The 72089-nt window shown below is 39.4% G+C and overlaps 2 protein-coding genes across 2 annotated transcripts; both read left to right on the forward strand.

Annotated features, from left to right (window-relative positions):
* Positions 1-312: 312 nt before the first annotated feature.
* Positions 313-47261, forward strand: LOC146625977 (uncharacterized). Its single transcript, XM_085363094.1, has 7 exons — positions 313-330; positions 1391-1494; positions 1663-2146; positions 27822-28418; positions 45332-45491; positions 45738-46180; positions 46637-47261. The coding sequence occupies exons 1-7, from the start codon at positions 313-315 to the stop codon at positions 47255-47257; spliced, it is 2427 nt and encodes an 808-aa protein (XP_085219220.1). The 3' UTR covers positions 47258-47261.
* A 15846-nt stretch (positions 47262-63107) lies between these two features.
* LOC146625978 (uncharacterized) lies at positions 63108-69208 on the forward strand. The gene is made up of 3 exons (XM_085363103.1): positions 63108-63147; positions 64474-65322; positions 68714-69208. The coding sequence occupies exons 1-3, from the start codon at positions 63130-63132 to the stop codon at positions 69206-69208; spliced, it is 1362 nt and encodes a 453-aa protein (XP_085219229.1). The 5' UTR covers positions 63108-63129.
* Positions 69209-72089: the final 2881 nt, after the last annotated feature.

A 72089-nucleotide genomic window follows, 5' to 3' on the forward strand; every position in this document is an offset into this window, starting at 1 on the left:
TTATGTTCAAGTTTGGGGGCAAATAAGCATGAAACACTGCCTACAGACCAATAAATTCTCTGATGATGGTCAAAATCTGTAGAAGATCACTGAGACCTGTGATTGGATAGTAGGTGGGTCTAAAGTCTGTTCTGTAGAATAAGCATGTGTTTGAAATATTTTCGTATTTTTATTTTTTACATGCCTCGATACTGAAACGCCACCAGATCTGTTTGTGTCCCTGCTGGTTAGCAAGTGGAGAAGAGTCTGACGAAGCAGCAGAGCAACATTTTTGAGTCATTTAGGCTCAGTTTAGCCACCACAGAGGAAACGATGACTTCAACAGAAAAGGTATGGAAAATATGTTTCACTACTATTGAAACTGTGCCCTTCATCGTCTTCGGTTGGTTTGCTTGATGATGGTCACAATTTGCTCAAAAGTTGACACAAAGTTCATTTTAACGGGCACCAAAACACAGGCTAGGTTTATATTAAGCCCCCAATAGTACATCATGTAATGTTATTTGTATATATTACTCTTTCTATAATATAATTTTAATTACTGTTGTAGCACACATTACATTTACACTTTTCCTTCATTAGATATTATTGTATTACAGTTTGGAAATGTTATACAGTAGTTGTTGTGGTAATCCCTAGTCTCTCATCCTGTAGTTCAGCAGACTTGAACGCCACTGTGTTGGAGTGCAGCTGGTGGCAGTAGTACTTGCTCTGCTCTGCTACATGCATTAGGGTCACTCTAACCAGAACCTGCAAAAGTTCCACATTTTACTATTGTAATTCTTTATAAAATTCTTGTCAAAATAATGTGAAATTATTTTAGGGTTTGGCCTAGTAGTCTCATTAAATGTAACTCTAGGGATAAACAAATGCTGGTGTAATGACGGTGTCAGCAGTCTAAGGTGTTCTAGAATACAATTTAAAAACCTGTAGGAATATAGACCTCTCCCTTTCCTATCCCCCAGCCATGTCTGCCCAGTCTGTAACAACTGAAAATAAAATGAAAAATAACAACAAAGGCTGATCAAATGGACCAAAACGGCAAGGCCGTGATGATCCGTTGGGTATCCTTGTTGGCTTTCAGCTAAATTTGTCTAATCTAAGCAGTCAAATCAAAGACAAGAACAAGACTGAATATTTGTGTGTACAAGCACTAGGAATGGCGATGACGTGAGAATATTTAAATACTTAAATCTGATAGTTCCATAGACTATACTACCAAATTGTTTGGTTCTTCTGACCATTTGTATATAATGTACTACCACTAGTAGATGGTTGAAATGGGCCTCTGGTTTAAAATTATACAGAAAACTGGAGGGAGTTTGACTGTTCAGTTTGTTCCATGACTGTATTTAACTCAATGCCTCTGTTGGTATTTCTGTTGCTGCAGGATCGAAATGGGCAAAGATGTCAGCCCTCTCAGGAGGCTGACAAACCCCACGGGGGAAGAAAATACAGCTGCAATGAGTGTGGGAGAGCTTTTACTCGAAAGGAGTCCCTAAGAAAACACACAGACTTCCACACTGCAGAGATTCTGTTCATCTGTGACTTGTGTGGAAAATGTTTTACTTGCTTTGGTAAATTGCAAAGACACCAACTAATCCACAGGGGATATAAACAGTTTAGATGTGACTTGTGTGGGAAGTCCTTTACTCAGCAAAGTGCCCTAAAAAAGCATAAAGTCTCTCACAGTGATATTACAGCATACCGTTGTGATCATTGTGGGAAGCGTTTTACTCAGAAAGAAGGCCTGGAAAACCACAAGTTCATCCACAGTGGAGTTAAACCATACAGATGTGATCAGTGTGGTAAAGATTTTACTCAAAGTGGTAGCTTACGGAGGCATAGAGTTACCCACTCTGGAATTAAGGCATACAGCTGTGACATTTGTGGGAAAACTTTCAACCATTTAGGGAACAGAAATAGACACAAACGCATTCACACGGGACATGATGTTTACAGCTGTGATCAGTGTGACAAGCAGTTTACAGAAAAAAGATACTTACAACAACACATGTTTACCCACACTGAGGAGAGACCGTATAAATGTGAACTGTGTGAGAAGACTTTTAAACTTTCATCGTCCCTTAAAATGCACCATCAGATCCACACCAGAAAGAAACTCCACAAGTGCAGTTACTGTGAGGTATGTATTTTTATTTTTTTTTTCTTTCTGGGGTGTCAACGCTCGTTTCTGTTCCTCTACGTCATAGAAACAAAATTTATTTTAAAGTTTATTTAAACGTGTAACTTATGTTAAATGTATTTGTCTTTGTTTAGAAGCAGAACAACCCAGAAGGATCCAGTTTTGAACACTGCTATCGTTGTGGTGGTGGGAAACCATTTCGTTGTGACATTTGTAAAAAACCTTTCAGCCAGGAAAGGACCTTAAAATTACATCAACGTAGACACACTGGACACAAAATGAACTACTGCAAAGAATGTGGGAGAGGCTTCCCCACTCCAAGTAAATTACGACGACATGAACTTATACACAGTGGCATTAAAAAGTACCTCTGTGGCCAGTGTGGGTCATCATTCGCCACTGCAGGTAACCTTAACATGCATAGACAAATCCACATGGGAGAGAAACCATATAAGTGCAGTCACTGTGAGGAAAGCTTCTCACATTCAAGTACTCGTAACTTTCATGAAAGAACACATAAAACTACACCTGTGACTAGTGTAACAGGAGTTTGATCTTAAAAGTATTTTAAAGTGTAAATAATTTGTTTTATCTTTGAGGAATTAAATGTGGTATAACCTCCACAGACTGTCCTGCTTACCATTAAAGTTGAATATTGGTAAGTGTGGCTGTGTGGTGCTTATACTATTTTTCTCCACAAAGAGAAGGTTCCCAAGTTTCTTTAAGAATTGTTTTTTTTTTTGTTTTTTTTTTTTTACTTTAAATGAATAGAAATTTCCTACTAATTTTATTTTTTATCTTGTATAGAACTTTTTAAATGCTTATTTAACCTGCTGTGGTAATCCCCACTACTTTTCACAGAACTGATCCAGAAAGGTCAAATGCAACGTAAGAAAATGTTAGCGAATGGGGAGAACTGCTGATACAACGGTAGAATACAAAATCACAAAAGAAAATGCGCTTCTGGGGAGACAATTTTGCCAACGAGCTTCAGAAGGGGAAAACTACAAATAATGGGACATATTACACTTAAACACATTTAGAAAGGGTGGCGAGTTCTCAAGTTCTTTGACGGGGGAAAAAAATAAAAATTTGGCGTTTTTTCATCACAAAATTTATGTAGTATTGTAGATGTTTAATGTTAGTGGTTTACTGTTAGCCTGTTACTTTTGCAGCTTTGCCATTACATGATTGTCTTCTCACAAACGCTTCCATTGAGACTTGTCCAGGATGCTGGGTGTAATTTATTTATTAACATTTCTAGGCCAATTTAAGATTTGAAGACTTTTTTTTTTTTTTTTTTTTTTTTTTTTTTCTTTTTAAATGTTCTGGGGATGTTCATCAAATATGACTAAGGTAACACTAATTTGGTGTAAAAATAAATAATTGGTTTCATAACAAATATTTGAGCCATGATTTCACTTCCACCGTCTGAGTAAAGACTGACATGACAAATGGTAACATTTAACAGTCTGAATCCAATTTTTATTTATTGTGTGGATGCTTTAAGCATCCACACTATTGAGTTCCTGTTTCTCTTTATTCTTTATTATTATTATTATTCTAGTTGCTTCCGTACACTTTTTGGCACTTAACTACTTCCACAATTTTCAGCCGATTTTCACCATTCAAATTTTAAACTATTCTGCTATTTCTGCTAATTTACGCTACGATTTTTGCTATTTTTAACTATTATACTTTTTAAAATATTAAGCTTTTTTCCTTTAATTTGTCCCATTGAAATGAATGGGAAACTTCTGCAATTCTGCTAAAATTTGCTTGTTTTTGAAACTTAACTACTTCCTCATATTTTCACCTAGAACAACCATTCAAACTTTAAAATGTTCACAAATTATTGGGCTATTCAGGTATGATTCAGCTTTTTCAAATGTTTTACTGTTTTACTTTTATGCCTCTTAAAGTTTTGAGTTGCAAAATTGTGATTTTTCACAAAATACATGCGTTGTTATGGTTGCTATGCTCTTGGCTTCCAGTGTGCCACTGAAGGTTTTGCAATTTTCACTTCATGTCCGAACAACTTCTTGCTACTTGCTCAATTTTCACTCAACTTCCACAAATTATACATCAAAACGTAGGTATTTTTGCTGGCTTTCAGAAAATGTCACTATCATTGTTGTGGGATTTATAGAATTTTTGCAAATCTCCTCAGACCAACACAAGGTCTCAAAACTCTCCATATAAAGTCAATGGAGAGCTTGTTCAAAATCATCGCTGGATTTCTGTAATGAGAGGCATATTCGAATCGTCATATCTCCTTAACGAAGCGACTTTAAGACATGAGGCTTGTCCCCGAATATCTTCAGACACCCCTGACGCTCACAATTCAAGAATTTCTTTCTCACCTATTACCGTTCTGAAATGAGTTGGACTTGTTTGAGGGTAGGAAATTCGTCCTTCGCTCAGATTTCTTCAGATTTAAAACTCTGGAAATGAACCACTTTTTTCTCTCGTCATAATTTTTTTTTTGGATTTCCACAGAGACCTGAAAATTTCCATGACTGTTCACCAAAGCCTGCTGTCTCTTACGGTGAAAGAATGATATCGATACTCCAAATAGATTTCGAGTTACAAAGCGTTGTTTGAGGGCAAGTCAAGGCAGTTTTTGCTTCGCTCTACTCAGTTATGGTGCATTAGAAGTCAAATATCTTTAATAATTCATATTTTAATGATAAATTGTAAACACTGGAAGATTCCCCCATCTCTTCTGAACAAAACGGTGTAAGAATGACCGCTCTAGCCCCTACGGTTTGGGAATTATGGTCATTTGTTTGAGGGGAGTCCTCACTATGAGAAATAGGCTGCAATAATCCTGTGCCTCTCTGTGCTGCGTGTGTAAAAAGAGGCACATGTTTTGGCGGGAAAAAGTACACAGGCTCTCTGATTGGTGGATTCAAATTCAGCAGCTCCCAGGCTGACCTAGAAACTTACTTCTCTCTCCCTGTGCATTTTTTTGCTGATTTTTTCATTTAACAAGTATATTTGAGGGACCCTCAGCATGTTCAGCATTTTTTCAGCTGTCCATTTTGCTTTTCCAATTTTTCTGTTTAACTGATTACTATTGTGCTAAATCATACTATTTCTGCTATTTTATAAGATTTGTGCCTAATATAGTATTTCTGCTAAATTACAGTATTTCTGCTTTTTATACTATTTGTGCTAAAACATAGTATTTCTACTAAATGTAGTATTTATGCTTAATCATACTATTTCTGCTTTTTATGGGATTTGTGCCTAATATAGTATTTCTGCTTTTTATAGGATTTTTGCTCAAACATAATATTTCTACTAAATGTAGTGTTTATGCTTAATCATCCTATTTCTGCTTTTTATAGGATTTGTGCTTAATATAGTATTTCTGCTAAATTATAGTATTTCTGCTTTTTATAGTATTTGTGCTAAAACATAGTATTTCTACTAAATGTAGTATTTATGCTTAATCATAGTATTTCTATATATTTCTATATATTTCTGCCAGGTCCCCAGGCAGCCAATCCTCTGTGAGGACTTAGACATTCAAATTTTCAAATCAGGGCCTGCACGGTTTCCCAGCCAATCATATATGTGTCCTGAGGCATTCAAATTTGCATATTGGGGCCTTCATGGCTTCTAAGCCAGCCAATCATATCTGAGGGCTGAGGAATTCAAATCCACAAATCAGGGCCTGCACAGCTTCCCAGCCAGCCAATCATGTATGTGGGCTCCAGGTATTCAAATTTGCATATTGGGGAATTCGTGGCTTCTAAGTCAACAAGTCATCCATGTCATATATCTCTAAAAATTCATATTTTAATGATAAATTGTCAACACTTGAAGATTCCCCCATCTCTTCTGAACAAAACGGTGTAAGAATGACCGCTCTAGCCCCTATGGTTAGGAAATTATGGTCATTTGTTTGAGGGGAATCCTCACTATGTGAAATAAACTGAAAGAAGCAGGTCTATGTCTCTGTGCTGCGTGTGTAAAAAGATGCACCTGTTTTGGCGGGAAAACGTAAACAGCCTCTCTGATTGGTGGATTCAAATTCAGCAGCTCCCAGGCTGACCTAGAAACTTAGTCCTCTCTCCCTGTGTGTGTGTGTGTGTGTGTGTGTGTGTGTGTGTGTGTGTGTGTGTTTAGTGGGAGAGAGAGGACCCTGCCCTTATTTGGCAGCATGTCATTGTAGGATTTAAATTGAACATAGTTAGACTGGTTGACTGGATTAGAGCCTGTGTTTGTGTGTCCCTCTGTGCATTTGTGTTTCAATAAGTTATTACTATTCTGCTAAATCATAGTATTTCTGGTACTTTTCGGTACTTGTGCTAAATACAGTATTTCTGCTAAATCATACTATTTCTGCTTTTCAAAGGATTTATGCCTAATATAGTATTTCTGCTAAATTATAGTATTTCTGCTTTTTATAGGATTTGTGCCTAACATAGTATTTCTGCTAAATTATAGTATTTCTGCTTTTTATAGGATTTGTGCCTAACATAGTATTTCTGCTAAATTATAGTATTTCTGCTTTTTATACTATTTGTTCTAAATTATAGTATTTCTGCTTTTTATAGGATTTGTGCTTAATATAGTATTTCTGCTAAATTATAGTTTTTCTTCTTTTTATAGTATTTGTGCTAAAACATAGTATTTCTACTAAATGTAGTATTTATGCTTAATAATAGTATTTCTATATATTTCTGCCAGGTCCCCAGGCAGCCAATCCTCTGTGAGGACTGAGACATTCAAATTTTCAAATCAGGGCCTGCACAGTTTCCCAGCCAATCAAATAAGTGTCCTGAGGCATTCAAATTTGCATATTGGGGCCTTCGTGGCTTCTAAGCCAGCCAATCATATCTGAGGGCTGAGGAATTCAAATCCACAAATCAGGGCCTGCACGGCTTCCCAGCCAGCCAATCACATATGTGGTCTCAGGCATTCAAATTTGCATATTGGGGAATTCGTGGCTTCTAAGTCAACAAGTCATCCATGTCATATATCTCTAAAAATTCATATTTTAATATTAAATTGTCAACACTTGAAGATTCCCCCATCTCTTCTGAACAAAACGGTGTAAGAATGACCGTTCTAGCCCCTACGGTTAGGAAATTACGGTCATTTGTTTGAGGGGAGTCGTCACTATGAGAAATAGACTGCAAAAATCCTGTGTCTCTCTGTGCTGCTGCGTGTGTAAACAGATGCACCTGTTTTGGTGGGGAAAAGTGCACAGCCTCTCTGATTGGTGGATTCAAATTCACCAGCTCCCAGGCTGACCTAGAAACTTACTTCTCTCTCCCTGTGTGTGTGTGTGTGTGTGTGTGTGTGTGTGTGTGTGTGTGTGTGTGTGTGTGTGTGACAGAGAGAGAGAGAGAGAGAAAGCCTTTTAATGGGATGATCCCATTGTAAGATTCAAATTCAATATATTTAGACTGGTTGACTGAATTGGATCATGTGTGTGTGTCTCTCTGTGCATGTGTGTTTCCTCATGTGTACATATTTGTAATTGTGTGGCAGTCATAAATTTTTTTGCTGATTTTTGTCATTTAACAAGTATATTTGAGGGAACCTCAGCATGTTCAGCATTTTTTCAGCTGTCCATTTTGCTTTTCCAATTTTTCTGTTTAACTTATTACTATTGTGCTAAATCACACTATTTCTGCTATTTTATAAGATTTGTGCTTAATATACTATTTCTGCTTTTATAGGATTTGTGCTTAATATAGTATTTCTGCTTTTTATAAGATTTGTGCTTAATATAGTATTTCTGCTAAATGTAGTATTTATGCTTAATCATACTATTTCTGCTTTTCATAGGATTTGTGCTTAATATAGTATTTCTGCTAAATTTAGTATTTCTGATTAATTATAGTCTTTCTACTAAATCATAGTACAGTATTTCTGCTTTTTATGGGATTTGTGCTAAAACAAAGTATTTCTACTAAATGTAGTATTTATGCTTAATCATACCATTTCTGCTTTTTATAGGATTTGTGCTTAATATAGTATTTCTGTCAAATTATAGTATTTGTGCTAAAACATAGTATTAATTTAAAATTACAATATTCATAGTTCATCACAGTGTCTCTGGTAAATCACAATATTTCTGCTCTGTTGTACTATTTTTTAAATCATAGTGTTTCTGTAATGTTTAAGTATTTTTGGCTAAATATATTCTTTCTGTTATCTTATACTATTTCTCCTAAATTCTTGTATTTTTGAGAAGTTATCATGTTTCTGGTAAGTTACAATATTTCTGCTAAATTCTGCTATGCTATTGTATTTCTGCCAAGTATTATGTTTCCTCTAAGATATTGCAGTTCTGCTAAGTTATTCCATTTTAGCAAACTTCTTTTGCTTCTGCAAAGTTTTTACAATTTCTGCAACTTTTCAGCTTTTTCAGCTACTTTTTGCATACAGCTTCAGCTTTAAGCATCCACACTGCATTTTCGCAGGAAATGCAAATTTTTCTAGTTTTTTTTATTTTTCTCCCCCTGACACAGATGGACGATTATTGGAGATTGTTGTGTTTTTTGTTTTGTGTGGGTTTTTTTTTTTTTTTTTTTTGGGTCCCATTTGAAATGAATGAGAAACTTTATAAATTCTGCTAAAACTTGCTTGATTAGATTATAGCTTTTCTGCTAAGACAAAGGATTTCATGTAAATCATAGTATTTTTACAGAGTCAGTGTTTCTGCTAAATCATTGTATTTCTGCAAATTCATAGTATTTGACACTGCAAAGTATTTTTATTATTTTTTTAGCACAATCAATCTTTATTTATAAAGCACTTTTCATACAAAAAATGTAGCACAAAGTGCTTTACATAGTTAAAAGCAGCCCACCCCACCCTCCAACTCACTCCCCACACTCTCATTAACATAAATGATGTGAATACACACACACACACACACACACACACACACACACACACACACACACACACTTAAACAGTAAAAATTGGGCTGGGTCAATCAACGTATTTCACCCAAATCACAATATTTAAGCCAAATCATAGTATTACTGCTAAATTGTAGTATTTGAGCCAAGTCATAGTGTATATAGGCTAAAACATAGTATTTCTGTCAATAGCAGCAATACTATGATTTCACACAAATACTATGACTTAGCAGACACACAGTTGACTGATCTAGAAACTGCCAAATTATATTATTTCTGCTAAATCATAGTATTTGTGCTCAAACATAGTAATTCTGCCAAAGCATAGTATTGGTGCCAAATGGTAGAATTTTTGCTTAATCATAGTATGACCGAGAAGGTTAAGTGTCTTAACTTCTTTTCAGCACAAAGTTCTGCTTCACCTGTTTCAAGCACAAATTTAAGTTTATTCACCTCATTTCTGCAGAAAGTTCAACTTTGTCAGCTAATTTTTCAGCTCCTTCAGTTGAAGCCTGCTATATCTTTTGGTGCTCATAACTGTTATACTTTTTTTTTTTTTTTTTTTTTTTTTAAATATATTTTTAGATCAGTTTTTCAGCAGATTGTTCTCCTTCTTCTGCTGTTTTCCGATTCCACTACAAGGCATTTTCGCAGGAAATGCAAACTTTTCTAGTTGCTTCTTTCTTCTTTGCCATGGAACTACTTTCGCAGTTTTTGTGCGATTTTCACCGTTCAAATTTTAAACTATTATGCTATTTCTGTTAATGCCGACTATGACTTTTGGTGCTCATAACTTCTATACTTTTTTTGAGATAATTCGTTTTTGTGCTTTTTTTTTTTTTTTTTTTTCCCTCCCTCTGGTCCCATTGAAATAAATGGACCACATAATCAGTGTGGTCACTGATTTTGTTTGTGGGGTTGAGCTGTGTTCTTAGCTTGGTGAGATGAGCAGCTGTTCTTAGAGCGGGAGGCCCGGGTTCAAATCCCGCTTATGGTAACAATTTTTTTTCAGTTTAACATTTAAACTTTTTAACTGTTTTCAATACAAATTTCAGCTTCTACACCAGTTTTCAGTGGATTTCTTTCCCCCTCCCTTCAGCACACAGTTTTACTACTTCTGCTGTTTTCAGCAAATTCCACTACAAGGCATTCACCAGAGGTGGGTCGAGTATCCAGAAATTGTACTCAAGAGTAGCATTACTTTTAAATATTATTACTCAAGTAAAACTGAAAAGTAGTTGTCAAAAAAGTTACTCAAGAGTCAAAAAGACTACTCAAGTAGCGAGTAACTGTTTGAAACGTCAGATTTATTTATTTATTTATTTATTTATTTATTTATTTTTAAACTATTGTCACAACCTGCGGGATCGGCAAGGCGCTGGTCAGAATCTCTCCACTCCTAGCCCCCCTTCTCTTCTCTTTTTCCTCTCCCTCTCCCCTGTTTTGCCGGGGCAGAACTCATGGCGGGTTCACGCCCTTGGTCCACGCCTTCCCGGATCGTGCACACCTGGGCCTCATCAGACCAGCCGGTATATGAGAAGGAGATCAGCTGTTCAACGCTGGATTGTTGTGAAGGCTCTTGTCAGTACACACCTAGCTCAAGTTTGCCGTGCCTCTGCCTCAGACTTAACGTGTTCCTTTGTTCCTAGATTCCCCGGACCCGTCCCCGTGTTTCCCCGTGTGGAAGGTGTGACAGGTCGCTAGCGGAGTGGAGAGAGGCTGTTCTGAGCACGTGTGTGATTTCCCCGTTTTCCCTGGAGCCCTGGACCCCTGCCCCTCACGTCTTGTATATAGCACTAACCTTGCACTGTCTGTACATTCACTTGGTGAAGATCTGTAATAAACATCTCTGTTTGAACGCTACCCAGGAGTCCTGCAAGTGGATCCTTTAAGCAACGCGTGGCACTAATTTCCAGATTTCAGTTTTTCACAACATGAAGCTTTTTTTTTCACTAATACCGACAGTAAATAATACAAATATATAAACAGTTCAAACAATTTCCAGTGACAAGATATGCTGTTAACTTCATATTCATTTTTGCTCCAAATGGCACAGCAGCCTCAGAAAACATTAGAACCATTCATCTTGAACATATGTACATACAAGGCAGCCCAGTTTACCATAAATTGTTTGGGTGTGTGTCTATTTCTGCATATTTAACAAAAATGTGCCATTTCTTCACTCAGTGAGGTGATGGTTACGCTTCAGCAGCAGTTTGCTCTCAAGGTTGTTTTTGTGAAGCTGTGTTACGTTCCCCTGAGGGGTCTAGGCGGGGAGGGGGAAGTAACAAAAAGTGACCGGGTCAGAAAAAGGAGGCAAAAGGGTTAAATTAAAGAGTTTTATTAAAGTTTCAATTTATACTAACTAAAAGAGACAGACAAGCCACTATGACCATTTAAGAAAACAAACAAAACTCAGGCGTTGGTCAATAAAGTAAAACGTAAGCCAAAAAGAAAGAGCAGCTCCTAATTTCTCCTGCATTAAGGAAAATCCCTTCACATGGAACAGAGGAGGCTGGAGTGCAGAGAAACTGGTAGAGATGCAGTTATACAGTCTACCTGGGCCCCACAAACTCAGCTAAAGAGATTAAATACATTAAATTGCTGCACATTTTGCAGACTAACAGTTTAAGATTATTTAATAAATTAAATCTTTCTATAACATTAAATGTAACGAGTCAAATAGAAGTCTTTCTAAAGTTATTTAATTATATTTATATTATGAAAAGCAGATTTGTTGACATCTTAAGTTTTTCCCGTTTTCAGATAAAATAAAAACGCACAAAGCAAATACAAAAACAAGAACACAAAGCTGGAAAACCCACCCGATTGACCAAAATGAACTCAAAATTCTCCCACACAATAGAAACTCCTCTATTCCTCGCTGGCTCCATGTCTCTCAGTAGAAATATCAGTGGTTTGCTATCTGTCACCATCAAAACGCTCCACAAATCCTGTGAAAGATTCACTTCCTTATAAACCATTGAACGAGACACCGAAGCAGTCACGTTCTAAACGAAGCTTCGGACGTCACTGATCACGTGACTCTGGCCAAACGAATCAAGCTTCGACACAGAGCTTCTGAAGCAGTGTGTTGATTTTTTTGACACACGCACCGGAGCGTCAGCTTCAAGCAGACCATCACTATCAGTTTGTTTTACTTTTAAGTGGGTGAGTGATAGTGTTAATAATAATAATAATGGATTGCATTTATATAGTGCTTTTCTAGGCACCCAAAGCACTTTACAATTCCACTATTCATTCACTCTCACATTCACACAATGATGGAGGGAAGCTACAGTTGTAGCCACAGCTGCCCTGGGGCAGACTGACAGAAGCCATATCGTGCAGATAAGATGACATGTTTAAAAATGCCAACTAAGACCATATGAATATTTAGTTGTGTTAGGAGAGCTGGTAATAAAGTACTCAAGTTTGTGCTTTGGCTCAAGCTCATTTTGGAGGGATCAAGGTCCAGAGGGGCTTTTCAAAAAAAATTAGGGGTCCTAGAGGAACCCTTTTGAGGGAGGAGGTGTTACGTCCCTCTGCATCCCCTAATCTCCTCAGTATGTTCAGCTGGTGCTAATTGGCCCCACCTAGGCAGGTGTTGGTAAAAGCATATCTGAGGCAGGCTTTCAGGAAGCCTTACTAGCCATGCCTGGGTGGTAGCAGCCATGTTAGCCAACCTGCTATGCATTTTAGGATTAAAACCTCTTCTCACTAACACTCTGGTATTCATCTCCTTTTTTGTGTTGCGGCTTTTGAGCCAGGTAGTAACAGTGCTTGAAACTCTTTGCGCAAAGACCTGATAGTTTTATTGACAAAAGAAAAAACAACATATCAAAATCAATTTGGATTTTGTAAAAATAGATCAACGGCATTGGCATTATTGACTTTCATTGAAGATATTTAATCTGCAACCCATAATAATAAATAAACAGTTGGGGTATTTGTTGATTTAAACAAAAAAGCTTTTGACACGTTACAACATTATATTTTGATTTCTAAATTGTATAATTATGGTGTGAGAGGAGTGGCATTGAATTGGTTAAGGAGTTATTTAGAAAATGGGCTGCAATATGTACATTGTTTCGAGAACACCTCTGAAAGATTGAAGATTGTATTGGGCGTTCCTCAAGGTAAAAAGGTTAAATTTTATTTTATTTGCAGGTGACACAAATTGCTCAGGAGAAAATTTGAAAGATATGAAATCATGGTTTCTGAGATGTAAATTTTTAAGAAATGGTTTGATGTAAATAAATTATCTTTGAATCTGACAAAAACGAAATTGATGATATTTGACAATTGTGTAAAGGAAGAAGTTATTATGCCCATTAATGGAGAACTGATTGAAAGAGTTTCGCTTTTTGGGTGTAATAGTAGATGAAAATTTGACGTGGAAATCACAAATTGAGTACATTAGAAAGAAAATGGTCAAAAACATTTATATTTTGAGAAATGTAAAAGATTTATTAGACTACAAATCAATGAGCAACGTTTTTCGTTGGTTTTCTCATACTTTAGTTATTGTGTGGAAGTCTGGGGAAATACATTGGTGAATACTAAAAACCCTCTAAAATTAATACAGAAGAAAATGATAGGAATGATTCATAACGTTAAATATAGAGAACATCCAAATAAATTATTTATAGAAAAAAACTATTAAAATTAGGATATTTACTGAAACTACAGACAACATTAATTATGTTTAAGGCTAAAAATAATATTTTGCCTTTCAAGTTACAAAGTTTATTTTCAATGTGTTTGGAGGGAGAAGACAGAAGGAAATTTCATTTTAAGCATCAGCTAGCTAGGACTACACAAAGATTAATGAGTCCAACGGTTAGGGGTATATGACTGTGGAACTCTCTTCTTTATAATCTAAAGAATTGTACAAATTTACATTGTTTTAAAAATTGTTAGATGATAATTCAATATGAAGAATATGAATGAAATTGGAGTTAATTGAAGATTGAAATTTGAAAATTGAAGATTTCTTTTTTTTTTACATTTTTTGCCTCATTTTATTCTATTCACTTATCTTTTCTCCTTGTTATTATGTGATGTGGTATATTGCTGATTGTAAATTTGTTTTGTCTGCGTTAGGACCTAGAGATATATGTTCGTTTGTTCCTCGGTTTTTGGTGTCCACTTGTAATATAAGTTGGATCACAGACAGGGGGCAGGGTTTAATAAGAATATTTTCTTCTTCTTGCTCCCACTCCACGCATGGTTGCAGTGCTATACCGAAAGAAAGTATGGTTTGTTTGTCTGAAAGAAAACTGTTGAAACTGTTGAACCAAGTGTGAAATAAATAAATGAAATGTGTGTGAATTTTGCTTTCCACTGTTTGTGTGTTTTGTTGTTGTTGGGTAGATAGCTTGTACTGGAAGGACTGTAAGGTGCTAGTTCAGGTTTGCAGCTACCACTCCCCGGAGTGTCGGCCAGAACACTGCTCAAGGCCCGGATGAATGTTCAGAAGGGAGACAATGAAGACACCGAGGATAGTGCAGACTTGTATTGACTTCACACAGTTGAAGGTAACAGGGATTGTCAGAGGAGCAGGTATTGCATACAGGTTTAGGTGCGTGGGCATGGGTGTGTGTGGTCTCTGAACGGAACAGAAAGAAAATACTACATTACTAAAGTGTTCACAACAATATCTCCAGAGTACATCAACATAAACACAGGCGGGAAATAAACTAACATCCCCTTTAATACCATAGGCCATATATTACCCACGACTCACACATAGACCCCCTGAGAGAGCTAACCAGGTACACAGCTATACCCAACCACACGGCAGGAAAGTTAGCTTAGCTTAGCACCCGCTAGCGGCACAGACAGAAACATAGTCATTTCCCCCCTAACCTTGGTTACAGTCCCAAACACATCTTATTATCACATCCTCACACATCACCAACTTACGTTGCTCATTAACGCACACTTCTCACGGAATAACCAATTCTCTGCCGGTAATCTGGAGTAGAAAAGCTCAGGTGCTTTGCCCACGTTTCTCCCTGGACATAGTCTCTCATACAAAGCGGTGGGGTGACCTCTACTGGCCACTCTAAAAACTACAGGTGAACTAACAACTGAACAGAATAAAACCATAACTATGGGGCCTTTTGTACAGTTGTGTTGATTAAAACAACCAATGCAGCTTTCACAGTTTTTCACATTTTGAAACTGTGATCTTTGGAGATGTGGAATGTAAATGTGTTTGTCTGAAAAACACTTTGGATCAACTTCTGTTGTTTTAAATGTGCTACATCAATAAGAATGATTTTTACAAGAAGTGTTTACATTATTTGGACATAAAAACAATTAAAGTTTGAATTCCGAAAATTTTTAATTAAATTCCAATACAATAATTATACATTGACACGAAAGCTGACATTACTTTTAATGTTAGCTTTTAGTTTATAGGTAATCAGCCCATGAAGGTCCAACATGAGACATAACTGAAACTTTACTTTTAGCACTAAATGAGCGACCTGAATATTCTTTCACTCTCTGAGAGGACTCTGTCAGTGTCAGTGACCTCTGACTGGATTGTCGTTTGCATTTACAGCAGTAAAGTATCTCCACACGATTCTCCTCCATCTCTGTAGCCCAAATGTAGTTTCCAAGTCACGTTACCGCACAGCAACGATTTAAAGCAGAGCAGGAAGAAGGGGGCGGAGCAAAGTAGCAGAGTAGTCGAGCAGAGAGAGCTGCTTTTTCATGAAGCAGTGACCTTAGAGGAAAGAAAAAAACGAAAGTATCGATCATAAACCACTACCAACGTCCTGATCGATAACTGCATCGATCTGCCCACCCTTGTCTCCTGGATCGTAGCTGAGATCAGCGTGAACCACGTGGGTCTCTGCTCCCTGATCTGTTTCCTGTGTTTGGAAAGAGTTGCAGCTTCATCGCGGAGTTTCTCTCGGTTTGTGGGCTCATCTAAAGGTAAGCACCGAGCTAACTTTACTGTGAGTTCAGTTCATGTTGAGTTTAGCTCCTGAATGAGGTCTTCTGCTGCTCTCCTCGGTGTCTGTGAACACGTTGAGAGTGAGAGAGTGTATTGCAGTGTTTTTTGTTTTTTTTGGATAGCGGCGCGGTGGGTCGCAGGGTCCAAACCATGGTGCTATTTCGTCTTTTTCTATTTAAGTTCTGGTTTAATGTAAAATTGTAAAGTCCGTCGAAACTACAGAAAAACCGTCTATAGCCGACCAAAACGTTTGGATTTAGTAAAACGCCAGCAAGCGCAGCTAGATGGAGACATGCTGCGCTGCTGCGGCATTTTGTGAGCTCCAAATAGACGGGATAGGACGCCGCGTCTCAGCGTCGGCCCGTCGAAAACTGTGTGCGCGAGGTGGATGCGCGACAAGCGAGCCGAGATCGATGTTGGGCTAAAAGCTAACCGTAGCTAACCGGTGTTCCAGATTAACTGGCGTAAGTCGAACAGCTGTATGGTAAACATGCTTTTGAGGAGCCGCTGATGAAAAACCAGCAAAAACACCAAATATTTTATCTGTGACATTTTTGAGGTTCTCTCAAACACAATCCGTTAGTCTACTTGCTGTTGAACCACAAAGTGTTTTAAAATGTCGCGTTTACCTTGTGATATTCTCACGAGGCGATCGCGAAAACGGCAAACAATAAACGTCACCACAATGATGCTCTTCACGGTACACCAACAGTAAACGATATGGAGAATCTTGTCTTCGTTATCGCTACTCTTGTACCATTTATTACTCAGATTTCAGTGTTTTCGCTTCACAACTAAAGCGTGCAGTTTACTATGTGTGCACTCTAGTGATGTGTCGGTCGCGAACGAAACGGCTCTTAGAGTCGGACCTTTAAAGTGAACGATGCGAGCCGACTCCTTGTTGGGAGCCGTGTTGTTGTTGTTGATTTTTTTCTTCTTTTTTTTCTCTCACCCTCTCTCACACACTTTTTTCCGCTTCACTCTGCACACGAGCCTGTGCTTTGCACTGGGAGGAGGGGGGAGGGCGGTAGTTAGGCAGTAGCACAGGAACAGAGCTGGAGGGAAAGAGAGAGAGAGAGCCAGGGACAACAACGTCACATTAGAAAGGTATAGTAATCATACACAACTATTTTCAGTTGCGGATGATAAAGGATTCAGAAAGTTTATTCATGCAGGTCCATATGACAGAGAATGTGCATCTTCTTTTTGTTTTCATATTTTAAATTAGGTTTAATTAGGGCTGGGTATCATCACTGATTTCTAGATTCGATTCCGATTCACAAGGTCCCGAATCGATTTGATCCACGATTCGATTCTATTTGAATCTGGGAAATTTTGCTTCAGTCAGAAATATTCTAATTCAGATCAGTACATTTACATATTTTTGTATCTATAAAAAGGAAGCTGACACTCGCAAAACTTTATCAAAGGTGTGAGCGTCACAACAGAGGCCTTTATGTCAAAGTAGCTGAAGATAAAACACAGAAAAACATGAAGGTGATTTTCCTGGCCTGGGATTTTATAAAAATATTCTGCAGTACGTCAAAAACAAAAGAAAACCATTAATCAACACATGAACATTACCTCTGACCTTACAGCGGTTTTATTAGAGACACCGCTAAGCTCGAAAGTAAGTAAAAGGAAAAAAAAAAACAGCGGCCGACAGCGCTGTAAACAACGGTAGACTTGTGCGTAACAAGCAAGCCAATAATGCAGAAAACAGATTTTTAGAAAGGAATGAAGTACAGAGAGAGAGAGAGAGCTGTGCATGAAGTGTGATTTTTATCATGGTGGAAGCAAAACGGCAAAACTAAGAGGGAATCCATGGCGAAGTTTATGGGAAGCGTAGTTTGGACCTCCTTTGCTGCTGGTTCGGTCAGTATTGTTTGGTGAGAGATAAAACCTGCAGCTTTAGAATCAGCGCAAAAAGGGCGTGAACACAAAGCGCGGACCCGCCGAAACATTAGAATCAGCGAGCTGTCGGCTTTCAGCCCCGACCGTGTCCGCGCCGTCAGGTGAGAAAGGCGACATCTCACTGATTCTGATCCACCGGTCCGCGCTTTGTGTTTACGTCTTTGTGCAGAATCCGTGTACCTGCTGTCATTTCCTGTTTTAGCTGTTTGGTGGTTGTTGAAATTTTGTGAGGTTTCACCTGAGGGCAAAATAAATTTATATTAAAAAATCGATTCAGGATTTTAATGAATCGATATCACGTTATCCAAGCTAGAATCGATTTTAATCGATTATCAAAACCCACAAATGAACATTTTATTTTTAATTATTTGAATATATGTGAGTGCTTGTGTATAAATACACAAATAATACACATATGCTTTCAATTGTGTAAAGTGATCTAGGTAGCTCTGTTTTGGAAGTTCAGTTAACGCTGCAAATGTGTTTTGGAGTTTGTACATGCGTTGTCTCTAACACACACACACACACACACACACACACACACACACACATATATATATATATATATATATATATATATATATATATATATATATATATATATATATATATATATCTATCTCAGTAGGGCTGCCATGATTAGTCGACTAGTCACGATTACGTCGACTATCAAAATCGTTGACGACTGACTTAATAGTCGACGTGACGTTTGAAACTTTGTAAGAGCCCAAAAGACGCAGGAATAAGTAGTAGGATTTAAGTGTAATAACGGACTGAAACAGAAGATGGCAGCACTGCATGTATAAGGATGCCAGCTGTCGTTAAACCCCGAAGAAGAAGAAGCTGTGTCGCAGAATTCATAGCATGGCCTTGCTCAGTTTCCCACAATAGCGGCAACTACTTAGTTTTAATATTACTCTTATTATACTTTCTGGGTCACAAAATAAACGTTTAACATATTTTCAGGCGAGAATGTAGCTGTGTAAACCTCAAATATCTGCTCAGTTTATCAAGACACCACATATTTTCAAAAGCGCTCCGACGTTTTTGGAGACGTCTGTTACACAACAGGTCAATACCTAGCCCGGGTTCAAGGCTCACTAGAGCCGTGAGAACACCGGACTCCCGGCAAATCGTTTTCAAACCCACCGCCGTCTTTCGTTACTCAGGTTAAGCATGATATATAAGTCACTTAGATAACTTAAACATGTTATTGTTTGGCTTTTTTCAGTATTTTATTTGTTCCTGAGTAAATCGGTTTGGCTGAGATTAAAGTTATAGTTTTTACACAGCTGAATAAACATCAACCAGACAACTCAATATACTCCAGTGTCCTATTATATTTTAGATGGCAAGGACCAGACAGCTGAGTTTATTAAACTCCACTGAAACAATCTGGAAATTTCATTTAAATTCAGTAAACTATCATCTTGTCTTTATTTTTAGTTAGCACAGACCTGAAACACTTAAAGCTGTAAGCTAATGATAGTTATATAAGAGCAGATGCTGCTGGTGCAATAAGCTGTACGTTTTACGTCCAATGGATGATGATCTGATTAGTCGACTAATCGCAAAAATAATCAGTGACTAGTCGACTATCAGAATAATCGTTTGTGGCAGCCCTAATAAACATATATGTAAAACTACTTTTTTTTTTTTTTTTTTTTAAATTAGTAATTCATTTTGTGCATTATTTTATATTGTTGTTAATAATAATTTAATTAAAGCAACAAAACAACATGAAGAGCTGGTTGGGAGCCAAAAGAGCTGGATCTTTGTAGTGAGTCGAGCTGAAAGACCCGGTTCTCTAAAAAGAGTCGGAATTCCCATCACTAGTGCACTCAAATGGTGTCGAGTCAACTAGCGCCACCTGTGGCCAAGTGCCATAGTCTACAGCCAGAGTAACCTGTTACACACATCTTCCCCGACGTTTGAATTTGTTTCATACACAATACATTTGTAACTTTCAATTTTTTCTCTTTTTGCGTCTTGCAAATAAACCTTTAAACTGAATGAAATCATTATGTATTTATTTACATCAGTAAGAAATGCCAAATTATATTCACAAAGAGAGTTGGTAGTTATATACAGTTTATATACGTATGGTCAATTTAATAAATATTTGTAAGGAGATGGCATTTACTGTGAATTTACAGTGATTAGTTACACTGTGATTAGTAATAAATAGACCCAGTGTGATTGAGTCGACCCTGTGAGAGTGGGTGGATTTAAGAAAGTGAGTGACACAGGTGTGTCAGTTGGTTTGTCATCTGTTTTTGAGTGTGGAGGAGAGTTAGAAAACTTTCTTTTTAATGCTAAGTTAGGAATATTCATGATTTAATTTGCAAAACTTGCATATGATCTCCAGTTTGTAGCAGATCTACTGACTATCATATAGCAACTGGAGCAGATTCAAATGTTGTTCAGTTCATTACTGCCACCCGGAAACATGTTGAAAGATGCAATGCCAGCGATGTGGAATGTAAAGACCAAAACCAGTCATTGTTAGAATAGAATGGAATAATCCTTTAATTGTCCTACAAGGGGAAATTTGGTTGTAACAGTAGGAAGAAAAACGCATATACAAACAAACAGGACACAGAACAGAAACACACAATTTTTTAACAAATTTACTTCAAGGACAATAGTTACCAAAAACAGAGTACTGTACAGTTACTAAAATTAAATACAGATAAGAGGCAAACCCGGGTTGTAGTTTGAATCGATTGATAAAATAGTGCAGTTACAGCGCTGATGTAAACATCTATGTTTGTTGGGAGCAGTGTTGATTGTACAGTCTGACACTGCAGGGAGGAAGGACCTGCAGAAACGCTCCTTCATGCATCGAGGATGCAGCAGTCTGGCACTGAAGCAGCTCTGCAGCAACATCTACATGCATGGGCTGGGAGACTCTGTCCATCAGAGATGTTATTTTGGCCAGAGTCCTTCTGTCTCCCACCACCTGCACTGGGTCCAGAGTGCATCCCAGAACAGAGCTGGCCTTCCTGATGAGTTTATCCAACCTCTTCCTCTCATCTGTCGATAAACTGCTGCTCCAACATACCTCACTGTAAAAATGACAGATGCCACCACAGAGTCATACAAGGTCTTTAGAAGCGCTCCCTGGACTCCAAATGACCTCAGCCGCAGTGTTGTGGCTCCAGTCCAGTTTATTCAAGTGAACACCCAGGTACCTATACAGGTGAGGGCTCATCACAGTCCTCACCTGTAGGTGGCAGCATGGGGAGTTGATGGAGAGGTCTGCAGCGTAGAGGGTGAAAGGAAGACCAACTTCCTAACTGGCAGACCACAGGCAGTAAGGATGGGCGGACATGTCTCAGCCTCCACCACTCTCAGCACTGGAGCCCCCCAGGGGTGTGTTCTGAGCCCCCTGCTGTACTCTTTGTACACATGACTGTGTGGCCACTACCAGCTCCACCACCATCATCAAGTTTGCTGACGACACCGTCGTGGTGGGCCTGATCTCTGATAACAACGAGACGGCCTACCTGAAGGAGATTAGGAATCTGGAGAACTGGTGCCAGAGGAACAACCTCCTTCTAAACGTCAGTAAGACAAAGGAGCTGATAGTGGACTTCAGCACTAAGCAGGAGAGGAACTACCAGACCCCCGTCATCAACGAGTGCCCAGTGGAGAGAGTGGACAGCTTCAAATACCTCGGAGTTCACATCACGCAGGACCTGTCATGGTCCTGTCACATCAACACCGTGGTGAAAAAGGCCCGACAGCGTCTCTACCACCTCAGACGCTTGAGAGACTTCCAACTGCCCTCCAAGGTGCTCAGGAACTTTTACTCGTGCACCATAGAGAGTAGGGCTGGGCGATATGACCCAAAATTCATATCTCGATATTTTTTAGCTGGATGGCGATATAAGATATATATCTCGATATTTTTTTTAAGCCATAAAGTAAGAACAAAAAGAGTTCTTAGTCAAAGCTGTGTCCCAGATGTCACACAGGCACTTTTATTAACATACAGCACAGATGTACATGAAAAATTACTCAAAATTAAATTATGAGCATTCATTAAATAATAATGCTCCATAAATAAAAGAAAACAAGGTTGTTTTTGTGCTAAACAAAGAGCTCACAATTGTGCAGTCAAAATGTAAACTAAAAGACGCTGAGCGTAATAACAAAGAGACAGATTTTACAGCTGCTCTGTTCCCAAGTTTTACTGTGTGACTGACAGCCTGGAGTTTGAAATCCGCTTCATAACCACGTCTCTTACAGGTGCCATTTATGGTCCTTATACACACACAATACGGTAATATTACGTTGATGCACAGTACGTATCACTCCGCGAAGCTCCTCGGTAGCCGTAATGCGCCGACAATCTATCAAGCGGTGCAGCTCCGTAGCTTACCAAAGTCGTACTCAAACATTTTTGACAGATTGCTGAACGCCGTGTACCACATAAAATCGGTTCGCGGCCACCAAGCACAACCAGAATTCATACATAAGGCGCGCTATCAACTTTTGAGAGAATGAAAGGATTTTAGGGTTAGCGCGGTTAGCTCGTTAGCATGTTTAGCTCGTTAGCACGTTGACGCCGTCCAGCCCCACGCATGGGGCGATGCGCAGTAACTCGTTAACGGAGATTTGCCGTGTCCGTCTTGTCGCTGCCTGCACGTGAAGCGATGGGGTAGGAGGGGGAGTTGTCTTCAGTGAAGGCGAGGCGGAGTAACGTTGCGTAGAGACAAAAGTGGACGAAAGAGAGGCAAACTTGCGGCTCCACAACTATAATTATAACGTAACATAGACTATATCGATATAAAGGATATTGTCACATCTTATATCTCGTATAAAAATATATCGATATGTTTTAAAAACTCGATATATCGCCCAGCTCTAATAGAGAGCATCCTGGCGGGAAACATCTTAACCTGGTTCGGGAACAGCACCATGCAGGACAGACGAGCTCTACAGAGGGTTGTGCGGTCAGCTGAGCGCACCATCCGCTCCGAGCTCCCTGACCTGCACTCAATCTACAGCAGGCGGTGCTGGACCAAGGCCAGGAAGATCGTGAAGGACCTCAGCCATCCCAACAACAGACTGTTCTCTCTGTTGAGGTCAGGAAAGCGATTCCGCTCCCTGAAGACCAACACAGAGACTGAGGAGGAGCTTCTTCCCGCAGGCGATACGGTCTCTCAATCACACCACCACACAGTACTGACCCACACATATGGTTCTTACACACACACTGGACTTTCTGGACTTTGTTTTTGCACAACACTGGTCACTATATTCTTCATTTCCAGTTAATACTTGTACAGCTGCTGTTATTGTGTATATATTTATTTATATTTAGATTTCTTCATACATTCTTATATAGTTCTATATTGTGTATTGTGTATTTTGTTGTACAGTTATTTTATTTTCAACTTTAATTTATATATTTTATCTTATTCTTCCCAGTTAAATTTACCCTTCATTCTAATTTGTGTTGTACAGTTATTTCATTTTTAACCTTAATTTATATTTTATTCCTTCCTAGTTAAATTTACCCTTTTTAATTTTTCATATTTATTTCCTATCTTATTCATAGCCTTTTCCTTTTTTGTTCTCTTTAGGTCACGAGCAGTTGTCCAAGCATTTCACTACATATCGTACTGTGTATGACTGTGTACGTGACAAATAAAATTTGAATTTGACAACAGGGATCATTTTTTGTCTGTTCATTATACAGTCAGATTAGCTTGTGAGAACCATCTCTATCACCATGTTTGAATTCATAGGGAACTAAACTTTTTTGTTGTTGTTGCCACTGAGGAGAGTAGTAATTTTTGTTTGATAATCCAATGTGTTACGAACAACAGTTGTCTTTTTCTCAGGGATGTGACTGCTTTCTCTTCTTGTATTATAAGGTTTGATGTAGGAACTTTTGCACTGCAGTGGCTGAGACTTTGGTCCTGATTTGTTCTGATTTAGGTTGTGGTAATTTATTAATCTTTATGGTGGTTTCCCTGGCTGTAATGAGCTCCACTATGGGCAGCAGTTGTGGAAATGTGGCAAAATCGAGTCTTTTGGCTGGCATAGTGTAAGCTTCTTAAATTACCACAATCTGGATGCCTGAGAACCTTCACAGAGACTGATAGGTTTGTAGCTTGAACCTATTCGCTGGAACGTTGAAGGCAATATAATTACACAGCAAGCAAGACACGAAGTAGGCAAAGTTCTTCTTGTTACTCATGCATAAGGGAGACCTCATTAACATATGACGTCTACATACAAACAAAGAGGTGTGTGTGTGTGTGTGTGTGTGTGTGTGTGTGTGTGTGTGTGTGTGTGTGTGTGTGTGTGTGTGTGTGTGTGTGTGTGTGTGTGTGTGTGTGTGTGTGTGTGTGTGTGTGTGTGTCAGGAAGAGGGTAGCCTCCCCCTCACCCTAGATGGTTCACCCTAGATAACACGGTGAGGAAGTCCAGCAGTTCATCTAAACAAAAAGCACTTAGACTAGAACAGACGTAGCTACGTTAATCCTACCATAAGACAAGGTACGACCTCTCTCGTGCTCTCTAATGCACACAAAGTTTGCAGACTATCAAGGATCAAGCCTCTACCAATCTACAACTAATTATAAAACTCTAAGCATATATAAGTAGATGTTTCTAAGCATAAATGACAATTAACAATACAAAACCTAACAGAGACGTTATTTTTAGAATCCAGACGAGGATTTTACAAACTGTATGTGTGCGTGAGAGATGTATAGAAAGAATATACATGTATTTTATCCCTGACAAAAATATATATATAAATAAAAAAATATATACGTCGTTTTGTGTGTTTCAGCCATTTGGACTCAGCTCAGCCACTTCAGAGGAAACAATGACTTCAACTCAAAAGGTGAGGAAAAATATCTCAGTTACACTGTTATTGAAACTGTGTGCACAGCTGGATGTTAACAGCAGCTTTATCTTTTCCATCCTTGTTTGAATTCATAGGGAAGGGATTTGGTGTGTGGTAAACAGGTAAATGAACTTTTTTTTTTTTTTTTTTTTTTTTGAATTTATATGAGCGTTTGTGTATAAATACACACACGATACACATATGCTTTCAATTGTGTAATTTAAGTGATCTAGGTAGCTCTGTTTTGGAAGGTCAGTTAACGCTATTAATATTTAGTATTTATTTATTTATTGTCATTGTCAAGAACAATGAAATTGCGTTTGGGGCTTCCATACAACCCAAAAAAAAAAGAAGAAAATAATAAATACCCCTTAAAACCCAAGTGTACATATTTAACCCAGTGTGACTCCAATGCAATAAGACAATCCTTAGCAATAATGTTCGTAGAAATTCAGACAAAGACCTGAGAAACATGACAAAATACAACAATGCAACCCATTCAATATTATTGTACTGTGAGATATGATATCAGATATGATAGTTATCTATTTAAGAAAGAGGGGGGGGGGGCAGGAGGGGGAAGAGAATAAAGATATGATGCACCAATGCAGACCAGTTCATTGCTATTAAGAAGTTGGATATGGTTATTGTCCGTGAGAGGGGGGCAGAGAGTTCAGGAGCCTCACAGCCTGTGGATACAGGCTGTTGGCCAGTCTGGATGTTCTGGATGTACTACTACTACTAACGCTAGAAATGTGTTTTGGAGTTTGTACGTGCCTTGTCTCTAGGGGCCACCACATATATATAAATAAAACCACTGTAGTAATTCTTTTTTTTTTCTTTTTTTGCACAATTTTATATTTTTGTTAATAATAAATTAATTAAACCATCAAACAACCTGAAGAGCAGGTTGGGAGCCGAAAGAGCCGTCTCTTTTTAGTGAGCCGAGCCGGAAATCCCATCACTACTAGCAAACACGCTTTGCTTGTGATTGAAAAAAGGAAAAGCACTCCTTCCCTATTGGTGGGAAAATATACCATTTCAACCAATCAAAAAATTATATGGCAACATGTGGCATCTGGTTGTTTGGGAAGAGGGGGAAGTTTTAGGAATGACCAGTGAATGAGAGAGAGAGTTTTGATACGTGAGAGATTTGTGACGTTTTACCGTATTTGGAGTCTCAAGTTAGTGTGTCATCTTGTGTAGTTAGTGTGTAGTGTAGTCGTTGTTTTCTTTTGTGTGTCAATTATCAGTGTTGGGTGTAATGCGTTACTAAGTAATGCGTTACTGTAATTAAATTACTTTTCCACTGAAAAAGTAGAGTAACTAATTACTGTTAAATGTACTTTCGTTACATTGTAAAATAATTAAACTCGCTGAATATCATTATTTAATTTCAGTAATTTGTTTTCTAAACGTAGAAGTAAACTCAATCGCTGTAGTGCAGCTGCACGTCATTTCGCGCCAGTTTGCTGCACAGTCGTATTCTAAAGCGGAAGATGTCGGACTCGGCTGAAGCGAGTGGCTGTTTTATGAAATGGACATATTCCCGTCTCTTCACTTTTCTGAAACAAGCAGACCAGAACATTACAGTGAAATGTAAGCTATGTCCTGGGGAGAAAAAACTATCGGCTGCTGTTAATAGCACGAGTAATCTACTGAAGCGCCTGACACGAGAGCATAGACGAACACTTCTGGGTGATTCTTGTTCATCATCCATGGATAACACCGCGGCAACTCCTGCTAAGCAGGCAAAACCTGATTTTACTTCAGCAGCACAGAAAGCGTCTGAAGGTGAGCTTAAAAAGATGATTGCAGGCTACATTGTGGAAGAGATGCTACCTCTGCGTACTGTACAGTCTCCGTCTTTAAAAAACTTTATTTATTGTTTAAAGAGTTTAATTTCTATTGTTTGCCCACTCAAGGTTTATAGGGATTTTAAGAAGTATTTAGTTAAATTATTTATTTAGCAATTAAGTTACTTTTCTGACACAGTAATTAGATAAGTATTTTAAATACAATATTGACTAAGTAATTAGTAATTAATGACTTTTTTTAAAGTAACTTGTATATGAATATTTCATACTTTAAGGCTGCCTGTTTATTTGGGGACATGAACAAAATACATTGGACTTGTACATAATAACATCACAGATGATAAATTAAAAAGATTTTAAGTAAATGCTTGTGCATTCTTCAAGTCTTGTTGAATATGTTGAATTGAACTATGTGATCTATTTAACGCCTCTCCCAGTCAGTGCTGTTCTCCATGCCTGTGTGACTGTACATGATGTTATTAGCACAAACGCTTTAAAGGTGATCATTTAGGACTTTAGCAATAATACAGACAGCAATGTAGCTAGCAATAAAACTGTTTTATTGGAAATGAACTTTAAAAAAAAACACATCCATCCATCCATTCGCTTCCGCTTATACTTTTTCAGGGTTGCGGGGGGCGCTGGAGCCTATCCCAGCTGTCATAGGGCGAGAAACAAACATCTGTCTCCTATTTTTTTTTTTTTTTTTTTTTTGTCACACAGGAAAGAAGCATCATTATCCACTGATAAGACTTATTTCTTTCTTTTATTTTTTCTGTTTTTTCAACAGAAGAATATCTCTAACAAGTTGGTTTATTCACATTTTCACATCTGTAGTTGTAAGTGAAATGTGCATTTTGAGTTTATACACTATGTATATAAGGCGACCGTTCCTTTTGCAGTATTTTTGTGTGGTGCGTTTTTCTATGTCTTAACAAAGGGGTTACAAAGGTGTTTAAGTTCACCTAGGATGATTTTTTTTTTTTATATTCCCACATGGTCTTACTGAGGTGATGAGAATTAAAATTCGCATTCTTTTTTTTTGGGGGGGGGGGGTAGGGGGTGCTGGAAAAGCTTGAAAAGGGACCTTGAAAGTGCTTAAAGTGCTTGAATTTGACACTGAAAACGGCATATAAACCCTGAATGGAGTTTCAGTTTGTTCCACGACTGTATTTCACACACTGCTTCTGTTTGTATCTCTGTCACTGCAGGACCAACATGGAGCCAGAAGTCAGCGCTCTCAGGAGGCCGACAAACCTCACAGAAGAAAGAGAGAGAAAAAACACAACTGTGAGTTGTGTGGAAAATCTTTTACCCGGGCTGAACGCCTAAAAACACACCAAGTCATCCACAGTGGAGTTAAACCTTACAGCTGTGAATTGTGTGGAAAGTCTTTTACCCAGGATGGAAGCTTAAAATCACACCAAGTCATCCACAGTGGAGTTAAAGCATACAGCTGTGATCACTGTGGTAAAGCCTTTGCTCACAGTAGGTACTTACGAATTCATCAAGTTGTTCACTCTGGAATCAAGCCATACGGTTGTGACATTTGTGGAAAAACCTTCACCCAGTCAGGGCACCGAAATGTTCACCGGCGCATTCACACCAAAAATGATGTTTACTGCTGTGATCAGTGTGGAAAAGTCTTTGTGAACTCAAAAGATTTAGAGAGCCACATGTTTACCCACACTGAGGAGAGACCTTACAAATGTGACCTGTGTGAGAAGGCTTTTAAAGAGCCACGTTCGCTGAAAAAACACCAAAAAATTCACACCAGAAAGAGACTCTACAAGTGCAGTTACTGTGAGGTATGTATTTATATTTTTACAGTTGCAGTTATTTTGAAGTATTAAATGAATGTAGTTTAATTTTCAAAAGTGAAGTGAAATTTATTTTGGTCAACAACAACACAGGTTATTGTCTTGATGCATTCTCAATCATCCAGGAAGGTAAATCTCCAAAAAGTTGATTCTGTCCATCTGGACGTAGCGTTTTGTGGGACAAACGTTTCGTCTTCAGTCTCAGCTGACTGCAGGTTTCCCCAATCTTATAAACAGCACATTTGCATAATGACTGAAACCAGCCCACTGAAGGAACAATGGGCTGGGAGGTCAGTTCCTTAATCTTAATTATGCAAATTCTCATCACCATTGATCAACAACCACTGACCAAAACCCGCTGATCAAAGACCACTGATCAATGGCCATGAGTACCATTCACAGAGAGTTGGGGAATGGCTGCAATCACAGCATTGCAAGATGGCGAAAGATGTACCAAAGAATGCATTGAGTAAATGTGGTTATCCCAGCTGGACTTTTGTCAAAGCTGGAAAAGCACCTAAAGAAAGCTCCAGCTGATCCAGGAGAGAAGGACAACCGCTGCCTAAGCGAAAACCTGTAGTGATCCCATATGTGTCAGGAGTATCGGAGCAGTTGAGACACATTTTTTTCTAAACACCTGGTCTCTGTGGCTTTTAAACCCCAAAACACGCTGCACAAAAAATTGGTCCGCTCCAAGGATCGGGTCCCCCGACACAAACAGAGTAACATAGTGTACGCTGTTAAGCGCCAGGAGGACTGCCAGGATTTATACATCGGCGAAACCAAACAACCTCTGGTCTATTTACACCTACAGGCCAGTGGACACTCTTTCAAGGATGAGGATGTACACATCTTGGACAGGGAGGAACGCTGGTTTGAGGGTGGAGTCAAGGAGGCCATTTACGTGAAAAGGGACAGACCATCTCTGAATCAAAGAGGGGGCCTAAGGGTACATCTGTCACCATCTTACAATGCTGTGATTGCAGCCATTCCCCAACTCTCTGTGAATGGTACTCATGGCCATTGATCAGTGGTTGTTGATCAATGGTCATGAGACTTTGCATAATTAAGATTAAGGAACTGACCTCCCAGCCCATTTGTTCCTCAGTGGGCTGTTTTCAGTCATTATGCAAATGTATGTTTATAAGATTGGGGAAACCTGCAGTCAGCTGAGACTGAAGAAGTCATTTGGATGAGTGATGAAACGTTTCTTGGGAGAAACATTATGTCCAGATGAACAGAATCAACTATTGGAGAACACAGATTATCGTTTTACATAAAAGTAGTCAATCATACAGTAACTGAAATGTCCATTCAAGTATTCAATTTCACTCCCAAAACTGACACACATCTATACGTAACATTGGTTCTCACTTTAGGTATTTCAAACTTATAAGACCCCCTCAAATCATATTTTCCATCTCTTAGTTTAAACATACTTAAAATACAAATTGGAACATTCTTTTTCATCACTAGATACATTATTTCTAAAGTTTTAGAATGTATAATGTCCATGAATTTTAACATAGATGATCCTACAAAAACTGGTTGGTGGACTCCTTAAATCCAACTTTATTTATTATTCCAATAGCTCGTTTTTGCAATTTAAAAAGTGTGTGTGTGTGTCCAAATTTCTGCACAATAGGTCATATAAGGCAAACAAAGGGAAGTATACAATGGTTCAAAGCTAAATAAGACATGAAAACTTCATGTACAGAATATTCAGTCAAATCTGACACAAATCTATTGAAACTCCTGATGATGGAAAAAGTAACGTTTTAAAAGCTCCTCCCCTTTCTATCTAACATTCACACTCCAATGGATAAATCGGAGAGCAGCTTGGGGTTAGTATCTTGCAGCATCCAGAGTAGAGCATCTAGGTGTTTAACCATTCCCATTAGGTAGATTACTTACAAATGAAGAGTCTATTTTGTCCAGTAAGCTGAGCGTTATAATGTAAACAGTAAAATGTATTGGATGTGGGCAGAGATGCTCTTTATTTCAGGCGATGTTCAGGATAAAAATGTTGAAGGAATTCCCCGACTTACACTGTCTCTGTGTCTTTGTTTAGAAACAGAGCGACACAGATGGATCCAGTTCTCGACCCTGTCATCACTGTGGTGGTGGGAAAAACTTTCACTGTGACCTTTGTGGAAAAATGTTCAGTAATCAATGGAGCCTAACAATACATCAACGTAGACACACTGGAGACAAAATGAACTACTGCAAAGAATGTGGGAGAGGCTTCCCCACACCGAGTCAATTAAAAAACCATGAAGTCATTCACAGTGGGGTCAGAAAGCACGTCTGTGACCAGTGCGGGTCATCCTTCACCACTCCAGGTGACCTTAAAGTGCATAAACGAGTCCACACCGGAGAGAAACCATACAAGTGCAGACACTGTGACAGAAGCTTCTCGCAATCATCTGGTCGTAGCAAACATGAACAAACACACTGGAAGAGAATTTCAGCTGTGACCAGTATGACAAGTGCTTCAGGAATCTCAGTTCAAATTCCAAATGCAAACGATCCCACGCTGTAAATAAACTGTTTCACTGTTACCAATGTGCAAAATCATTCACTTCATTATCTGCTCTGTGCAAACATCAGCGTGATCATGCAGGACTGAAATCACTGGATCACAATGAATCTGAAGAGACAGAAAGATCCTCTTCTGGTTTCAGGGTCAGACTTAAACACCTTGAGATCAGGCTCCACAGAGTTCAGCTGGAGTCTCCTGTAAAGAGTGCAGCTGATGTCACACTTGGATCTGATGCGGTAGCTCTGATTTCTGGGCCTGCAGTGTATATAATCCTGAATGTTTCATCCAGGAAGCTGGAATAGAATAGAATCCCTTTATTGTTGTTATACAGCTGTACAATAACATACAGAGCATCTCCTACTCGGTACAAACATGTAAGCAGGGGCTTACCGTTGCTGCAGTACTATATACCCATTGGACAGTGTTTGCAGAAAACCAAATATATTAAAAAATATCCAAATATAGAATTGGTGGTTCAAAAGTTACAATTTGGATTATTGAAAAGTACTTGTTTATAGAGGGAATAATGACCATTTTAAAGATTTTGAAACCTGTCGTTGCCTAGTTTCTCTTTAGTGTCTTTACGCTCTCCTTGAAGTCCACATGTTATTGAATGTATTTTGATTCACATGTTCTGCAGCTGTTTTCTTGTTGATTTGAAGTTTGTGTTATGAAATCCTGATACACTTAGAGTTCATCAAATATAACTAATGCTTTGTCTAGTGTTTTCTTAAACAGTTTGATGTGAAAAATGTGTAGTTTGAGCCATGATTTCAGGTTCAGATCAACTGTTTTCAGTGGCAGAGGTGGAGGTTTATCAGAGGAGACTTGGCTGTTCTCCGATCACACTGAACAGGGTTCCTGCAGCTTATTATAAACTGAAATTCTCTTCAAGGAAAATAAGGTCATAAAATTTTATCTCAAAACCTTGCTGTAGGTATGAAGTTTGCAAAGGGTGTGTTTAAGATGCTAAACGGATGAGTTTTCCTTCCAAACTGCAAACAAGCTGTGCTTTCTAACAACCAAAGTGAGATTAATCAGACTACTTTCATAATCCATAAGGACATTATTATGTACAGAAGGGTAAATTGAGCTTAAGAGTTTTTAGTGTCATGAAAATGACTCTCCTTTTACCTGACTATAATCACTATGGTAAGCAGGGATGCACCAATACTGGTATCTGGTATCGGCCTCAACACCACATTTTCTAAAGTACTCGTTACAAGTCCCCCGATAACGGGGACCGATACACCGGTCTGAGAAATGTCTATGTTTGAGCGGCAGGTAAGGGGTTAATCACAGGTGCCGAGTTCCCACGCGCTGGAACAGCACGTATTACATGCTCCAGTCCCTCATTGAGCAAAAGTGAGTGGTGGGCGTGTATGTGTCCGAGCATGAACTCCCTGGCTGTATCCCAATTTAGGGACCATCAGAGACCCTTGTCTAGTAGAGTGCAGTCCTAGGAACAACTAAGATACTACGCAGGACATTCAAGGGGCGAGAGGGAATATTTTAAATATTTGATATGTACCATGTCTGCTTGAGCAGAAGTGTGGTGAATGGTTGCTTGTCAGTGTTGGTTCTCTTTCACTCTAGCTGTGGCTGTCCTCCAGATTTTTGAGCCTCTCTTTGCCTCTGTTTGCACCCACAAACTTCCATTAGTCAACTAAAATGTGCTTCATATTTTGTCTGTCACAAGTTTCTTGCTCTGATATTCAAATCATTGGTAATTGTTAGAAAAACAGTAGCTTGGTGTACATGTACTGAATGTGATTCTAACTGCTTTGGATAACATATAATAATGATGGAAAATAAGCATTTGGTCAATAACAAAAGTTAATCTCAATACTTTGTTATATACACTTTGTTTTCACAAGCCCAACAATAACACTTCTCACTATTGCCAATATTAACAAAACTAAAAAGGGTAGGCCAAGTTATATATATTAAGAAAAAGAAAATAAATAATGATGCTGTGGTGTTCATTTGACTTTGGGACCTGAAGTGGAGTTTGTACCCGGAAACGGCTAATGACATCAGACTTCTAAGACCAGATTCCAAGTTCACCATCAGGATCGCTCAGCGTCGACATCATGAGAACTAATTATAATGAAGGCCGTTACATTTAGAAACATCATCGTGTCTTAAACATAAAAATATAATGCTACTTTAGCTTGTGTCACATATTCAGTGAAATTAAATAACTTAAGCCATCACGTACAATGGTTTGCAATAACATGTTTATCAAAATGGGTGGTGTATTTGGGATCATTGTCATGCTATAAAACCCAGCCACCTTTTATGATCAATATCCTTGCTGATGGAAGGAGGTTTTTCACTCAAAATCTGACAATAATTAATGAAAATTGTAAATAATTAATGAAAATTGTAAATAATTAATTAAACAAATACTTTTGACACATTTAATTATTTATTTCACATTTTAATTAATTATTGAGACATTTCAATACTTATTTAATAGTGTATTTAATTAATTCATTTTGGCACACTTGACTTCATGTCTTACCATGAATTTATTTTATCTGTCAACCTCACCCATCAAACTCAGGGGGCGGGGTTAACGCTAATCAAGTCAAAACCATTGCTTTAGCCTGGTGGCCGTTGTTTTTAGAAGGCGTTACTGGATATCAACAACCGGCATGTGGAAACTAAGAGAACTGAACTTTGAAAAACCCAGTTTGTGTGTCACCAAATACCATTGTAATATTTTTTTAGCTGAGAATGTAGCGGTTTAATCTTCATGTGTCTGGTCGGTTTGTCAAGATACAGCCTCTTTGCAAAAGTGCTTTGATGATTTCGGAGATGTCTGCCCAGCCCAGTCTTACGGCAAAGCGTGCGAGAGACCCGCTCGCCTCAAAGCGCAGGCCCCGGTACTCAGCTGCCATAACCCCCGCAGTACACTGACTTCATTTACTGAGGTTATATTTATCAGGTTTTTATTTCATAATGTTCATATGTGTCATAAATGTTTAAGTCGCCAGTTCTGAATCATAACTAACATTAAAAACATGTTTAGGAGGAGAGAGAGCAAAAAAATCAGATTATTTCGGGGCGATCGTGGCTCAAGAGTTGGGAGTTCGCCTTGGCCTTCGCCCGACTCCGACAGTCTCGGTCGTTGTGTCCTTGGGCGAGACACTTCACCTGTTGCTTACTGGTGGTGGTCAGAGGGCCCGGTGGCGCCAGTGTCCGGCAGCCTCGCCTCTGTCAGTGCGCCCCAGGGTGGCTGTGGCTACAATGTAGCTGCTATCACCAGTGTGTGAATGGGTGGATGACTGGACGTGTAAAGCACTTTGGGGTCCTTTGGGACTAGTAAAGCGCTATACATATACAGGCCCTTTAACATCTGATCTTTGGGTTTTTGTTGAATACTCAGCCTGACCTGTGTATAAGATAAGATAAGATAAGATAACCTTTATTAGTCCCACACGTGGGAAATTTGTTTTGTCACAGCAGGAAGTGGACAGTGCAAAAGTTATGACGCAAAAATTAGAATACAATAAGAATAAATACAGTACACAGCTGTACAGAATAGAATAAAATAATATACTATATACAGTAGAATAAAATAGAATAAAAATATACAATAAGATAAAAATAGAATATGAATGCTATATACAACTGAGTAAAAATACAACGATGCCAGAAAGGATTATTGCACTTAGTGTTATTGCACATGTGTGGATGTGTGTGTTTGTTCAGTTAAAGTCTTTGTTGTGGAGTCTGACAGCAGTGGGGAGGAAAGACCTGCGAAATCTCTCCGTCCCACACCGTGGGTGCCGCAGTCTCCCACTGAAGGAGCTGCTCAGTGCTGTCACAGTCTGCTGCATGGGGTGGGAGACGTTGTCCAACAGGGATGACAGCTTAGCCGCCGTTCTCCTGTCACTCACCACCTCCACTGGGTCCAGAGGGCATCCTAGAACAGAGCTGGCCCTTCGGATCACCCTGTTCAGTCTCTTCCTGTCCCCAGCAGAGATGCTGCCGCCCCAGCAGACCACACCATAAAAGATAGCAGAAGCCACCACAGAGTCATAGAAGGTCTTCAGGAGTGGGCCCTCCACCCCAAACGACCTGAGTCTCCGCAGCAGGTACAGCCTGCTCTGCCCTTTCCTGTAGAGGGCGTCTGAGTTATGAGTCCAGTCCAGTCTGTTGTTCAGATGAACACCAAGGTACCTGTAGCTGTCCACAGCCTCAATGTCCATACCCTGGATGTTCAGTGGTTGCAGTGGAGAATGCTTGTGCCTGCGGAAGTCTACCACCAGCTCCTTGGTTTTACTGGCGTTGATCTGGAGGTAGTTCAGCTGGCACCAGTCCACAAAGTCTTGAGTCAGTCCTCTGTACTCCTTGTCGTCCCCATCAGTGATGAGGCCGACTATTGCAGAGTCATCAGAGAACTTCTGCAGGAAGCACTGGGTGGAATTGTGGGAGAAGTCTGCAGTGTAGATGGTGAAGAGGAACGGAGCCAGAACCGTTCCCTGTGGGGCCCCCGTACTGCAGACGACCCTGTCCGACACACAGTCGGACCCTGTCCGACACACCGAAACACAAACTGTATTAAAAGAAATAACGTTGGTGTTTCCATCATGTAGTAACTGCTGGCTTTAACTGTACAAAGGTTGTTCGACAGTATGAAACACATACAGACTTCATGATGTTCGGCTAATATTTTTATTGTGAATATTAATCATGAGGGTAAACGGCCCTGTATACCACGGAGCGAGGTCAGCATATCCACGATATCTTCAGCTCTCTGTGTTAACCCATCAAACTAATCTAATGGTCATCTACGAATAATTCACGGGGTCATATCAATATGATTTTAACAAAAATCATCCTTAATACTGCCAACCATTCCAGAGACGTGCACTCAAACTTTACAACCGCATCACTTAACACTGCAGTTTTACATGTGCACTTTTTTTTTTTGCAGTCCATTCTGAGCTTTGTTGGTCTACGTGCCATCGGGTGAGAAAGCCGACAAAAACAAAGCAAACCCCATGAATTACCAAAGATTCACACCAAACTTATCACAAAGATGACATTCTTGGTTGCTTTAACAAACATTTTATTATGTCACGGTTTCATTCACTCATGATTTGTCGTGAGCACTTCTTTAGTTTGAACCCAGTGACAGTATGAAGTTATTAGATTTGTTTTTATCTCAGTGTTTTCACTTCCAGCCATAAAGTATTTCCACATGGGGCTCCTCTTTTAATTAATTCCAAATTTAATTAATTATTTAATGGTGTATTTAATTAATTCATTATGGCAGTCCTGGCGTTCCATACTCTTTCTCACGCTCTCATCTCAAAAATGTGATTTCTCAGCGTAGCTCCATCATGTGACCGCACAGAAACGAATAACAGCAGAGCAGGAACTAAGGGGGCGGAGTAAAGTGTACCGCAGAGGAGACGAGCAGAAAGAGCTCCTTTTTCATGAAACGGAAGTAAAGTACTGAACTTTGAGGAGAGAAAAAACCGAAGTACCGATCATATACCACTACCAACGTTTGTATCGATATCTACAGCCATCTGCCCACCCTTGTCTCCTGGCTAGTAGCTGAGATCAGCGTGAACCACGTCGGTTCACGCTGATCTGTTTCCTGTGTTTGGAAAGAGTTCCAGCTTCATCGCGGAGTTTCATCTAAAGGTAAGCACCGAGCTAACTTTACTGTGAGTTCAGTTCATGTTGAGTTTAGCTCCTGAATGAGGTCTTCTGCTGCTCTCCTCGGTGTCTGTTCACGGTTTAATGTGAACACGTTGAGAGAAGAGAGAGTGTATTGCAGTGTATTTTTGGAATGGCGACGCGATAGCTTACAGCGGCCCACGGCCACACCGAGTCCAAACCATGGTGTGGGGCTGCTCGTTATAACGAAACATATCGGTTGACGATAGGAAAACATCTATCGTTTCATATCACTCTGGGCCTGTCTCAATAGAGATTGACAGACCACGTGACTTTGGCGCATTGCATTGTGGGTGGCAACAAAATCAAAAAACTCCATCAGGCGCTAGCATTTCCAGCACCGGTGATCATTCATTCTGCGGTCCTAATCCCTACTTGCATTTTATTTGCCCCAAAAACATATATGTGAACACGGCAGGTCCGTACAAAGCCAGACTTGACGAAAAGGCAAAAAAAAAAAAAAAAAAAAAAAAAAAAGGAACAAAATCAGAGGAGTGAAAGGGTCAGACCCATACAAGCATACAGAGTGGAGTAAGGACGTTAGCCTGCTGCCCGACTTTCATCACGCACATATTTATTATTATATGGTCCTAAGTGTGAGTGCATACACTCACAAAATGTTTAGTGACTTCAGATCCCTGCAACAAGCCCAGGTCCAGTTTACTTTGGTGATTTGGACTATTCCATTTCACAGCTGTTGTTACATTTTTGTCCTTTATCTCCTGTACAGGCCAACACAATCTAATTGTTGTTTTAGGTTGTAGTGTTACACAACATTTTCAGATCTAATAGGAAAAAAATGAGTGTTTCGTAATTCATTCAATTTATTGTCTTTATTCATAACTGGCATTATTGTTTCATTCTATTATAGAATCTTCCAAAAAAGAGGCTAAATTGTATTCCGTCATACTTTATTAGCTGCTTCGGTGAAAAAATAATCAACAATGCAATAAAAAAAACATATCAAAACAACTTACTGGAAAACCGTTATTCATCACTTGATTGCTTCAATACAACACTTGGGCACATATGTGCTTGACTTTTCGTGGCTGTTTTGATATTGCTCTCTTTTTCTTAACTGATCAAATCTTGCTGTGGTAGCAGCTAGGGCTGCCATGATTACGTCGACATTCGTCGACTCTTTGTTACTTCGGAAACATGGCTTGAACAATTTCTCTTCCACATCGGAATCCAATAAAAACCGTTCTCTTTACCCATCGGCTTCCAGTGGCTGTCATGCAACTGGCCCTTGCCAGTTAATGCAACAATAATGCAACAGCTTCTTGCCATTCTTCATGTTTCTTTTTATCGTTGTGTGACTTTACTTGTGAAAGCCTCTCTGCGCTAGTACCGCTTGCCACTCGCACCTACAATCCTTTGCGGTTTTATCCCGGAAATGACATTTTATGCGTACTTGTGCATACTTCCGTACTCGTGGTACGCCATCAGTCGGAGACCAAGTAGTTTTCCAATCCGGTCTTTAATTTTGACATCATTAGCCGTGCCTGGGCCCAAGCTCCGCTGCAAGTCCCTAGGGCTGTGTTCCAATCCGTAGTGCGCATTTGGAGACCAATTACGTCACAGCGACAGCTGTCCCAACTCGAAGTGGTACTCCAAATGCGGTCGACCAATGCGCCAACGATGGCCCCAAATTTGAAGTGTGGTCTGGTGTAGACTTCATGGTCCCATATATCCCACAATTCATAGCGCTGTGGAGGATGTGGATAATTTTGCCACGAAAATACGTGTGACGGCTGAAGTGGGTGGCCGAGGAGTAAACTTTCAAAAGGAAGTACTGAGTATTATGTCACTTATTTACAGTGGGGCAAAAAAGTATTTAGTCAGCCACCGATTGTGCAAGTTCCCCCACTTAAAATGATGACAGAGGTCAGTAATTTGCACCAGAGGTACACTTCAACTGTGAGAGACAGAATGTGAAAAAAAAATCCATGAATCCACATGGTAGGATTTGTAAAGAATTTATTCGTAAATTAGGGTGGAAAATAAGTATTTGGTCACCTCAAACAAGGAAAATCTCTGGCTCTCACAGACCTGTAACGTCTTCTGTAAGAAGCTTTTCTGTCCCCCACTCGTTACCTGTATGAATGGCACCTGTTTGAACTCATCTGTATAAAAGACACCTGTCCACAGCCTCAAACAGTCAGACTCCAAACTCCGCCATGGCCAAGACCAAAGAGCTTTCGAAGGACACCAGGAAAAGTATTGTAGACCTGCACCAGACTGGGAAGAGTGAATCTACAATAGGCAAGCAGCTTGGTGTGAAAAAATCAACTGTGGGAGCAATCATCAGAAAATGGAAGACATACAAGACCACTGATAATCTCCCACGATCTGGGGCTCCACGCAAGATCTCATCCCGTGGGGTCAAAATGATCATGAGAACGGTGAGCAAAGATCCCAGAACCACACGGGGGGACCTGGTGAATGACCTGCAGAGAGCTGGGACCAAAGTAACAAAGGTCACCATCAGTAACACACTACAACGGCAGGGAATCAAATCCCGCAGTGCCAGACGTGTTCCGCTGCTGAAGCCAGTGCATGTCCAGGCCGTCTGAAGTTTGCCAGAGAGCACATGGATGATACAGCAGAGGATTGGGAGAATGTCATGTGGTCAGATGAAACCAAAGTAGAACTTTTTGGTATAAACTCAACTCGTCGTGTTTGGAGGAAGAAGAATACTGAGTTGCATCCCAAGAACACCATACCTACTGTGAAGCATGGGGGTGGAAACATCATGCTATGGGGCTGTTTTTCTGCCAAGGGGACAGGACGACTGATCCGTGTTAAGGACAGAATGAATGGGCCCATGTATCGTGAGATTTTGAGCCAAAACCTCCTTCCATCAGTGAGAACTTTGAAGATGAAACGAGGCTGGGTCTTCCAACATGACAATGATCCAAAACACACCGCCCAGGCAACAAAGGAGTGGCTCCGTAAGAAGCATTTGAAAGTCCTGGAGTGGCCTAGCCAGTCTCCAGACCTCAACCCCATAGAAAATCTGTGGCGGGAGTTGAAAGTCCGTGTTGCTCGGCGACAGCCCCAAAACATCACTGCTCTCGAGAAGATCTGCATGGAGGAATGGGCCAAAATACCAGCTACTGTGTGTGCAAACCTGGTAAAGACCTATAGTAAACGTTTGACCTCTGTTATTGCCAACAAAGGTTATGTTACAAAGTATTGAGTTGTATTTTTGTTATTGACCAAATACTTATTTTCCACCCTGATTTACGAATAAATTCTTTACAAATCCTACCATGTGGATTCATGGATTTTTTTTTTCACATTCTGTCTCTCACAGTTGAAGTGTAGCTCTGGTGCAAATTACTGACCTCTGTCATCATTTTAGGTGGGGGAACTTGCACAATCGGTGGCTGACTAAATACTTTTTTGCCCCACTGTATGTGCAAATGCTTAATAATGAAGAACATTAAAGTATTGTTGGTGGCCACATGTCGACAAAGTTATGTGACATTGATGTTTGTACTAACTCTGTTTTAAAGCCTTTACTTTAAAATGTATGCCGTTCAATGGTTGACCTTAATCTTATGGAGAATGGGATGATTTTATGGAGAATTAAATTCAGTAATATATCCACAAACACAACAAATTGAAAGCCAGTGAATACTGCTCGGTTTGCAATCCTGAATAACACGACACAAGCAGGATTCACTTAAGGCTGGGCGATAAGGTCTAAAATCTATATCACGGTATAATTTGAAGCATGTGCGGTAATGATATATATGACGATATAGTATATTCTTTCTTCTATATAATGTACTTTACACACTTTAAAGTCACACTTAAAATCCTTTAATTTTCTTAAAAATCGACAGTGTGCTTTGTATGAATTATGGTTGTGCTTACTGACCGATTATACGTAGCACATGGCGTGCAGAAATCTTTCAAAGAATGTTTTAGTACGACTTTGGTAAGTTATGAAGGCACATTGCTTGATGGAGTCAGGAGCCACGCGAGTTATCTGGGTCCTAAATTCCATCTCTTCAGGTCCCAAAGTCAAACGAACACTGCGGCATACTGAGAGTTAAAAACTGTCTAAATTCTTTCATCTGTAATAAAATGATCAGTGTTGCTGCTCCGCCAGGTGTAACAATTAAGTCTAACATCCAGTGTCGCAAAATCAATCAATCTAGAGCAGTGTCACAAACCACGGAGGCCCCAGGAAAGTGCAATCAAACGATGAGTTTATTAACAGCCCGGAGAAAAGATCAACATATGTCTTCTGACTAAAGCAGTGGGAATGACAGATTAAAATAGGTTCCAGACATTAGTCACAGTTAATGGTGCATCTTGTACATCTTTAATGGCTATAAACAGACATAGAACTTCTCTTTTCTATAACACCTTCCATACAAGGTAATAAGCTTCAAGTCCTCAGGGTCTCTGGGGCTAATTATTGACTCTGGTCATCTGTTGGCAAGTAGAGTAAAATATAGTGAGACACCAAATGAGTTAAGGCCTCAGGCCGGACACATTCCTAGATTATATGTGTTATATGTATTTTAAGCATGCATGCAATCATCCTTCTATGTTCTAGTTTCCCTCAGCATGTATCACCTGGACAGTCACGCCAGTGAAGCTTAAGACCCTTAATGAACCGAACATCAACTCAAAATAAGCACAGATATGCAATGTGTATAAAATACTTCTAACCGCACTTGTAATAAAAGTTAACATAATGGAAGGATCCTCAAATGGACATCTTCAATAAACAACTGTAATGCAATATCAATACTGTGAGAAATATTATTACATGAAATAATGCTGTAAAGAATGTTATTAATGCAATTATAATGATGCAGATTATATGGCAGCAATAAAATAATTTCTGTATCTCCACACCAGGCATCATGAAAACCGAATTTATGAAATTCAACAGAGTTAGAAGTTAGCAGGAAGTTAGCTCGCTAGTTTCCACCTAAGCATGATATAGCATGTTCTGACTGAGATATTAGTGAAACAAATTAAAATGTACAGCCATGCTATCACTTTCAACATAAATGAAGACGGAAAACTAAACAGCAGTGATGTTTGCAGGGTTACTGAAGTTGGACTATTTGCTATATATTGTGCTACGCGATCGCTAGCGACACAGGTACGTTAGCATAACATTAGCACAGTGAAGCTGAAGGACGAACACTAACTTTTTTCCACTTGATAAAAGTTAACGTGAGGGATTCTGGTGGTTAGGGACAAAAGCAATCACATAGCAGGATGCTATACACAGGCCAAACTTCAGTCAGGAGAACAACTGAGATAATCCATCCATAATAAGTGGTTCGTTTTTAATGTACTGCTGCACAAGTTAGGCGGTAGTTGCATCATAAGGTTTTAAAAACTGAGCTTTAAAATGATTAGTGGTAATAAAGACCAAGAGAGGCCGACAGTGATCACTGAGTGTTTTTAGGGGCTTTTTGAGATAAAGTAGAACAAGATATAAAGCAATAAACCATGTTAAAAACACAAAAGCCTTATTAAAGGCGAAGTAGTTTGGGCCTGGAATTAGCCATTGAAGACTTGATTTAAAGTACGCATCGAGCTGAGAACGTGAAAAATTCCTAGATGTGTTCTCGTTCCTCCTGTTTTATCAAGCATGCATTGGTGGTGACTTGTGTGTACTTAGTACAGCTAAATATCCTAGAATGCATTTCATCCAAACGCCAAACACGGCAATGGTAGATGAGCGCGGCTAAAACTTAAATATTACTCTATATCTAAAATCACAAAATAAAAGTTATTTTAATGTGAATGTAGCTGTGTAAGCTTCAGATATCTGCTCGATTCAGCAAGATATACATTTCCAAAGTGATCCGACATTTTTGGGGATGTCTTTTACCCACCAGCTCCATAGCTGACCGGGAGATCGAGGATCACTAGAGCCGGTGAGAACAGCGGACTCCCAGCACATCGTTTTCAGCAATATTTTCTCATCGATTTGATGGTCACTGTTAGTGGTGCAACGGGTCAAAAATCTCACGGTTCGGATCGGATCACGGTTTTAAGTCACAAATTGGATCAGCAAAAACAGGAAAAAAAAGACAAAAATTCGACTCGCCATTTACTTAAGTATTTTTGCCTCTTAAAAAACATTCAACTGAAGACTCATTCCACGTACTTATATAAAAACAAATTAAGGTACAATATAGGGGTGGGCGATATAAACGATATATGATATAAACGATATAAATTTGACCAACGATAGAGATTTTGACTATATCGCTCTATCGAGATAGCGCATGTTGATGATGTCATCAAGCTGTGCCTGTTTTGGTCGAAAGCATCGCAGCGGCTACAACCATTATCATCTGCAAATTATGGCGACAGTCATAGCAAAGAGATGAAGCACTTTAGAAATATGGGGAAAGCCAAAAACTGCGCTTCCTCTACTTCCGTAACACTGATTCATTAATGTTGAATTCTCTCGCAGCTGCTCTATTCCCATGTTGTTGCAGTATATTAATAACTAACCTCGTATTGTGGATGAATAATCTCAGTTGTTCTCCTGACTGAAGTTTGGCCCGTGTACAGCATCCTGCTATGCGATTGCATTTGTCCCTGACCACCAGAATCCCTCACGTTAACTTTTAATGAGTGGAAAAAAAGTTGGCGTTCAGTCAGTTTGTCTCCACTGTCTGTTGTTATGCACACCATTTTTTCCTCCTCCAAACTCCAAGAGATAAGACCCTCCTTTAATCCATGTGCTAGAGTCTCGCCTGTGTGATCCTCGGGGAAAAAGGCAGTTTGTAAGCACCAACTTTTCATGGTGAAGTCCCTGGTAACATAATGGACTGTCAGGCTCATGTAAGGCTCCATAGTTTGACTCGACCATAAGTCTGTCGTTGCCGCAAAATGTTGTACTGCTTGTAATTCCGTTGAATAAAGAAACAATAATTTTTGCCTTTTTAAAAAAAAATTAAAACCACTTTGTAACTGATGTGATGTTCTATAATGTAGAATCCATGTCATTTATAGTTTACAAATGACAAAATGTTTACACAAAATCATGACAGTTTACATGATATCACCCACTACTAACATTACTTTAATTACTGTATCTTTTGAAAAATTACCGCTATTCAGACAGCACAAGAATATTCAACAGGAGCAAGTTTCATTTTATCTGGTTTTACCACCATACTGTTCACCAAAACGGCAGCAAACCTTCACCATCTTATCCAGAAGGGTCACCTCTTCACCCTGACTGAAAATGTCTGGAGCACACCAACAGATATTTGGAGATGGAAGAGAACTGGATATCAGCTCGTCTCACAGCTGCTATCCAGGCTGGACGCCTTCGTTTGGTAACATCGATACACGAGCTGCCTCATGTTGCTTCCAGGTTGGGAAAGAATGAAAAGATAAACCCTTTTCAAGCTTATTGTCTTGCTGGTCGTGCGATCGAACATTGCAGCCAACCACCCAGCAAATACGAACCATGGCTGTTGTGTGTGCCTTCGCTCCTTTTTCGCTTGCACTTTGCTTTGACCCCAAAAATGGCGCATCAGGCCAAAATCCTTTCCACGCCCACCCCCGTGACATCACGCTCCAAAGCCCTATATAAGTGAAAAGCGAGATTACATCAAAGGGAACTTTAGTTTCATCTGGATCAAGTGTAAGTTTGTTTGAGTGGGACTCCTTCTTTGTGTGTATATATGGAAGTCCATATATACAGGGTGCAGCATCCCCTGGGTAAAGGTGGTGGTATGCAGGGAGCTCAGTGACTTTTTCAAGTTCTTGTTGCAGCTAATAACTGTCTTTTTGTAGCTGCTTCTGGGGTTTCACCTTGAAGCTTCATAGGTATTGTTGTCACTGAGTGTAGTAATGTTTATTTGCTCTGCTTCTTCTTGCCAGGGATAAAATACATATCTATACTTTTGTGTCCCAGCTGAGTAACAGGAGGAGAAGAGTCTGGTGGAGCAGCAGAGGAACAGTTTCAGCCATTTGGACTCAGCTCAGCCACTACAGAGGAAACAATGACTTCAACACAGGAGGTGAGAAAATATCTCAGTTACTGTTATTAAAACTGTGTGCACAGCTGGTTGTTAACAGCAGCTTTATATTTTCCATCCTGGGCTCCTCCACACATGCAGAATGTACGTCACAAACAGAAACCACAGAAGTTACAAGAAAATACGGAGATCATATTTTATCAGCACACAATGGGGGGGGGGGGAGAAACAATGTCATCAGTTCAACTCAAACTTTTCCAAAGAGGAAATATTTTTTCCCAACAAACAATTTCTTCAATAATGTTTTCTTTCCATTTTCTTTATTATCAGTTGAACTCAGTTTTTTTTTTTTTTTTTTTTTTTTTTTATGAAGTAAGGCAAATTTATTTGTATAGCACAATTCAACAACAAGGTGATTCAAAGTGCTTTACAGAGACATTAGAAACAAAAACAAATAAAAAGCATGATTTAAACATGTAACAGCTTTTTTCCAGTGATCAATATTTCTTCATTGTAGCACATCATTGCAATGTGATACTATCACCAGAAGGTGGCGGTAAAACAACTACAATGTGTTTGTTGACAACTTTAATTCCACTAATGGAGTTTCAGTTTGTTCCACGACTGCATTTCACTCACTGCCTCTGTTTGTATCTCTGTCACTGCAGGACCAACACGGAGCGAGAAGTCAGCGCTCTCAGGAGGCCGACAAACCTCACAGAAGAAAGGGGGAGAAGAAATACAGCTGTGAGGAGTGTGGGAAGGATTTTATTTGTCCTGCAAACTTAAAAAGACACCAACTCATCCACAGTGGAGTTAAACCGTACTGTTGTGAGTTCTGTGAAAAGCCTTTTACCCAGGCTGCAGACTTAAAATCACATCAACTCATCCACGTTGGAGTTAAAGCGTTCAAATGTGACTTGTGTGAAAAGTCTTTTACCCATCCTGGAAGCCTAAAAAGACATCAACTCATCCACAGTGGAGTTAAAGCATACAGATGTGACTTGTGTGGAAAGTCTTTTACCCACCTTGAAAGCTTAAAAATACACAAAGTCACCCACAGTGGAGTTAAAGCATACAACTGTGACTTGTGTGGAAAGTCTTTTAGCCAGGCTGCAAGCTTAAAAACACACCAACTCATTCACAGTGGAATTAAGGCATTCAGCTGTAAGTTGTGTGGAAAATCATTTACCCAGTCCCAAAACTTAAAAAAACATCATGTTACCCACTCTGGAATTAAGGCGTACAGCTGTGACATTTGTGGAAAAACTTTCAGCCATGTAGGGTACAGAAATATTCACCTACGGATTCACACGGGCAATGATGTTTACTGCTGTGATCAGTGTGGCAAACTGTTTACAACAGATGCACAGTTACAAAGCCACATGTTTAGCCACACTGAGGAGAGACCTTATAAATGTGACCTGTGTGATAAGGCTTTTAAAGAGCCAAGTTCCCTGAAAAAACACCAACAGATCCACACCAGAAAAAAACTCTACAAGTGCAGTTACTGTGAGGTATGTATTTTTCTTTTTAGACTTGCACTTATTTTGAAGTATTATGTGAATATAGTTTAATTTCAAAGCTAAACGAGACATAAAAACTTAATGTACAGAATATTCAGTCAAACCTCACACAAACCTTCTGAAACTTTCCTGATGTTGGAAAAAAATATGTTTTTAAAGATTCTTCCTTTTCTATCTAACAATCACACTCCAGTGGATACATTGGAGAGCAGCTTTGGGTTACTTTCTTGTGGCATGCAGAGTAGCGCATCCTTAGGTTTAAAAATCAGTCTTTCCATTAAGTAGATTACCTACAAATGATGAGACATTTTCACCCAGTAAGTTGAGTGTTATAATGTAAACAGTAAAAGGTAACCGAATATTGGCAGAGCTGCTCTTTATTTCAGGTGATGTTCAGGATAAAAATGTTGAAGGACTGACTCACACTGTCTTTGTGTCTTTGTTTAGAAGCAGAGCGACACAGATGGATCCACTTCTCAACCCTGTCGTCGCTGTGGTGGTGGGAAAGACTTTCGCTGTGACCTTTGTGGAAAAACGTTCAGCCATCATCGAAGTCTAGAACTACATCAACGTAGACACACTGGAGACAAAATGAGCTACTGCAAAGAATGTGGGAGAGGCTTCCCCACGCCAAGTATATTAAAAATACATGAACTTATTCACAGTGGGGTTAAAAAGCATGTCTGTGACCAGTGTGGGTCATCCTTCACCACTGCAGGTCACCTTAAAAGTCATAAACAAGTCCACACAGGAGAGAAACCATACAAATGCAGACACTGTGACAGAACCTTCTTGCGTTCAACTAGTCGTAACGATCATGAGAGTACACACATGGAAGAGAACTTCAGCTGTGACCAGTGTGACAAGAGCTTCAAGAATCTCAGTTCATACTCCAAACACAAACGATACCACGCTGCAAATAAACAGTTTCACTGTTACCAATGTGCAAAAACATTCACTTCATTATCTGCTCTGTGCAATCATCAGCGTGATCATGCAGACCTGGAGTCTCTGGATCACAATGAATCTGAAGAGACAGCAAAGTCCTGTTTGGAGGGTCAGACTTAAAAACCTTGATCAGGCTCCACAGAGTTCAGCTGATTTCACACTTGGATCTGATGAGGTAGCTCTTATTTCCGGACCTGCAGTGAGTAATCCTGAATGTTACACTCAGGAAGCTGAAATTATAAATATGTACGTCAAGTTTTTATTTTTCTTTGATTACCTTTGATGCTCTGTTTCAACATGAATGTTTTTTATTTATTTATTCATTTCATAAGTTACCTCAGTTGAATTCCATGTTCATGTTTAATCCTCCTGTTTTGTAATCTGTGCTCTTAAATTGCTTTTCTCCCAAAAGTCCAAATAATTTTACACCAGTTGCTCGTGAAGCTTCTAATATGAACTAAATTGGTCAACAGGCTTTGAAACAACGACTGATGTGACTTGATACCGAAAATAAAAAAAAAAAAAAAAAAAATTCAAGCTAAATTTGTGTTGGGCTGTACTTTCATGTAAAACCAGTTTGTGCCAGCAGTTGGAGAAATGACTCACTACAACCATTATTCAGTCTTTAATTCTGGCGTCAATAGCCGGGAATGAGTGCGCTAACATACCTGCAGGTTGCTGTTTTAATGAGTGTTTGATGGAAAACGACAAGAGCGGAGTTTGCGCTCTCCAGTCACATGATAGGTGAGTACTAGTAAATAATTTTTCAGTACTTGTACGTAGGGCTGCACCATTTTGCATAAAATGAGAGTCACGATTTTTTTTGCTTAGAATTGAGATCACGATTCTCTCTCGATTTTTTTTTTCCAATATAAATATTTATCGCACTTATTAACTGCACATCAACTTCGTAACAGTTGAGACTGAACATAAAAACAATAAATGTCTCACTTGTCTACGCTTACGTACAAAATATTTAATATTTACAATACTTTAACAATAACATTTTGAACAGTATTCTTTGCGTGTGTAAGGTGATGAGAGAGGTAGGTAATAGGTATGTTTCTTAAAATGTAAACCACAAATATTAACAAAATATAACGCTTGACATGACGATATGATAGTTGACCATGGCAGGACCACAACAGAGAACGTAGTCCTTTTTTTATGCAGCCAGCTGCTTAAAGGTGTTTTGCCAAGAACACAAGTCGGTCAACATTTTGAGGCTTCAGTGAGGAACGGAGACACGTTACAATGTCCCCCCTGTGCTGAACACCCTTTCAGAAAGGGAACTTGTGGCAGGAATACAGAGGTATTTTTTTGCCAGTATGGACAGTCTTGGAAATTCTCCCTTGTGTTCCCTCCACCAGACTAAGGGGTCCGCTTCACTATCAATGTTGCTTAAGAGCAAATATGACAGTAGTTCTGAGACGACATCTTGCTCAGGCTGGGATGGTGTCTCATTGCCTTTTGCTGCTTTAAGGAAGCTGCCTAAGGTCTTTCGGCTCTTCTTCATGGGGGCAGCCGGGGATGCAGTTGAGGTGGAACTCAACTAATCTTAACATTCTGTTCCACACCACAGTAATACCTTTAAAATAATAAAGTACAATATAAAAATTTTTCTAAGAATTTAAAATGTGTGAATATCATTATGAGTCTGATGTGATCTGATGTAAACATAATTACCACAACTGAATTTATGCTAGTCATCTCATGTGTCAGTCTGGCTTTTTTTTTTTTTTTTTTGTCCTCATGGATGTAGTCCATCTTGGATCCAGAGATGTGGCAATGTCTAACAGCTCCTGTGTGTTTGGATCACTGTACTTTTCCTGAAGGTACCCCAGGACTTTGGACTTAATTGATCGTGTGAGATCCAAGTCATCTTCCTGCACAGCCACAACTGATGTTTCAAAGAGGTGGAGAACCGGTTTCACTGAGATGTTCACATATTGCTCTCCTGACAGGGCATCAGTGAAGTCTGTCAGTGGGCTGAGTGTTTTGTTGAGTGCCTCGAGAACTTCAACATCCTGCCATGTTGGAACCAGGTGTCTAGTCTACCGATCAGAGGAGAGAACATGTGAAATAGCAGGTAGCTGTTCAAGTACCCTCTGGACCATAGCTTGTCTGGAGCCACATCTTGTTGGACACTCCATTTTAAGCTTGTGCTCTGGTAGCTTAAGCTCATTTTGGGCCTCAGCAAGTTCCCTCTTCCGTCTCCAACTGTAACTGAAGCAGCCCACAATTTTATGTAATATCTATGCACCTAATGCAGACATACCCGCCTTTTTTCATAACCTGTCACAGTATATTTTGGAATTAGAAGGTGCACAAATAGTGGTAGAAGGAGATTTTAATCAAATACTGGATCAAGACCTAGATAGATCACTTCCTAGGAGAGGCACAGAGAGTAAATCTGTAGTTGCCATAAGGCAGATGACCTCAGATTTAGGTCTGAATGATATTTGGCAGACAATGCATCCAGAAGACAGGGAGTATTCCTTTTACTCTCCACCTCATAATGTTTATACTAGAATCGACTACTTTCTTATTTCTGAAGCCTTAGCCAGCAAGCTTTTTGCAGAGACCTACAGCACGATCAATTCTTGGATCTTTCATTGCATTCTCTAACAAGAAAAAATAAAATTTGAATCAGTTCTTGTCATGAACTAATTTATTATTATATTTAAAATCTTACAGTATCATTATCAATATCATTATTGCCTAATTATTATTGTTGTTTAAAACATACAGCTGTATTAATATGAACTATTTTTGTAGTATTATTAATGCTGCTATTGTTGTTTATAATATACATCATACTAGCATACAGCTATTGTTTTTTTTGTTTTTGTTTTTTTAAAAAAAATAAAATTATCAACTTACAAGAGCAGCAAGATGTAGTCTGTGGCCAAAACACTGAAGCTTTGTCCAGTTAAGGGATGCTGCTTTCACAATGTTGGCTCCACTGTCTGTTGTTATGCACACCATTTTTTCCTACTCCAAGAGATAAGGCCCTCCTTTAATCCATGTGCTAGAGTCTCGCCTGTGTGATCCTCGGGGAAAAAGGCAGTTTGTAAGCACCGACTTTTCATGGTGAAGTCCCTGGTAACATAATGGACTGTCAGGCTCATGTAAGGCTCCATAGTTTGAATCGACCATAAGTCTGTCGTTTCCGCAAAATGTTGTACTGCTTGTAATTCCGTTGAATAAAGAAACAATAATTTTTGCCTTTTAAAAAAAAAAAAAAATTAAAACCACTTTGTAACTGATGTGATGTTCTATAATGTAGAATCCATATCATTTATAGTTTACAAATGACAAAATGTTTACACAAAATCATGACAGTTTACATGATATCACCCACTACTAACATTACTTTAATTACTGTATCTTTTGAAAAATTACCGCTATTTAGACAGCACAAGAATATTTAACAGGAGCAGGTTTCATTTTTCCCTGGTTTTATTATCACACTGTTCACCAAACGCAGCAAACCTTCACCATCTTATCCAGAAGGGTCACCTCTTCACCCTCACATGGAAGAAGTAATCTGATTGGCATGGTAGTATGTTTGAAGCAGGTCCCTTGTGTAGCGCTGGAACCCAGTCATGATGTGCTTCACCCATTTCATCAGCTGGTTTACTGCAATAATGCCAAATAATTAGCAACTCTATAAATAGAAGGTAGTTCTGCAAAATCACTCAGTAGGATGTTTGTTCTAATTTGCTATGAGCTCAGAGTGCATAGAAAATAAAACTAATAGACTATAAAGAGTGATATGAACATGTTTAGAACTTACCGGAATGAAAATGTCTGGAGCACCAACAGATATTTGGAGATGGAAGAGAACTGCACGTCAGCTCGTCTCACAGCTGCTATCCAGGCTGGACGCCTTCGTTTGGTAACATCGATACACGAGCTGCCTCATGTTGCTTCCAGGTTGGGAAAGAATGAAAAGATAAACCCTTTTCAAGCTTATTGTCTTGCTGGTCGTGTGATCGAACATTGCAGCCGACCACACAGCAAGAACGAACCATGGCTGTTGTGTGTGCCTTCGCTCCTTTTTTGCTTGCGCTTTGCTTTGACCCCGAAAATGGCGCATCAGGCCAAAATCCTTTCCACGACCACCCCAGTGACATCACGCTACAAAGCCCTATAGGAGGACGCGCTGTCGTGTCATCCATGTTTTCTACAGTCATTGATCTCTATCCGTTCTTTAAGTCTGACGTCACTAGCCGTGTTTGGGCTCAAACTCCGCTGCAGGTCCCTAACGATCAGTGTGGCATCACGGAGAGTTGAAAAACTGTCTAAATTCTTTCATCTGTAATAAAATGATCAGCGTTCTGCTCTTCCAGGTGTAACAATTGAGTTTAACATCCAGTCATCCATGAAAATGGAATTTATGACATTTAACGCAGTTAGAAATTAGCAGGAAGTTAGCTCGCTAGCTTCCATCTAAATATAATATAGCATGTCCTGACTGCGGGATTTTCGAAACAAATTAAGACGTACAGCTCTGCTATCACTTCCAACATAAATGAAGACAGAAAACAAAACAGCAGTGACGTTTGTAGGATTACTGGAGTTTGGCTAGCTGGTATATAATAATGTGCTACGTGACCGCTAGCGACACAGCTATGTTAGCATAATATAAACAAGCTAACTTTTTTCCACTCAATAAAAGTTAACGTGAGGATTCTCGGTGGTCAGGAGGACCAAATGTAATCGCATGGCAGGATGCTGTAAACGGACCAAACTTCAGCCAGGAGAACAACTGAGATAATTCATTCATAATAAGTGGTTCGTTCTTAATGTACTGCTGCACGAGCTAGGCGGTAGTTGGGTTAGTCATTCATATACTGCTGCATGGGCTGGGCTGTAGTTACATCCTAAGGTTTTAAAAACTGAGCTTAAATAAATGATTAGCAGTAATAAAAGCCGAGGGAGGTCAACAGTGATCACTGACTGTTTTTAGGAGCTTTTTGAGATTAAATAGAAGAAAATACAAAACATTAAACATGTTAACAACACAAAAGCCATATTAAACGCAGACTACTTTAGGCCCGGAAGTAGGATTTGTCACGTCATCACTTAAAGACCGGATTAGGGAAACGAAAGAGCAGGTACTTTGTGTGTGTTCAGCGAAGTTGTGTCACGCCACCGCACTGCAACAAATCACCGCAGAGCAGGAAGAAGGGGGCGGAGTCTTTTTTGATATAGAGAAAGTGTATGATATGATGTGGAGGGAAGGTCTATTAATAAAAATGAGGTAAATGGGTATAAATGGTCGAATGTTCAGATGGATTAAGGATTTTTTGGAAGGCCGACGAATAATAGTGAGGATTGGGAGGAGTTATTCGGAGAGTTTGCCGATAGAAAATGGAACGCCACAAGGAAGCATAGTTAGCCCGTTATTGTTTTCACTGCTGATAAATGATGTGTTTAAGAACATAGAGGGTGGGATGGGGCAATGTGGGCAAGAGGACGAAGGTTAGACTTTTTGGTAAAGAAAGTGCAGGGGGCAATCACAGAAATAGAACAGTGGTCATATAAATGGGGGTTTAAATTCTCAGCTGATAAGACTAAAATAATGGTTTTTACAAGAAAAAGAGTTGGTGTTGACATCAGGGTCAGATTATATTGATAAGAATTAGAAAGGGTAAAACAGTTTAAATTTTGGTGGTTGTGGATTGATGAAAGGGTGATGTGGTAGGACTTGACTTAAGCGGCCAAAGAAGTGCAGGAGGCTGATGCTGTCCAGTGTAGCAAGTGATTTATTCACCATTTTGTGACCCAAATAATATTTACAAAGAAACAAATAAGAAACTCAAATTAACTCAGTTCAAATAAACATAAGTGAACTTAAATCAACGGAAATTAAGGTCAAACTGCACACAGCTACACCGATTGAACCTTTCTCCTCAAACACCTGAGTTCTGCTTAAATAGTCCACTTAACCAAACAATTTCTCCTCTCGACTATTCCATTCAGTAGGTAGGTAAGATGAACATGATTATATTCAAACCTCTACTGCCACTCTTTACTAGCAACATAAACTCTATGGTGTAATCAATACATATTACATCAATAAATGTATTTATCCATAAACCCTCTAAAATCAACTTTATTAAATTATAAGAGTTCTTCCCCTTCTGCACTTGGTCTCTTCCTGTGACCTCAGATGAACCCAGAAGCTATAAAGCAGGAAGTAAAACTACATTTCCTCCTTTTGTTTCTGGAAGACAGGTAGGTAAGGTAGGTTCTAAACAATACAAATTAACAGTTGAAGTAAATAACATGTTAACTTAACAAACTTGTATGAATTGATTTAATAAACCAAGATGTTATATTATATAATCTGTAAAAGTGCAAAACATAAACAAACCCGGGATATTAGATGTTTGCCTATTGCAGATTACATGCGAAATATGGTTAAATCAAAACAAGAATGTTAACTAAGAATATGGACAAATCGTACTTTCACCCACTTTGTCACAGGTGACATGGACTGTACATATTCAGAAAATAATAGACCAATGCAAGAAAGTAGTGATGGCCAAATGAAGCTTTCTGAAGCTTGTATTGAAAAACGGTTCATTACTCGAAGCTTTTCAACACAGTCCTCTCTGGTGACATCTGGTGGCCAAAAATATGAAGAGCAGCTTGAATCCACAAAATAAAACCAACTGCTTCATTAAGATTGCCCACTCACTCTACAGAGTGGAATTCTATCTGATATTGGGCCGCCGTTGTGTTGCTTTGAACGTGTATTTTTTTTTTTTTTTTTTTTTTTTTTTTGGTGGTTAAAAAAAATGGTTTATTTGTTTAATAAATAATTTTGACCAGTAAACTCTCCTTGTTTAAATATGCACCATTGTGTGGTCTTTCTTTGCTTGAGACTTCTTGGTGTTGGTAAATACAATAATTGAAAAATACCACGTTACATATGATAATGTACAACACATTATGGAGTATGCTTCTGCTGTGAGGTCCTGCCTCCATGCACTTATGCAATTAACCGCTAGACGGGTATATATATAAATAATATTATATTAGGGAAATTTTCCTATACATGTTTTTGACCTGGGGGTAGAATTGATTGTGAAAGGGAAAATGCTTATGAACTTGCAAACTAAAAGCATGATGCATTTAAGGTAACCCTTTTTCATTTTTATTTAAGAAGAAAATTTGTTCCACTGTGCGATGGCCGAAACTGTTCCTTTTCGTGGAGATAATTTCCCCTGCCTTAAGGAAAATCTCTTCACATGGCCCAGAGGATGCTGGAGCGCAGAGAAACTGGTGGAGATGCAGTTATACAGTCTACCTGGGCCCCACAAACTATCAGCTAAAGAGAATAAATACATTAAATTGCTGCACATTTGGCAGACTAACATTTTCAGATTAATTAAACAATAAAATATATCTTTTACAACATTACATGTAAAGAGTCAAGTGGAAGTTTTTCTACGGAAGCAGTTAGGTTCTAAATGAAGCTTCGGACGTCACTGATCACATGGCTCTGGCCAAACGAAGCAAGCTTCGACACAGTGCTTCTGAAGCAGTGTGCTGATTTTTTTGACACACGCACCAGAGCTTCAGCTTCAAGCGGACCATCACTACAAGAAAGTGTTGAATATAATGAGGTGCTTAGTGGGAACTGACTGGGGGGCTGATAGGAAATCTTTAAAAGCTTTATATACTGGGTTGATTAGGTCAGTATTGGATTATGGGTGTGTCGTATATAATTCTGCTGTCAGAACAAGTCTTTGTAAGTTGGATGGTATCCAATATCAAGCGTTAAGACTTTGCTCAGGCGCATTCAAAACAACATCTGCAGCAGCTGTACAGGTAGAAATGGGAGAAATGCCATTACAAATAAGAAGAGAGCAACTGGCATTGAATTACTGGGCAGGTTTACAAGGACGTGGTCAGGATCATCCGACAAAAACAGTTTTCCAACCATGCTGGGAAAAAGAGAAACATGAATAGAAGAGTTTTGGGTGGACAGTGGGACAGAAAGCAGCTGAACTTAATCTGGACAAGATAAACATAAGTCAAACAGCACCGTTGCCTACAATACCACCATGGATGCTCCCTGATGCAGTAGCAGATTTCACATTGTTAAACAAAAAGAACAAGGAGAGGGGTTTATCTTAAATCTACATACAGCACAGGAATATATTAATCAGTATTAGAGTTATGTCAAAATCTACATAGATGCATCAAAGAATACAGCTAACCAAAGCGGGATAGCCTTTATTGTTCCTGAATTTAATATCAAGGTGGGGAAAAGGATCAGTGACGATTTATCAGTGTACACGGGTGAAATGGTTTCATTATTGTTAGCTGTCCAGTGGGTTGAAGAAACAAAACCACTAAGATCTGTGACATTTTCAGACTCGAGCTCTTCACTGGCCAGTCTGCAAGACTGTCACTCAGACTGCAGACCTGACATTCTGATAGAGATCCAGCAAACATTGTTCAGACTTGTTATGATGGGGCTTATGGGCACATTCTTATGGGTACCAGCGCATCGTGGAGGTAAAGGAAATGAAATGGCAGATAGGACAGCAAAAGTCGCAACAAGGAGACCGATGGTAGATATGGTTATTAGTGTGAGTAGGACGGAGCTCAAGAGTACAGTACGATACAAAATGAAGGAAAGGTGGCAAAAGCAATGGGAGGAAGAGAGGAAAGGGCGATGGTTTTATAAAATCTAAAGGAAAGTGGGGAAAATGAGAAGTACAGGCCGAAACATGATAGAGGAGACGATTATATCTCGACTGAGATTCGGACACACTGGTTCAAATAGCACCTTGTTTTTAATAGGTAAACACTGTACAGGGGAGTGACTGCAGTAGGGAACAGGAAACAATAGAACATGTTTCTTGAATTGTCAGAGGTTTGATATTGAAAGGAGACAACTGATCAAAAAGCTGGACGGTATGGAAGTGAAGTTGGACTTGATTGATCTGTTTCGCACGACCTCTTTAAGTGAAAGTTATCAGGCTGTATTTTGGTTTTTAAGGCAGACCCATTTATTCGAGAGGATTTTATTTTTTATTTTTTTATTTTTTTTGACATTCCGGTCCGCACTCCACACCAGTTGGTGGCGGCAATGCACCCTTTTGCTGTTTGCCAACCGCCAGTAAACCCTATACGGCAGAAGAAGAAGAAGAAGAAGAAGGAAAAAGAAGAAGAAGGGGGCGGAGCACAGTGTGTGTGCAGGAGAGGAGCCGAGCAGAGAGAGCTGCTTTTTCATGAAACGGGAGTAAAGTAGTGAACTTAGAGGAGAGAAACAAACTAAAGTATCGATCATAAACCACTATCAACGTCCTGATCGATATCTGCATCGATCTGCCCACCCTTGTCTCCTGGATCGTAGCTGAGATCAGCGTGAACCACGTGGGTCTCTGCTCCCTGATCTGTTTCCTGTGTTTGGAAAGAGTTGCAGCTTCATCACGGAGTTTGTGGGCTCATTTAAAGGTAAGCACCGAGCCACATCCAGGGTTAAAAAAGCATTATGTACAGTTCAGTGCGGGCATCGCTATTCAACAGTACCTTTCGGTGCACCTCGTAAATTCAGGAAACTGTACACCTAAACTCACAAGGTTGTTTAAATGATCCTGTAGTTTTCTTCTCCTTTACGAGGATGGCCGGAATATTAGGGGCCTGCTGCATATGTATTCCTTACAGTAGTCACAACCATAGCTAATAGTAATAATTTAATAATAGTAATAAGGTATTTTCAGTACTAAGATCAAATTTGGAGCTTATATTTTGGTCGTTTGTTTTTATTATTATTCTTTTAGTTAAAGTAAAGAAACTAAAATGTTAAATTATTCTTAGTGTTTTTATTATTTTATTATCATCATATTACTTGGTTTTATCCCAAAAGCTAATATAACAAATAAAATTCTCTCAAAATTACATATTTCATTAGTTTGGGGTTGTTTTTGGGTTGGGCATAGTCTGATGAGAAGGGGAAGGATTTTGGGAGAACTACATGTGTTTTATTGAATCTATAAACAGACACACAGTGCAGTGAGGAATTAAATCCACATTTGGCAGCACTGAAAATTATACAGAGATCTTTGACTTTTGAACTTCTCCCTTAATAGAGATGTTATGTTACCAGATGTTACGCTATGAGTAAAAAAAAAATGCTTGGACACTGCCAGCATAATGGGCAAGTTTTTGATGAGGCTCACGTGCAAACCTAAAGCAGAAGATGAAGATCGCCAAATATGCTTCCAAACCAACATCCTTCTAAGCCAAAGAGTAGAAAATATGATGACGTGTATCTTACCTTTTGCTTCACTTGCACAATTGTGGTGTTGGGTGTAATGCGTTACTATAATTAAATTATTTTTCCACTGAAAAAGTAGAGTAACTAATTACTGTTCATTTTTAGGTATTTTAATTACAGTTACTTACAATGTACTTGTGTTACATTGTAAAATAATTAAACTCGCAGAATATCATTATTTAACTTCAATAATTTATCTTCTAAAGGTAGAAGTAAACTCTGCCGCTTTAACATCGCTGTAGTGCAGCTGCGCGTCATTCCGCGCCAGTTTGCTGCACAGTCGTATTCTAAAGCGGAAGATGTCGGACTCGGCTGAAGCGAGTGGCTGTCTTATGAAATGGACATATTCCCGTCTCTTCACTTTTCTGAAACAAGCAGACCAGAACATTACAGTAATATGTAAGCTATGATCCTTGTTCATCATCCACGGATAACACCGCGGCAACTCCTGCTAAGCAGGCAAAACCTAATTTTACTTCAGCAGCACAGAAAGCGTCTGAAGGTGAGCTTAAAAAATGATTGCAGGCTACATTGTGGAAGAGATGCTACCGCTGCGTACTGTAGAGTCTCCGTCTTTAAAAAAAACATTTATTATTTAAAGAGTTTAATTTCTATTGTTTGCCCACTGAAGGTTTACAGGGATTTTAAGAAGTATTTAGTTAAATTACTTATTTAGTAATTAAGTTACTTTTCTGACACAGTAATTAGATAAGTATTTTAAATACAATATTGACTAAGTAATTAGTAATTAATGACTTTTTTAAAGTAGGTTTCAATAATCAATTTTCTGATCGAGGTATTAAATCCTGAATCGATTTTAAATATAAAACGTGTATAACTGAAGACAGTAGTGACATCTTTAACCAGGTCTTCCCATTAACACCTCACCTGTCCAGAGGTTCAGTCAATGAGCTTGTCAAGGTCAAATTTATTGATATGGCACATTTCAAACAGCTGATGCTGCACAAAGTGCTTAACAATATAAAAATGGCATTAAAAAGCAACAATGTAATGCAATAATAACTGTATAAAACAATAATAGGACAGTAAGAGAATTAAAACAATAACTAAATCTAATTCAAATAAGACCAAAATGCTTGGGTCATGGTGTGTTAAAAGCCAGGGCATAGAAATGTGTCTTCAGTAATGATTTAAATTGCTCAAGTGTTTGTGCAGATCTAATATTTAAGGGGAGACTATTTCAAAGTCTGGGACCTGCCACAGAGAAGGATCTATCACCACGAGGTTAGTCCGTGGGATGGACAGCATTAGTTTTGAGCTAGACCTCGTGGTTTTTCCTGGAGCATAGGCAGAGAGGAGCTCAGACAGGTAAGGAGGGGCTCGGGCATTAAGTGACTTAAAAACAAAAGGTAAAAGTTTAAATTTGATCCTGTAGGAGACAGGAAGCCAGTGTAAAGAAGCTAAAACTTGGGTTATATGCGCTCTCCATTTGGTACCAGTTAGGAGTCGAGCAGCTGCATTTTGAACCATCTGAAGACGATGGATGGTGGCCTGATCTAGACCATAATACAATGAATTGCAGTAGTCTAATCTGCCAGTAAGGAAAAGGTGAATAACACGCTCAAAGACGTTAGAATCAGAATCAGAAAGGGTTTTATTGCCAAATGTTGAGCGGGTTTAAAACATTAGGAAATTGCTGCGGTGCTTCAGTGCAAACATACTGTTATAAATACTGTTATAAATTAAGCTTAAATAGACATGAAAATAAAAATAAGAATAAGAATTAAAAGTGCTAAATAGATAAATATATACATGATATATACATGAGTGCAGGTGGTGATCAGTGCCAAACATAGAATGATGCAGTGAACACAGCGTAGGGTCATGTGTTAGGGGTGGGAACAGTCATATGGTTATTGTTCATGTGTCCGACAGCAGAGGGGAAGAAACTGTTCTTATGGCGAGAGGTTCTGGTGCGAATGGACCGGAGCCTCCTGCCTGAGGGGAGCAGGTCAAACAGACTGTATCCAGGGTGAGAAGGGTCAGCTGAGATCCGAGCTGCACGCCCCAGTGTCCTGGAGGTGTACAGGTCCTGCAGAGATGGGAGTCTGCAGCCAATCACCTTCTCAGCAGAGCGCACAACACGCTGCAGTCTCTGTTTGTCCCTGATAGTGGCTCCAGCGTACCACACGGTGATGGAGGAGGTGAGGATGGACTCGATGATTGCGGCGTAGAATTGCATCATCATCCGTGTTGAATTTCTTCAGCTGCCTCAGGAAGTACATCCTCTGCTGGGCTTTCTTAATGACGGAGGTGATGGTGGGCTCCCACTTCAGGTCCTGGGTGATGGTGGTACCCAGGAAGCGGAATGAGTCCACAGAGGTGATGGGGGTGTCAGTCAGGATGATGGGGGGGAGTGGAGCTGTGTGCTTCCTGAAGTCCACAATAATTAGCCGGGAGGTATGGCTTTACCTTGGCTAGCTGTCTTAACTGAAAAAAGCAGGACTGAACTACTGCACTCACCTGCTTATTCAATTTAAAAGAACCATCAAGGTTGACTCCGAGGTTTTTTACATGTGTTTTACAATAGAAGGAAAGGGTGCCCAGAGTGCTGTTGATATGATTAAAGTTGCCAAAAATGACAACCTCAGTTTTATTTTCATTTAGCTTTAAAATAATTTAATGACAACCACTGTTTGACATCATCAAGGCAGCGTAATAAGAGCTGGGGACGGTCTGATCCTGCTTTTAAAGGTAGATAAATCTGGAAATCATCAGCAAAACAGTGAAATTAAATGCTGTAGCACGAGAAGATGGAGCCCAACAACAACAACAACAACAACAACAACAAATAGAGTGCGAACAGGGCAGGATCCAAAAGAGAGCCTTGAGGTACACCGTATTTAAGAGGGGCTATTTTGGAGTTGTGGGGGCCTATATTGACATAAAAAAGACCTTTCTGACAAATAGGACCGAAACCACTGTGAGGCAGATCCTTTTAGGCCAGCATGAAATTCTAGCCGTGATAACAGGATGTCGTGGTCAACCGTGTCAAAAGCTGCTGACAAGTCCAACAATAAAAGGGCAGCACTCATTTTCGTGATTTTCCGCGTCATTTTCGCGAAAATGTAGTTTTGTTTTTTTTCATCAGTGTCTTGTAAGCCTATACTGGTGTTTTTAAAAGTTATGTTTGATTTTATGACTTTCTGTGTCGTTTCTGGGATTCTTAAAGTCAAATTGCACCGCTGGAAATCGTTTGTTTTGATGCATATGCTGTTTGTTTTTTTGTTTTTTTTGTTTTTTGCAAATTTGCAGTATAATATTTATTTTTGTTTTTCCTGCAGTATATAAAAATTGGTGTATTTCAAAAATAAAACTATGAAGACACTTAAAATAAATTATCTTTGGTGGGAAACTATTTTGTGCAACTTTTTTGTATTTACAGTTTTGAGGGATAAGCCTCTTAAATTTCTCTAACTAGAAATATATGTTAAAAAAACAAAACGATTTTCAACTTTTTTGTAGTTTATTGCAATTTATGTAATTACTATGCAATTAATGCATATATTCAAATTTGGGCTATAAATGGTAAATGGCCTGCATTTGTATAGCGCTTTACTCAGTCCCTAAGGACCCCAAAGCGCTTCACACTACATTCAGTCATCCACACACTGGTGATGGCAGCTACATTGTAGCCACAGCCACCCTGGGGCGCACTGACAGAGGCGAGGCTGCCGGACACTGGCGCCACCGGGCCCTCTGACCACCACCAGTAGGCAAACATGGGGTTAGAAACTTGCCCAAGGATATTTGGCATGCAGCCAGGAGGCAGCCTGGGATCAAACCACCGACCTTCTGATTAGTTAGTGGCTGACCTGCTCTGCCACCTGAGCTACAGCCACCCCGGTTGTATTGTATTGTTGTATTGATGTATAGCAACTTGAAATGCTCCAAAAATGGCACTACAACATGTAAAAATATAATATAAGCTCTGGCGGACTTGGTTCTATGGTAGGTCTTAAAGGGTTAAGGACATTAAAAAGTACCTGATGCCTGTGACTGTTTACTGACACTAAGTTTGAGACAAACCGTGTCTTTGCAGCTTTTACAGCTTCTTGGTAAGCAGAAAAACGAGTCCTTAAAATCTGTAGGGAAACGTGCAATCTGTCCTTTTTCCATCTCCTTTCGGCGCGTCTGTAGTCACGTCTAAGGGAAGCGCGTATGTTCGTTCAACAACGGCTCTGATAAATGCTTAGCGCGCACAGTCCTGAGCGGAGCAATAGAGTCCAAGATATCAGTGCAGGTAGAATGAAGAATGTCCGAAAGGTCCTCAACACCTTTACACCCCTCCGACAGCCAAACCCATCTATTCTCTGATTGGATAGTTAAATTTGTGATTGACATGACATTGGCCAATTAGATGAAAGGAAGAAAAATAGGGTCAAAATTTGTACTTGAAACTTGAGTGCAGAGTTTCACACGTATGCACTTTTTGTTACAGTACAGTATTACAACAGTGTATTTACCTGTTCCGTATTCCATATATGTATTCTGTTATTAGCTAGACAAAGAGAATCAACATATTTCACTGTCATAGACATACCTAGTTTTCTTATCAAGCTTTCTTCAAAACAAATGCTAAAAAGATAAATCCATAAATCCCAAATATTCTGAAAGAATTATGTAATCAGCACCATCTCAATATGTGTGATGAATTTAAGGAAACGCTTTATGGCAGAAAAAGCGACTAAAACAATACATGATGGAGCCGAACAGTAACATTACAGAATGTTGGGGGTGTGCGATCCAAACTAATGTGCTACCCATAGCATGCTGCTAAAGCCGTAAACAAATACTTACAAAAATCTAATGTATTATACTACGCAATGTTGTGCGCTTTCAGTTTCCGACTTTTATAACTAATCTATGAAATATATCGGGTGTGACTGCTTTTACTTTATATTTCTGGCACGATGCTGGCCGGCAAGCAGGACAAACATGATCAGACAGGGAGACGTGGCATGTCGTTCCTGAATACTCCACCATTATGAGAAAACAGTGCGGATCATAGACTTCTGACTGCTAACAACAGGCCAAACCATGGTCTCACACTGCCACCTACTGGTTCAAAAATGAATCATATGCTACAAATATCCCGGACTAGTTACCAGGTCTCCTATTAAAACTAGTTAATTTAGGGCATTTTCAAATGAAAATGTCACTTGCTTAAACATAAACGAATTCACAAAAATGTGATCACACGTTGGTGGGTATCACACAAGGTTCACAAGCAACACCAGTTTGCAAAATACAAGAAACAACCGTCAGGTGCTCAAAATGAACCTTAGACTCAAACATTAGAACCGGCTGTTCCCCACAGTATGCCATGTAATAAATGATGTCTAAAAATATCTAGTTTCATGCATTGGTCAAAACACTCAACTCCATGTACACAATGCTCAGCTGAAAACACTTCACAAAAGTCAAGTTGCCCGACATTTACAGAATTTAAAGAAAATGCACTATTTTGGATATATATTGTTATCAGGATGAGGAATGTCTTATATTGGGATATAAGATTTTGGTCTGCTTCTTTTTGTCAGGGATAAAATACATATCTATACTTTTTTTTGTGTCCCAGCTGAGTAACGGGAGGAGAAGAGTCTGGTGGAGCAGCTAATTTCAGCCATTTGGACTCAGCTCAGCCACTACAGAGGAAACGATGACTTTAACACAAAAGGTGAGAAAAATATCTCAGTTACGCTGTTATTGAAACTGTGTGCACAGCTGGTTGTTAACAGCAGCTTTATCTTTTCCATCCTGGGCTCCTCCATAAATAGAGAATCTACGTTCACAAACAAAAACCACAGAAGTTACAAGAAAATACAAAGATCATATTTTATCAGCACACATGCACACACATGGCAGTCTGTTACACAGGGGGCAGCTCCTGTATCGAATCTTGCTAACTTGAGGTATGTAATCTGTGTAGGACCATGAATTGAAGGAGCCCATGTCTGGCACATATAGGAGTGTACCCTGTAGAGCAGTGATTCCCAAACTTTTTTGCTGGGCCCCCCTTGTTTTACAAGAAAAATGTTCGCGCCCCCCCTTCTCGCGCGTGAACAAACACCCTCCAACCACACACGCCCATATTTTGCTCCATTGTGGTTTGTTTCACACCTCAAACATTTAGTAAACAATTAAGCAAATACAAGTAATCTGCAATAAATTACAGGTAGTAATAAAATAAACTACTAACTCTTTTACGCTGCGTCCGCACCTACACGGGTATTTTGGAAAACGCAGCTGTTTCGTCCACACGTAAACGGCGTTTCGAATCACCAAAAACTGAGTTGTTTTTTTTTTTAAACGCATGCTCAGTGAGTTCCTCGGGCAGCAGAAATCCAAGGAAGAGGAGGAACCATAATGGGAGGACAGGCCCCTGCACGGTATGTACCACCAGCAGATAGAGGAAGTCCTACCAGTGGCTGGACAAAGCTGGACTGAAAGACAGCACAGAGGCACTAATCATGGCAGCACAGGAGCATGCTCTATGCTCGATAGAGAATGGGGTCTATTATACCAGGCAAGACCCCAGGTGAAGAGGGTGTAAAGTTGACTCCAGCACTTAACAGCAGGGTGCACGATGCTGGCAGGACAAACATGGAACGCCATAACCAAGTTATTGCTCCAAAAGTTGATTCTGTTCATCTGCACGTAGCGTTTTGTGGGAGAAACGTTTCGTCACTCATCCAAGTGACTTCTTCAGTCTCAGCTGACTGCAGGTTTCCCCAACCTTATAAACAGTAAATTGGCATAATGAATCTTGTAGTATTGTCTTTACCTCATTTATTTTTTTTATTTCCTTAGATTATCTCTCTGTTCAACACTTTCGCTGACACTTGATGTCTTTTAAATGTTCTATACAAAGAAATCTGTCTTGACTTGACTGCAGTGTGTTTAGTGACATCTTTGACTCCACTAATGGAGGAAGTTGGAAGGTTGAGTTTGTTCCACGACTGCATTTCACTCACTGCCTCTGTTTGTATCTCTGTCACTGCAGGACCAACATGGAGCGAGAAGTCAGCGCTCTCAGGAGGCCGACAAACCTCACAGAAGAAAGGGAGAGAAAAAATACAGCTGTGACGAGTGTGGGAAGGGGTTTACCCGTCCTAGAGGCCTAAAAACACACCAATCCATCCACAGTGGAGTTAAATCTTACAGCTGTGAGTTGTGTGAAAAATCTTATACCCAGGCTGGACACTTAAAAACACACCAAATCATCCACAGTGGTGTTAAAGCGTACAGCTGTGATGAGTGTGGGAAAGATTTTTCTCGAAAGGATTCACTAAAAACACATCGGCTTAGACACATTGGGGAGAGACCATTCAGCTGTGACTTGTGTGGAAAATCTTTTATCCTTGCTGAGTATTTGACAAAACATCGACGCATCCACACTGGGGAGAGACCATACAACTGTGACTTGTGTGGAAAGACTTTTACCCAGGCTGGAAACCTAAAAAGACACCAGCTAATCCACAGTGGAGTTAAACCGTACACCTGTGATCAGTGTGGTAAAGATTTTCCTTACAGTAGCTATTTACGGCTTCATCAAGTTACCCACTCTGGAATTAAGGCGTACGGTTGTGGAATTTGTGGAAGACACTTCAGCGGCAAACAGAGCCGAAATAAACACCTACGCATTCACACCAAAAATGACGTGTGCTACTGTGATCAGTGTGGCAAACTGTTTGTGACATACAACAGCTTAAAACAACACATGTTTACACACGCTGAGGAGAAACTTTATAAATGTGACCTGTGTGATAAGGCTTTTAAATCTCCACGATCCCTCAGAGTCCACCAACAGCTCCACACCAGAAAGAAACTCTACAAGTGCAGTTACTGTGAGGTATGTATTTATATTTTTATTTTACCCTGGACTGTTTGGATTTATCACACTTGAATTTCAGTTCAGAGGTTTGCTTCCATGATCCTTACAAAAACACTGAATAACTAATTCTCTGTAGACACAGTATCCACTTTGTACCATATACAGGCCCATGTTACATTTGCCATTTCTGCTGGAATTTGGCAAGTGTCAGTAAAGAACATAAGTCATCTATCTAAAAACAATGATCACTGTTACTTTGTATCCATAATCGGATTTAGAGTTGCAATTCATTTGAAGCATTTTTTTGAACTAATTTTAATATCAATGCAATCAGATAGCAGGATGCTATACACGGGCCAAACTTCAGTCAGGAGAACAACTGAGATCATTCATCCACAATACGAGGTTAGTTATTAATATACTGCAACAACATGGGAATAGAGCAGCTGCGAGAGAATTCAACATTAATGAATCAATGTTACGGAAGTGGAGGAAGCGCAGATGAAATAATGATAAATTGCAGATGATGATGGTTGTAGCCGCTGCGATGCTTTCGACCAAAACAGGCGCAGCTTGGTGACATCATCAACATGCACTATCGCGATAGAGCGATATAGTCAAAATCTCTATCGTTGGCAAAATTTATATCATTTCTATCGTATATGAGGCATGTTGTAAAAAGCTCTTTGAGTGCTGAGGTAGAGTAGAGCCATTGCGGGTGGGTATAAATTTAAAAAAAAAGGCACTGCTAGCATAGTAGAGAACAGAAGCATCACCAAATATGTTTTCAAACCAATCTCTTTCAAGCCAAAGAGTAGAAATTTGATGAAGCCTATCTTACCTTTGTCTTCACCTTTACAATGGTGGATAATGAGGACAGTTTAAAGCCAAACAAGCTAAATGCCACTTGGAGACAAAACATCCACAGCACAAAGACAAGTCAGTTTACTTTTTTTAAACAAAAATTTGTGAATAGTTGTCCTTAGCAGTGTCTTTTTAATAAAGCTGCATCCGTGCCAGCAAATGCTTACCTCTGCTCTTATAAAGTTGCCTACCAAGTGGCACAGTGTAAAAAAGCCACACGCAATTGCGGAGGAATTAATAGCATCAGCATATTTATGATATGGGGGCAGGGAAAGCTCAGTAGGTAGAGCCTAGAGCTGGGCGATATGAGATTTTTTTCATATCACGATATGTTTTTTTCATTTCAGGCGATCACGATATCTATCACGATATAAGCCAAATAACTATATTTGTAAGATTTAAATGTGCCGTTGCTCACAAGTAAAATGTGAAATAATCAGCAGCTTGGTCAAAGGAGCTTGCAAAGAAAAGCGTCTGGACTTCTTTAAAGAAGTCCAGACGCTTTTCTTTGCAAGCTCCTTTGACTACGATGACCTGGATGACTGAGAACCTTCACAGACATAATCAGCAGCTTGTTTTGATTTAAATATTTATTTCCCATAATAAGTTCAACAGGGTAGATGTACTTAAGGAACATGAGACTTTTTCAGATAAATAAAGGCAAATATTGCAAACTACACAAAAGGCAGCCGCTAAAGCGTTTAAGTTTCAAAATAGAACAAACGAAACAGACTAAACTGTCAATTCCACTTAGAAACAAAATATTAATTCTAAAAATAAATCTTAGTTTGTTTTACAGAAGAACAGACAAAACTGACTAACTTTTGTCAATATCAAATAAACTGAGAACTAAAAGGAAATTCTCAATCTCTCCTTGTTGTATAGCTGAGCTTTTCAAACAGCTGTAACAGTTACTTTAGTCTGACAAAAGCCGAATGACGAATTAGCGCTTCCAGTCAGACTGAGCTGCACCGCTTTATTGTATTTCCAGACTTGCTTTCGGCACAATTTACAGTGCACGCTACTCTGTTTTTGTCAGACTTGAAATAGCCGAAATACCTTCACACTATGGAGCTTCTATGGCTCTTCCATTCGACAATCTCTCCGGCGTTGGAACCATCATCTGTTTTCTCTTCGGTAACCTTCGGTCACGCTCGGTTGATTTTTCCAGTCGGCACACTCATTTCCTCCATTACCTGGGCGGCACGGCGGCTGGCTGCTTCCCAAACAAATACACGTGTGTGGCTTGGCACTTGTGCTGTACGTAATAAGTCACGTGATGTGACGCTGCAGCTGTGATTGGTTCGGCTCTGCACTACTTAATTTGGATTGGCTGTTCTTTTTTTTATTTTTTATTTTTATTTATTTATTTATTTTATTGTTAAGAGGACAAGAGAGATGAGGTCTATCGCAATAGTTTAATTTTTCTATCGAGAAAAAGTTATTTCGCAATACATATCGTTATCGTTCTGTCGCCCAGCTCTAGTAGAACCCCATGATCAGAAGGTCCGACATTCAAATCCCCTGAACAGCTACCCTGAGGTACCCCTGAGCAAGATACCGTCCCTACACACTGCTCCCTGGTGCACCTCCTTAGTGGCTGCCCACGGCTTCACTGAGTGAATGGGTCAAATGCAGAGAGAGTAATTTCTCCACAGGGATCAATAAAGTACACATTTATTATTATTATTATTATTATTATTATTATTATTATTATTATTATATGTCAGAGGACATAGTGGAACAGCCTAATGATAAGGTGCATGATAAACACTTTTCTCTGCAGATGGATGAAGCCACTGACAGTAACAGAGACTGCTTACTGATAATGTATGTCAGAGCGTCTATTCTTTTAAAAGATTTAATTTGCTTCAGCAGTTGAAATTAAAAGTTACAGTGCTGAACATTGATGTGAAATCAGCGGTCTGTTTTCTCACAAAGGATGCCCTTAGAGGAGGGCCGCGCAGTTTTATGCTAAAAGAAAAATGTATTGTTATGACTATTTTCTTCTGGCTTCTCCTGGCTGGTTCTCCTCTTGCACCTCATTCACATTTGACCTCGTCTTGTATCATCCCTCTTCCTGGAATAAGATGGAGAACGAAAAGTCACCTCCCCAACCTATCTTTGCTGCATTTAAAATTATCTAGCAATTTTCAGCATACCGTTTCTAGTTATTATCTAAGCTCAGGACATGTTCGGTCTCCCTTGGTCAAGCAAAAGTATTTCCCTGACTTTAACCAGTGTGATGTGTAAGCATGTTTGCAGAACCCTCCGCAACTCAGCATGTCAGTCGCAATAATTCATAGTGCTGAATGAAGGTTTTGACCATCACTACATGGAGTGCCAACTCTTTAATGAGCACATAGCAATGTGTACATAAAAAACAGCATTGTTTAATCATTTTATTTCTAACTTCGCCCAGTAAGCTGAGTGTTATAATGTAAACAGTAAAATGTAATTAGGCTGCTCTTTATTTCAGGCGACGTTCAGAATAAAAATGTTGGAAGGATTCCCCGACTTACACTGTGTTTGTGTCTTTGTTTAGAAGCAGAGCGACACAGATGGATCCAGTTCTCAACCCTGTGAGCACTGTGGTGGTGGGAAAGAGTTTCTTTGTGACCTTTGTGGAAGAACTTTCAGTAATCGTGGGAGCCTAAGAAAACATCAACTTAGACACACTGGAGGCAAAATGAACTACTGCAACGAATGTGGGAGAGGCTTCACTACTGCAGGTGACCTAAACCTGCATAAACGAGTCCACACAAGAGAGAAACCATACAAGTGCAGACACTGTGACAAAAGCTTCTCACAATCAGCTCATTGTAAAACACATGAACGTACACACGTTAAAGGGAACTTCAGCTGTGACCAGTGTGACAAGACCTTCAGAAATCTCAGTTCATACTCCAGACACAAACGATCCCACGCTGCAAATAAACTGTTTCACTGTTACCAATGTGCAAAAACATTCACTTCATTATCTGCTCTGTGCAAACATCAGCGTGGTCATGAAATTATTCCCATCGCTGGATCACAATGAATCTGCAGAGACAGAAAGATCCTCTTCTGGTTTCAGGGTCAGACTTAAACACCTTGAGATCAGGCTCCACAGCGTTCAGGTGGAGTCTCCTGTAGAGAGTGTCAGCTGATGTCACACTTGGATCTGATGAGGTAGCTCTGATTTCTGGACCTGCAGTAAACACACTGAATGTTAAATTTAGGTAGTATGTAGTGCTTTTTATCCCTGTCACATTTTAATCTTTGTTCCCTTAGTACACAGTAGTGTGTAGTAGTTGTACTTTTTATTGTATTATAAAAGTTATAGGAATGTGTTTTTTACCAAACTGATATTGCATGAAAACTGCAGATGTGGATAATAATAACTTCATAAAGCATTTTCAAACAAAATACCAAGCAGCAATTTTACATACAGTGGTCATTTATCGCAGGAGTTATGTTCTAAAAATAACCCACGATAGGTGAAATCCGCAAAGTATCCAACTTTATTTTTTACAATTATTATAGATTATAGATGTTTTAAGACTGTAAAACACCCCACTACACACTTCATACATTTTTGTCAGACAGACATGGACAATTTTCACACTTCTCTTGTGAAAGTTCAAACCTTCGTAGAAAAAGACGTCCAGTATTATAGAATGAAACCACAGGCACTCACAGATGCCTTTGATGGTGCAAAACATTTCGTCAACATTGTGTTTTTTGGGAAGAAAACTGTCACGAGGCGGGATGGACTCATGCGCAGACAAGGGAAGCTAAATGCAGTTCCTTTTATTAACACACAACACCAGGTGCAACTATATATAGGTGAGAGAGGGGGGGGGATCCAGAGGGGCACAGGGGACGTCCAGAAATAGGGGCTCTTTACACATGAGGAAATCGTCACACAGTTCCAAAACACAACACACCAGCAACTCCACTCGCCCAGGGTTTTAAGGGAAAGAGAATCCTGCGCACAGGAACAAGCGGTTAATCCAGAAAGATAAAACGAAGAGACAACTTGAAACTAGGGTACGGAAGCTTACAACCGAGGTTACTCAATAGTCCAACCATGAGATGTTTCCAGCCACTGCCTTAAGTAGTGGACGCTGGTGAAGTGATGAGCCACAGGTGCGAAGGGCAGGATCGGAAGCCTGCAATGAGCTCCGCCCAGGCGACACATGGTGAGCGTGAGGGAGAACCAGAAACATATGTAGCCAACCTGGGTCCGCCAGGCAGACATGGGGACCATGACAAAAACTTACAAACAGACAGTACAGCATCTCACAGTCGCACTACTAGCGATCGAAGATTTATGTAAATTTGACAGGAGACACGGCAGACCACTGTGACTCAAGGTCTGATTATTTAAGACCTTGAGTCACAGTGGTCTACAATCAGTACCCAGAACATAATCCGCTGTTAAAAAAAATTAAATAAATAAAAAAACATGCAAATTTGCACACAAAAAAATCAGACCAGGAAAAGTGAACCATGTTATAGCGCCAGGCAACTGTATATACATGTGTATATATTTTTTTCATTATAACTTTCTTGCTTTTTTCCAAATCTAACTTCTTTCTATGTATTTGGATGTACAGTGGAACCACAACTTACGAAATTAATTTGTTCCCAAGGGTCTTTTGTAAGTCGAAAATTTTCGTAAGTCGAAGCACCCATTGCGCATTTTGAGTGAGGCGATGCTGAACGATAGGCTATAGGCTAATTGCTAACTAGAACAACAATACGTCGTTCAAGTGGAACAGCGAAGCGCAAGTACGGAACCCAAGGGGTTGTCACATGATTCGGAAGGTATTGTGGGCATTGTAGGCTCAGCCAATCAGAGCCAGTGGATTTCGTTACCCGGGCATTTTGCCGTAACACGGGCAGAAATATTGTCGTTCAGTGCCTTCATAACTTGAATTTTTCGTTAAACGGGGTATTCGTGAGTCGGGGTTCCACTGTATTTATTTTATCTGTTACTTCAGTAAAATTTTAATTGTTTTTCTATTTAATCTTCTTATGCTGTGGTAATCTGTGCTCTTAAAAGTGTTTCTTCCCAAACTCCAAATAATGTCACACGAGTTGCTCTTAAAGCTTCCAGTATGAACTAAATCTGTCAACTGGTTTGTACCAGAAGATACAGCAGTGAGTCAGTGTAACCTTTAGTTTATTTACTGTATCTTTGACGTCCACATGTTGTTTGTTATTGGATGCATTTTGATCCACGTTCTGCAGCTGTTTTCTTGTTGATTTTAAGTTTGTATTGTCAAATCCTCATTCTGTTAAACCATTAGTTATATTTGATGAACTCTCTGTAAAGTTTGTTTTATAAAACACTTTGGTGTGAAAAATAAAGAGATGGTCTCACAACAAGTAGTTTGAGATTTGAGTTAAGATTCAGATTGATTGTTTGAAGGTTAGGGTTAGGAAAGTATGAGTAAAGATCATGTTTCTTTTAGCATTGTTAATGGCCAAAAATGTTATTCTAGTTAGAGTCCATGAACACTAAACTGTTTCAGACCAGTTGACGTTCAATTCAATTTTATTTTTATAGCACCAAATCACAACAAGAGTCGCCTCAAGGCGCTTTATATTTTATGGTAGGCCCTACAATAATACATCCAGAGAAAAAACCCAACAATCATATGACCCCCTATGAGCAAGCACTTTGGCGACAGTGGGAAGGAAAAACTCCCTTTTAACAGGAAGAAACCTCTGGCAGAACCAGGCTCAGGGAGGGGCGGGGCCATCTGCTGTGATTGGTTGGGTTGAGAGAAGGAAGACAGGACATAGACATGCTGTGGAAGACAGACAGAGGTTAATAACAGATATGATTCAATACAGAGAGGTCTATTAATACATAGTGAGTGAGAAAGGTGACTGAAAAGGAAAAACTCAATGCATCACGGGAATCCCCC

Source organism: Diplotaxodon limnothrissa, linkage group LG9, assembly GCF_057381915.1.
Source record: "Diplotaxodon limnothrissa isolate DT_005_m linkage group LG9, D_limnothrissa_male_GT1.1, whole genome shotgun sequence".
Classification (NCBI taxonomy): Eukaryota; Metazoa; Chordata; class Actinopteri; order Cichliformes; family Cichlidae; genus Diplotaxodon; species Diplotaxodon limnothrissa.

Bases quoted from the DNA above. Each gene is read 5' to 3' on its own strand.
- LOC146625977 (XM_085363094.1), top strand. The intron at 45,492-45,737 runs GTTGTGAGTTCT...GTGGAGTTAAAG, and splicing joins CAGTGGAGTTAAACCGTACT to CATACAACTGTGACTTGTGT. The intron at 46,181-46,636 runs GTATGTATTTTT...GTCTTTGTTTAG, and splicing joins ACAAGTGCAGTTACTGTGAG to AAGCAGAGCGACACAGATGG.
- LOC146625978 (XM_085363103.1), top strand. The intron at 65,323-68,713 runs GTATGTATTTAT...GTCTTTGTTTAG, and splicing joins ACAAGTGCAGTTACTGTGAG to AAGCAGAGCGACACAGATGG.